This window comes from Arachis hypogaea, chromosome 5, assembly GCF_003086295.3.
Source record: "Arachis hypogaea cultivar Tifrunner chromosome 5, arahy.Tifrunner.gnm2.J5K5, whole genome shotgun sequence".
Taxonomy (NCBI): domain Eukaryota; kingdom Viridiplantae; phylum Streptophyta; class Magnoliopsida; order Fabales; family Fabaceae; genus Arachis; species Arachis hypogaea.
In genome coordinates this window covers 1317785-1388564 of record NC_092040.1, presented here as the reverse complement: position 1 = coordinate 1388564, position 70780 = coordinate 1317785, and the positions used below count along the sequence as shown (strand labels likewise).

At 33.3% G+C, this 70780-nt stretch overlaps 8 protein-coding genes across 22 annotated transcripts in view; 4 read left to right on the top strand and 4 right to left on the bottom strand.

The window, feature by feature from the left end:
• The window catches only part of LOC112800047 (uncharacterized), a 2297-nt gene extending 1666 nt beyond the window's left edge, over positions 1 to 631 (bottom strand). The window contains exon 1 of the mRNA XM_025842094.2: positions 280 to 631. Within this exon, the coding sequence (XP_025697879.1) occupies positions 280 to 410 (131 nt within the window). The 5' untranslated portion in view covers positions 411 to 631. The remainder of the gene's footprint in view (positions 1 to 279) is intronic.
• Positions 632 to 4231: 3600 nt separating this feature from the next.
• Positions 4232 to 5860, top strand: LOC112800045 (uncharacterized). Of its 2 annotated transcripts, none has more exons than XM_025842091.3 (3): positions 4232 to 4687; positions 4770 to 4820; positions 4910 to 5860. In XM_025842091.3, the coding sequence occupies exons 1-3, from the start codon at positions 4471 to 4473 to the stop codon at positions 5041 to 5043; spliced, it is 402 nt and encodes a 133-aa protein (XP_025697876.1). In that variant the 5' UTR covers positions 4232 to 4470; the 3' UTR covers positions 5044 to 5860. The 2 variants fall into 2 exon arrangements, with proteins under 2 accessions (XP_025697876.1, XP_025697877.1); XM_025842092.3 differs by having other exon boundaries at positions 4238 to 4687; positions 4916 to 5860.
• A 19519-nt stretch (positions 5861 to 25379) lies between these two features.
• On the bottom strand, positions 25380 to 28918 carry LOC112800044 (binding partner of ACD11 1-like). Its single transcript, XM_072196197.1, has 5 exons — positions 28590 to 28918; positions 27345 to 27448; positions 27187 to 27262; positions 26238 to 26318; positions 25380 to 26145 (listed from the first exon to the last, which is right to left on the bottom strand). The coding sequence occupies exons 1-5, from the start codon at positions 28596 to 28598 to the stop codon at positions 25570 to 25572; spliced, it is 846 nt and encodes a 281-aa protein (XP_072052298.1). The 5' UTR covers positions 28599 to 28918; the 3' UTR covers positions 25380 to 25569.
• A 4082-nt stretch (positions 28919 to 33000) lies between these two features.
• On the top strand, positions 33001 to 39331 carry LOC112800042 (syntaxin-22-like). Of its 4 annotated transcripts, none has more exons than XM_072196191.1 (10): positions 33001 to 33968; positions 34136 to 34229; positions 34519 to 34655; positions 34854 to 34928; positions 35653 to 35810; positions 35918 to 36018; positions 36398 to 36553; positions 36965 to 37101; positions 37573 to 37622; positions 38964 to 39331. In XM_072196191.1, exons 1-7 carry the CDS (start codon positions 33781 to 33783, stop codon positions 36461 to 36463), a joined length of 819 nt encoding a protein of 272 aa, XP_072052292.1. In that variant the 5' UTR covers positions 33001 to 33780; the 3' UTR covers positions 36464 to 36553; positions 36965 to 37101; positions 37573 to 37622; positions 38964 to 39331. The 4 variants fall into 4 exon arrangements, with proteins under 4 accessions (XP_072052292.1, XP_025697868.1, XP_025697867.1 ...); XM_025842083.2 differs by having other exon boundaries at positions 36965 to 37426; XM_025842082.2 differs by lacking the exon at positions 36965 to 37101.
• Positions 39332 to 39476: 145 nt separating this feature from the next.
• Positions 39477 to 43472, top strand: LOC112800043 (protein SAMBA-like). 7 transcript variants are annotated; one of them, XM_072196193.1, is made up of 5 exons: positions 40089 to 40677; positions 40777 to 40885; positions 41273 to 41553; positions 41991 to 42101; positions 42908 to 43472. In XM_072196193.1, exons 3-5 carry the CDS (start codon positions 41394 to 41396, stop codon positions 42967 to 42969), a joined length of 333 nt encoding a protein of 110 aa, XP_072052294.1. In that variant the 5' UTR covers positions 40089 to 40677; positions 40777 to 40885; positions 41273 to 41393; the 3' UTR covers positions 42970 to 43472. The 7 variants fall into 7 exon arrangements, with proteins under 7 accessions (XP_025697871.1, XP_025697870.1, XP_072052296.1 ...); XM_072196192.1 differs by having other exon boundaries at positions 40476 to 40677; positions 41224 to 41553; XM_072196196.1 differs by having other exon boundaries at positions 40511 to 40677; positions 42844 to 43472.
• A 585-nt stretch (positions 43473 to 44057) lies between these two features.
• Positions 44058 to 45656, bottom strand: LOC112804073 (mitogen-activated protein kinase kinase 10-like). Its single transcript, XM_025847505.3, has one exon. It carries the CDS (start codon positions 45280 to 45282, stop codon positions 44200 to 44202), a length of 1083 nt encoding a protein of 360 aa, XP_025703290.1. The 5' UTR covers positions 45283 to 45656; the 3' UTR covers positions 44058 to 44199.
• A 9324-nt stretch (positions 45657 to 54980) lies between these two features.
• On the top strand, positions 54981 to 58657 carry LOC112800041 (heat stress transcription factor A-1d-like). The gene is made up of 2 exons (XM_025842081.3): positions 54981 to 55649; positions 56984 to 58657. The coding sequence occupies exons 1-2, from the start codon at positions 55368 to 55370 to the stop codon at positions 58187 to 58189; spliced, it is 1488 nt and encodes a 495-aa protein (XP_025697866.1). The 5' UTR covers positions 54981 to 55367; the 3' UTR covers positions 58190 to 58657.
• Positions 58658 to 59374: 717 nt separating this feature from the next.
• On the bottom strand, positions 59375 to 63805 carry LOC112800040 (heat shock factor protein HSF8-like). 5 transcript variants are annotated; one of them, XM_072236595.1, is made up of 5 exons: positions 63537 to 63805; positions 63161 to 63448; positions 62687 to 62735; positions 60113 to 61396; positions 59595 to 59915 (listed from the first exon to the last, which is right to left on the bottom strand). In XM_072236595.1, the coding sequence occupies exons 3-4, from the start codon at positions 62726 to 62728 to the stop codon at positions 60161 to 60163; spliced, it is 1278 nt and encodes a 425-aa protein (XP_072092696.1). In that variant the 5' UTR covers positions 62729 to 62735; positions 63161 to 63448; positions 63537 to 63805; the 3' UTR covers positions 59595 to 59915; positions 60113 to 60160. The 5 variants fall into 5 exon arrangements, 4 of the variants coding, with proteins under 4 accessions (XP_072092696.1, XP_025697864.1, XP_072092694.1 ...); XR_011881740.1 differs by lacking the exon at positions 62687 to 62735 and adding an exon at positions 59375 to 59591 and having other exon boundaries at positions 59679 to 59915; positions 63161 to 63602; XM_025842079.3 differs by lacking the exon at positions 62687 to 62735 and having other exon boundaries at positions 63537 to 63748.
• Between the last annotated feature and the right edge of the window lie 6975 nt (positions 63806 to 70780).

Below are 70780 nucleotides of genomic sequence, written 5' to 3'. Positions count from 1 at the left end.
TTACATAATTACATTTTTGGCATCATTTAGTTATCTATTGGTTATATATCAGAATCATCGATTGAATCCTTAAAATTCCTCTCAACTAAATAAACAAACACCGAAATGCACATTGCTGTCAATCACGTAGCTACCTAAGAACACAAATGAAAAGAAAAAATAATAACACTTGAGAGTATGTATCCATCAACAAGAATAATCACACACGCATTTCTAGATTCACGATTTAATAAACGAGAGCGAAAGAAACAAAGAAAGAAAGAAGAGAGGTATAGGTACCTGTGAAGGAAATCGCGGACCTTAGGGTGGTTAGGGCTAATGAGCTTGCGCTGAATCCTGAGGGCAAGCCTGTAAGTTCGTTTCAGACCCAGAAAATACGCAGTTCCAAGTGTTATCTCCCACAGCACCATTCTGATCTCTTCTCATATGAAATTACAATGTTTCACCTATTATATTTAATTTTTAATAATCATAGAGTAAGCGATGATGAAATTGTTTCCTGCTGCACAAGCTTGCTTTATTTTTAATATATTCTTTTTGCTTGTTCTCCACTCTCCCAGAAATTTCGTAACTTCGTTCTACGCCCTTTTTCCTGTGCGCTCTCCCGGTGCCTTCTCTGCCGTTCGATTCTGGCTATAAAATTTATATCTGGCCCATTAGGCCTGGCCCAACGTGATGCCCGCCCAAAACGCAAGTCATTCTCTTCAATAATTATTCTATTTTTATTTGGACTAGAATTATATATTTTTATTTAGAAGAATATGACTAACATAAATCGAATTCTATATTTTTGTGTTATAAAAGTTCAGATATTATATTATAAACTATTTATTCATTTAAATTATTAGATTGTGTACCAAAAAAAAAATATTAGATTGAGACATACAGATTATGATACATGTAATAATTTTATTGCAAAAAAATAGAGTATGACTTTTACACAAGTAATTTGATTTTATGTCTGGGTCAGAATTTTTCTACACAAGTAATTTTTGCTGACAAAGTCGCTAACGTAAACTCGTACTCGATTTTGAAATGTAGAATTTTGGACGTCAGCTAAGAGCTAAGACCTCACCTCACTCTTTCATGAATCCTATTTAATTTTTTAGCTTAACAAGGCCAGTTACATATAATTAGTGACTATTTATTTTATTTTAGTGGTTATTTCTTTTATTTTCAGTAAAAAATAAAAATAATTACTAATATATTTACTGTCAATTAGATATTAGTTGTCTTATATTTTGTTGTTAAAAAAATTTTAGTAACAATTATATAATTAACATAAAGATTTTTTAATGGTTAAAAAATATATATAATTATTATTATAACATGTAGTAATAATAATAAATATATAATTATTATAAAAATATAAAATATATAATAATTATTATATTATTGTCATTAAAAATTTACTACTAAAAATGATTTTTATCTCTGTGCTTGGTTTGTGGACTCACACTAAATTGATCCTTCTATTTCATCATTAGAGTTATTTTTGGACAAAGCCTTTTTGAGTGTTTCTCTTTGGGTCAAAGAAGTTTTGGAGTTTCTATTGTATAGCCTATTCTCTTCTGGCCCATTAAGTGGAAAGGTAATAACGTAATATTTAAGGAAACATTTATTCGGTCTATATAAGCGTAGCCGAAAACTATGTTGGACAGCATAATATTGGGTTGCAAGCTTTAGTAGACCCCTCTCTTTTTTTGCTTTTAAACTATTTGATTCCGCGCAGCCGAGGCTTGGGCTAGTGGCAGGATCTGCTGCCTCGCAAGTAGCTGCACTCAGGTTCAAATTTTAGGAGAAGAATTATGAATCTTTAAATGAATTCATGTAGTGTGTGTGAGTGTGTTGTGTGGGTGTGTAATACATGAGTAATGCCTAAAATAAAAAATTATATTAATAGTATTTGGTATAATTTTTTAGATAAATTTTTAATTTTTAAAAAAATTATTTAAGAATTTTTGAAGAAGTTAAAAAATATGACTTCTCCCATGGACGGATGCAGAAAGTTTAGTATGGAGGGGCCGAATTTTAGATAATTTTTTTTTCATTCTATAAAAATAATTACATATAGTTATTATTAGAGTTAATTTTTTAAAAAATTTATCATATATATATATATAATTATAATTTTTTTTCACAATTTTATTTTTAATATGATAGTTACATAAAAAAAATATAACAATATCAATAGTATATTATAAAATTCTAAAGTACCAATAATTTATAGCGTGTTTAGTTAAAAATAATCACATATCTTATTAATTAAAATTAATTCTTTCAAAATTTTATAAAAATTTAAAAATAAATGATAAATTATTAATTATTTAAAAAACACAATACCTTTATAGAATATAAGATATAAAATATTTTTATAAAAGTTTTTCTTTCAACAACGTAAATTTAGAAGAAAAATAAGTATTTTTTATAAGAAAAGAATATCTAAAGTATATAATGTGATTACCAAAATATAACTACGTAAGTTATTATTAATATAATAATATAAATTTTAATATGTTAATATAAAATAAACAATTGATTTTTTTAAAATAAATATAGAGATTATTATATAAAAACTAATTTGAAAGTTACAAAGACTTGAGGATATGATATTAAATTAGTTAAGTGAAAAATATTAGTGAATTAAACAATCAAGACATAAATCTATCATATAATAAAAAATAATACATATAAAAATACTAAATTATATAATATTTTTTATTTTTTTAAATATATATCTCATATATAAATATAGTTTCTAAAAATTTTGGGGGGGTCGAGGCCACCACTCGCCCCCCTCTAAGTCCGTCCCTGACTTCTCCTATTTTCAAAAGCTATTTTATCACCTATATTTAATGCACAACTTTAAAATAAGGACTTTTATAATAACTTTCCAAACTTAAAATAACTTATTTAAAAGTTATTATTAATAAAAATTCTTATATTTTAAACTCCTTTTTTTCAAAAGAACTTATTTAAGAAATTTAGCTAAACTGACCCTAAGTGTGTGTTTGCATTTCAATTTTTAAACGGAAGTTTGCATAAAATTAATTTTGCAAACTTGATTTTGATGAAAAATTTGTTTGTCTTAAAAATGATTTATGTTTAGTAATCTTTATATTAAAATATATTATAATAAATTAAATATTGTTTGAGTTAATCTAGTAATTAGTTTACAATTCGTTAATCTAGTAATTAGTTTACATATTTAATTAAATAAATATAAAAAAGTTAAATTTTATCTTGTATATATAATAAGAGTTTATTTATCCTATATCTTCAAAATATATGTTAAATTTACAAATTAAATTTTTTTATTAAAAATATAAAAATTTAAATTTTTAACATATTTATTTTATATTTAACATTTAAATTTTTTTATTAATGATAAATTTATATCATGTGTCCTAGAATATATATTAGCTAAACCTATATAATAGTTCATTGATCATGGACAAATTCTTAAAATAAAGTGTCGATTTACAATAAACTAGTCTTTAACTTAATAAATAAACTTGGAAATACCGTAAAAAAAAATGTGGCAGCATTAGTTACCATTAAAATTGGAAAAGGTACTGAGACTAGAGAGAGTTGAAACAGAAATCAGGAAAAACTAAAAAGCGACAAGGGAAAAGGAATTGAGAGGAGTAAAAGGAACGAAATCGCCAAAAAATTTAGACAATCAATTAAGCACGGGATACTAACAACCAACCATCAATGATCCATCCGAGACAGCTTACCGGCATAAATAAATCTTACACACTTAAAATGAGAGTTAGTAACTCTTAGTGTATGATTGAATTGGATTGATGGTAGTATTCAATAGAGTGAAATTGAGCACCAAAAAATTTAATGAGTTTTCATTATCTTATGATTGGATTGGATTGATGCATGGTAGTATTAAATAGTGTGGAAAATTGAAAACTGAGCAAAAAAAAATAACGAGTTTTCATTATTTGAATTGAAAAAATTAAATCAGCTATTAAAATTAGTTTTTGAAATAAAATATATATTAAAAATAAATTTAATTATATATTTTTTTATATAAATATATAATAATTAATTTTAGTAGTTAATTTTAATATATATTATAGTATAATAAAATGAAAACATGAAATGATTTTAAGTGGTGCCGACAAAAAAGATTAATAGCTGGTTTAATCATTTTCAATTCAGCTATTTTTAGTTCAACAAAAAATTATTATTAACCAACAATAAAACCGTCCAATTTGTATTTAACTTAACACATTTAAATTTTTAAAAAATCATTCTCTCATTCACTAATAAGTAGTCTGATATGAGTTTTGATAACCTTTTCTTTCCTTCTGTATAAAAAGAAAGAAATAAAAAAAAAGCAATAAAATAAAAGTGAGTTCACAAGTTGACAACGCACACTTGACTCACGCACTGAGCTGTGTGTCTTCTCTTGTCTTCTCAACTCTCAACTCTCCCGTTTCCTCTCTCCTAACAATGCACAGACAGTCCCTGGGTTCGCCCTCCTCCAAGCTCCACCATGGAGTCGCCCTCGCCGACCACCACGCTCTCCCCGCCGACGACGCTCCCAAGCCTCACCGCATGTCCTCTCCGCCTCACCGCCCTCCTCACAAGCTCATCCACCTCATTCCTCTCCTCACTCTCCTCTGTTTCCTCATCCTCTACCTTTGCTCCCACACTCCCTCTCCCTCAGGTTTCTAGCTCCACCACTCTAAATTGTTAATTCAACCATCAATATTTATTATTAGTTAATTCAATTTTACAATCTTTTTCAGATTTAGATCATGTTCCTGGATTCAACCGCTCCTCCAAGCAACATGTATTAGGTACAACTACAATGCAATTTTCCACAGACTTATTTTATTTTCTCTTAATAATTTTGTTTAAGCTTTATTTTCTCTCTCTCTTATGTTAGATTCAGTTGCGGAGATCAACGACATTGAGCGTTACACGGACGCCAAGAGAGCTGATGTTTTCGCGATCCGAAGCCTCCGTAATTTACAGCAGATACAAAAAAATCGCCTCAACAGAAAACTCGCCGATTTTTAATCACTTTTTTTTTTTTTTTGGTTTTCTCCGCCACGGGTTTATGTTACGACTTACGACCCTTGACGCTCCTCACCACGGTCCCTACCACGTGCTTTGCTTGTACATCAAAAATCCATTGCTTCTTCCTTTTTTTTTAATTTATTTATTTTTCATTTTTCGTCACGAAAAATAAAAAAATCCATCGGCTTCCACCTGAATTTCACGTTGTGTTGTATGACAATTTCCATTTCAGGAGACGGAACACAGCGAATAAATTCTTTTTCTTTGTTTTTTTCGTATCTTGAGCTGTTAATTACTATCATTTGTTGCTAATTTAATTACGTAGTGTATAAAACGGGGGAGTGTAGGTTAAGATGGCGGGGGTGGGGAGTAGCCGGGGAACGGCGCAGGATAGCAGTTGGTGCGCCGGTTGTTGGAATACAGCTGGACTTTGGGACCGTTAGTTCCTCGGACTGCGGTTAATAGTTGCCAGCTGGAAAATAACAGTGCTCTGTTCTCTATTCTCTGTTTTGCTCTGAATTTCTCTGGTGAGCATAATTATTGCATCTCTTTATTAATGAAATTGATGCAGGTTTGGGAATCAGGTGCTCCCTCTAGTAGTAACACACCACGGTGCAACTTTTGCTTTTAGTATTACTGATGTGCTAATTTTACTACACTGAATTATTTGTGTATTTGTTCTGTGTTAGAATCGAGTTGATATTGATATAGTTACTTTTGTGTTTATTATTGATTGATTATTATTGATGTGTAGACTCTATTCTGTGTAAAGTTTACTATAAAAAGTATTGAAATATAGAAATATAAGTTTTTAGTATTTTTATAAGTATTTAATAAAAATTAATTTTAAAAACCTGATGCTCTGGTAAATTTCCCTTTATTTAATCATGGATGTGTATGTCAATTACAGATATCTAATTTTACAGGGGACACTGTGAGTTATGATCATTTATTTATTTATGATTGTATATTGTATGTAAAATTGTAAATTATGCTAGTTATTACGTGAATGAATACGGTGTTTTCAAACATAACTAACAATCTAACACAATGATAGAAGGGGGGTGGGGGAGGTGGCTTTGCAATTTCCACGTGTTGATTTTTAGGGAGGTTGGGCAGAAAAAGGGTGGGACACGAGTACATGACTGTCGGTGCCTCTCGATCGGTGACTTTGACGGCTTCTATTGAATTGAGGAACGTCGTAGCAAGTCAGGGTCATTCATTTATAAGAGAATTAAGATTAGGAAGTGAGAATGGTATGGGCCATGATCGAGTGTATTGCATTGCTGTGCAAGGTTGATAATGTTCTTGTCTAGTATGTGGGACACGCAGGGCGTTATGATTGGTTGTTACCTAATCATGATTTAATGGTGATTCAGCAAAGGACAAAGATAGGGGATATGTATCTCTCCAAAATTCAATTCAATTAGGATATTTATATCAAGACTAATTTCTTTCACCAGTTAAGAAAACAAAGTTAAGAACAATTAAGAGAATTTAATTATTAATTAATAAAAGTAATTGACACACGTAGTTGACATCAAGATTATTGTGAGACATATCAAGTCATTATTACTGATTAAGTTAAGATCCAGCGAATTTAGTATTGAAGTGAATATTTTAGTTCAAATCTTATGGATAATTCGGTCTAAATATTATAAAATGGGAAAGTACGAGGGGCAATGAAATTTTTGTACAATGTACACCATGAAAGTTTAGAGAGTATTAAATATATAATCATTAGTGTTATTCTTTTCTATCAGCTGAAGTTTTTGAAATGAGTGGTATCATAACATGATATTACAGTTTTAAATCCAAAAGGTTAAGAATTCGATTTTTTATGAATTCCAAAATCAGTTTAAACTAGATCATTCCAAACCGGGAAGGTCGTCCACACCATAACTCCCCAGATCAGGGAAATTGGTGCATGGTTGAATCCTCTCTAGCTTACACATATTATAAAAGCAAAAAAAAATTTAAATATTCTGGTAAAAAGTTCTTAAAAATTATGAATTAATCATGTTTATAAATAAGTGAATAACTATACATCACGCATGCATATATACGCCGAAAGATTCTGCGTCTAGTTCCGACTAAAAAAAGTCTTGTTCAAGTACATCACTTGGGAATGTTATTTTTTTTTTTCATTTTACTTGAATTAAAGTTATATATACTGATATGTTAAAAAGAAATCGCTGAAGTCAATATATATTACTGAAATATCAGATTGCAAATAAAACAATGACGCAAAGCATAGAAAGTTATTAGGAAAACGGAAAAGTTTGTAAACCAAAGTTTAAGAAACCAGAAACACTCAAAATATTCCTTTTTTTATATTAATGGACGTACTTAACTATATTTTTTTTCCTTTCACGTGCCTTTTGATTTTTTTAAACTGGAATTAATTTTAATAATTATATTTAATATTATTAAAATATTTAATTGCATTAAAAATAGATATTAATAGTGTATAATATATCATTCTATTTACAATCAATGCATATTTTATAAATAACATTATTTCACCAAATATAAAATAATTAATATTCCTCAAGATCATATTTAACTTTGTGATAGCAGATTTGTCTTGCAACAGCAAAATTTATGAAGGCCACACGCTATTTTTATAGAAAATTATTCATTTATCTCTATTTTGTAAGTGATTAATCTTTATTAACGATGTAATAATTTTTTTCTATATGTATTGTCCTTAATTTTTTTCATATTTATAATTGTTCAATCCTCATTAACTCTAATATGATGAGTTAAAATTTTTTATTTAAAAAATTGTTTAGTAATTTTTTTTATATATTTCATTTTTTATTTTTTATTTTATAACAGTCGACATATACAAATATGAGTTGCATAATAAAATTTATAAAAATATCTTTAACTTAACATTCATAATTTTATTCTCATAACATCTATATTTTTATACATGTAATATCATAAAACAAATTTTTACAATTAATGTTATCTAAATTTAAGATATGTCTTTTTCGAATTATCTTACATGTGTCAATAGATTGTGATTTCAATTTTAGTTAATATTCAGATGTATGTTTATCTATTAATCTTAGTCACATTTCATAATTTTATTTCATATTTTATTTTTTTATTTTATAATATATATTCTGTATCTACAAATATAAGTTACATAATAAAAATTATTAAAATATTTTTAATTTAACATTTATAATTATATATATATATAATATCCATAATTTCAAATATATAACATCTATAGTCTCAATTTCATAAACTAACTTCTTTTTATATTTTTAATTTTTAAAAAATTGAGACTAATCGAATTTGAAATTTAGAAATTTTTATAAAATATATTGTGGTGATTTAAAAAATATTTTTTAAGATTAATGATACAAAGATTTAAGACTTTTATTTAAAATAAAGATTGTATAATTATGAATATAATAAATTACCAATAATGAGGGAGATATTTTTAAGATTTAATTTTCATAAAATTTAAACTAATTTTTGGTATAATTAATAAAAAATATATTTATAAAAAACTATTTATGACAATTAATTTTAAAAAATAATTTATATTATCTTATAAATAAAAATATTATTAAATATATACTTATTCATATCCTGGTCCAACGATGAGGCCCAGATCCCAACAAAAGGCCCAATACAGGAGGATTGAGCCTCGCCTTGAACCGACCTCTTCCCTATGAAGTCGGTTCCTATCACGACCAATCCTAAAGAAGTCAGGAACGATGATTAACTGGCAGATAATTATCATTCAAATGAATAACTGCCCCTAAAATCTCTCTACCCACTTCCAGGAGCCATATCTCAACTTTCCTAAGATAAAGGAACGGTTATCTACCTTAAAAGGTGGAACTACTTCAGCGGTGGTTATTAGATCAACACTATAAATATCCTGACACTCCTTAGGTATCTCTAAGTCCCAATACTCTCTAGACCTACTCACACCCTTGCTGACTTAGGCATTGGAGTGTCTTTGCAGGTACCACCCCCCATTCCTTCATACGCACAAGTCGGACGGAGGTCCCCGAGTAGCAGATCCACTTGAAAGCCTCCTCCTTCATACGTTTGGGCCAACCAACGCCATCCAGCCCATTAATCTCCGGTTACCCATCGTAACATTGGCGCCGTTGCCGGGGACCCGAGAGATCAACCAGTGATGGCGGACAGATCCCCCGAAGAGGGTCATGTGGAATCAGATTCTGAACAAGAGAATCTTGACACCGGAAACAATGATGCAGACTTGACCCTTCACCAGGGAACCAACGATCAGCACATAGAAGGTACCTTCGGAGTAGGGGTGCACAGACCCGGCCCGGGCCCGAACACTTTAGGGGCTAATTTGGTGTGATTTCATCGGGTTTAGGGCCGGGTTAGGGTCTCAAAAATAGACCCGGTCATTATTTCGGGTCGGGTCCGGGCCATAGCTCGGGTCACCCGAAGTCGGCCCGGTGGCTCGGTCATCATACATAATTAATATTTTGTGTTATTAGTGATGGATCATGACTATTTTTATGTAGAATTTAAGTATTGTAAACCTTAATATTTTGTGTTATTAGTCATTATAAGACTATAAGTTAATATTTTATGTTTAGAATGCATAAGACTTTAGACTAATGCATAATATTGTGTTATTTGTATTGATTTAAATATTTGATATTATTAGACAATATTAGTATTGATTGTGATTTTGCTTTAGTATTGATTGTGGTTATGCTTTAATTTTAAAGAAGGATTGATTCTTGTTATATTTTTCTAAGTAAATTTTACCATGTTAAATAATGGTTGGAGTATTGAAAATTTGGATATTTTTACATGCTAGCTTACAAGAAGATATCAAAGTAATGTAATGTTAATGGCCCGGTTTTCACCCAGTTTTCACCCGGTATAATTGTGGCCCGAAAGTGTACTGGTTTCATCGGGTCTAGGGTCGGGTTCGAGTCTAATAAATAGACCCGATGTATATTTCGGGTTGGGTCTGGGTCCCATCAAACCCGGCTTCACCCGACCCATGTGCACCCCTACTCCGGAGTAAAAAATTCGAAGGTGAATTCTTCAGAGGGGCGCGAATCAGAAAAAGATGGACCATCCCATGCAACTGAACTCATGGGATTAGTCCACGTCCACCAAAGTCGCCTAGAACATTTAGAACAGGAACGGGAGCGACAGAGGGAGACTGAAAAGAACCTAAAAGAGGAGATGGAACGACGAAAAGAGTTAGAAAGAAAACTCTTGCAGTTAGAATCCTCCCTCAAAGGTCGAAACTCCCGTGACGAACGAGAAGAACCGCCCCTAGGAGGAGAGGATCCTTTTAGTGAGGACATAATGAGGGCAAAAGTTCCAAGGAACTTCAAAAGCCCCGATATGGACCTCTATGACGGAACCACGGATCCGAAGCATCACTTAAGCAATTTCAAAAGTCGGATGTACCTAGCTGATGCTTCTGACGCTACGCGATGCAAAGCTTTCCCGACCACCCTATTGAAAGCAGCGATGAAGTGGTTTGACAGCCTCCCTCCAAGGTCGGTCACCAGTTTTGAATACCTCTCGAGGAAGTTTTTGATGAGGTTCTCTATCCAGAAAGACAAAGTGAAACATGCGCCGAGCCTCCTGGGAATAAAGCAGGAGGTCGGAGAATCCCTACGAATCTATATGAAAAAGTTCAACAAAGCATGTTTAGAGATTCAAGACCTGCCCACCGAGGCAGTAATAATGGGGTTAGTCAATGGGCTTAGAGAAGGTCCATTCTCACAGTCCATATCCAAAAGACACCCTATCTCCTTAAGTGATGTGCAGGAAAGAGCTGAAAAGTACATCAACATGGAGGAAAATGCTAAGCTAAGAGACCTGAGTTGGCGACCTGGGCACCCTCCCTCAACAAAAGAGAGGGAGAGGGAAACTAAGAAGAAGGAAGAACTCGGTCTCGATAGACCAAGGAAGTATCACTCTTATACTCCTCTAAAAGTTTCTATAGTGGATGTATACAGAGAGATCTGCAATACTGAAAGACTGCCACCTCCCAGACCCATTAAAAACAAAAAAGGGGGGAGCCACAGCGACTACTGTGAGTACCATAAAATATATGGTCACTCCACAAACGACTGCTACGACCTTAAAAATGTGATAGAAAAGCTGGCTAGAGAAGGTCGGCTTGACAGATATCTCATAGAAAGGTCGGACAGTCATGGGAAGAGAAAGCGAGAGGATATGGACAGAAGAGACCCACCACCACAGACTCCGGAGAGACATATCCATATGATCTCAGGGGTGTTCGCAGGAGGGAGACTCACCAAATCCTCTCGCAAAAGGCATCTCAAGAGAGTCTACTATGATCCAGTAGTAATAACTATGATCCTAGCAAATGCCCATCTCCATAGAACCCTAGTAGACCAAGGAAGCTCAGCGGACATCCTTTTTAAGCCCGCTTTTGACAAACTAGGGTTAGATGAAAAAGAATTAAGAGCCTACCCCGACGCCTTGTACGGATTAGGTGACGCGCCAATAAAATCACTGGGATTTTTGCCCCTCCACACCACTTTTGGAAAAGGGAAAAAATCAAAGACTCTGAGTATAGACTTCATAGTCATCGATGTGGGGTCAGCATATAATGCTTTAATCGGCAGAGCCACCCTTAATCGACTCGGAGCAGTGGTATCTACTCCCCACCTTTGTATGAAATTCCCGACTTCAGCGGGGATAGCAACGATAAGGGGAGATCAGAAGTTGGCAAGGAAATGCTACAATGAAAGCCTAAACCTGAGAGGAAAAGGCAGAGAGGTTCACACAATAGAGCTCGGTGGTGCAAGGGCTAGAGAAGAACTGTGACCACAGCCGGGAGGAAAAATCGAAGAGATACAGGTCGGCGAAGAGGAAGGAAAAAATACTCACATAGGAGCCAACCTAGGGGGAACCCTAAAACAAGGATTGACTAAGCTCCTAAGAGACAACTCCGACCTCTTTGCCTGGAAGGCCTCCGACATGGCTGGGATAGACCCCGAGCTCATGTCCCATAAGCTCTCGATCTACCCGGGGTCCCGACCTGTAGAACAAAGAAGACGCAAGCTCGGCCCAGAACGAGCCCTAGTAGTAGAAGAACAAGTACAGGCGCTCCTAGAGGTTGGCTTCATCAGAGAAATCAAGTACCCAACATGGCTAGCCAATGTAGTGCTAGTCAAAAAACAAAATGGCAAATGGAGAATGTGTGTCGACTATACCGACTTGAATAAGGCATGTCTCAAGGACTCTTATCCACTGCCAAGTATTGATACTCTAGTAGACTCCAGCTCGGGATATCAATACTTGTCGTTCATGGACGCCTACTCGGGTATAATCAAATCCCGATGTATGAGCCAGATCAGGAAAAGACATCCTTCATCACGCCCAGAGCAAATTTTTGTTATGTGGTCATGCCATTTGGATTAAAAAATGCAGGGGCCACATACCAAAGGCTGATGAACAAAGTGTTTGCTCCTCACCTTGGGAGCCTAATGGAAGTATAAGTCGACGACATTCTAGTGAAAACCAAGAAAGAAGTCGACTTCTTATTAGACCTCTCGCGAGTCTTTGACACCATAAGGTTACACGAGATGAGACTAAATCCTGCAAAGTGTGCCTTCGCGGTAGAGGCAGGAACATTCCTAGGGTTTATGCTAACACAAGAGGGATTGAAGCTAATCCCGATAAGTGTAGAGCTATCCTAGAGATGAAAAGCCCGACTTGCTTGAGAGAGGTCCAGCAACTGAATGGCCGACTTGCAGCCCTTTCCAGATTTTTGGCAGGATCAGCACTAAAATCCCTTCTACTGTTCTCCTTATTGAGAAAGGGATGTCAGTTCGAATGGACTCCTGAATGCGAAGAGGCATTCCAGGAGTTCAAAAGATTCTTGAGCCAACCTCCTATTTTGACTCGACCTATAGCTGGAGAAGACCTCGTCCTATACTTATCTGTAGCAGACAAGGCCGTCTCATCAGCCCTGATAAGAGAAGACGAGGCCGGTCAGCACCCAGTATATTTCATTAGTAAAGTTCTACAAGGCCCCGAGCTAAGGTACCACAAACTAGAGAAGTTTGCCTACTCCTTAGTAGTAGCCTGACGAAGGCTACGGCCTTACTTTCAAGCTCACACAATAAGAGTCCGCACGAACCAACCCATGAAGCAAATCCTCCAAAACAGCAGAGCAGACGCCCTATCCAAGTTAGCAAGTACCAAGCCAGGAGGGAATAACAGAAGCCTGATCCAAGAAACTCTCCAGGAACCCTCCGTGGTAAAAGTAGAAGATAAACAAGAGGTCCTTGAGGTAGCCGGATTAAACCTCGGATGGATGAACCCTTTGGTCGATTACATAAAATTTGACATCCTTCCAAAAGAGGAAAAAGAGGCCAAGAAAATCCGGAGGGAAGCACAGCACTACACTTTGGTAAGGAATATTCTCTACAGAAGGGGGATATCAACACCATTTTTAAAGTGCGTACCGACCTCAAGAACCACCGAGGTATTAGAAGAAGTTCATAGTGGGATCTGCGGAAACCATCTCGGAGCAAGGTCACTAGCCAGGAAAGTGATCCGAGATGGATTCTACTGGCCGACCTTGCAGAAAGAGGCCACAGAATTTGTGAAAAAGTGCCAACCATGCCAGATGCATGCAAATTTCCATGTGGCTCCCCCGGAGGAGCTCATCAGTATCACTTCTCCATGGCCCTTTGCAAAATGGGGAATGGATTTGTTAGGTCCTTTTCCCCAGGCGCCAGGACAAGTCAAATACCTGATCGTGGGAATAGATTACTTCACAAAGTGGATAGAAGCAGAACCATTGGCCACCATCACTGCTCAAAGAAGTCGGAGGTTCCTCTACAAAAATATCATCACGAGATATGGGATACCTCATTCTATTACTACAAACAATGGAACCCAGTTCACCGACTCTACCTTTAGAAGCCTAGTAGCCAGTATGAAAATCAAACACCAGTTCACCTCGGTGGAGCACCCGCAAACCAATGGGCAAGCCGAGGCAGCCAACAAAGTCATACTGGCAGGGCTGAAGAAAAGATTACAAGATGCAAAAGGAGCATGGGCTGAAGAGCTCCCACAAGTGCTATGAGCTTACAGGACAACCCCCCAATCCGCCATTGAAAAAACGCCCTTCCGACTGGTCTATGGCGTAGAAGCCATGATACTAATAGAAATCAATGAACAAAGCCCAAGGGTGACTCTCCACGACGAGATCGGGAATATACAGGGGCACAAAGAAGAGCTCGACCTGCTCCCCGAAGTACGAGAACAAGCCCAGATAAGAGAAGCAGCGCTGAAACAAAGGATGACCAAAAGATATAACAAAAAAGTCATTCGAAGAACATTCATCCCAAGTGACTTGGTCTTGATCAGAAACGACATTGGAGTCAACAAATCAGGGGAAGGAAAGCTCGCTGCAAATTGGAAGGGACCATACAAAATCGATGAGGTCTTAGGAAAAGGCTATTATAAAGTGACTGACCTGAACGGCACCGAGTTACCGAGGTCGTGGCATGCTTGTAATATGAAAATGTACTACAGTTAAAAGCGAACTCTACTCCCTGATGTACTCTTTTCCCAACTTCATGATTTTTTCCCAAAATAAAAGGGTTTTTTCTGGAGATGGGTTTTTAACGAGGCATCATAGTAGGGGCTAAGGGAGATAGATTGTCAAAAACCTTTAGTAGCAATAAAGTACCTTCCCCAATTAATAAAGATCTTTTTCATCTTACAAATATCTCTTATAAATTCCTTTTTTGTTTTCTCTTTCTTTCTACAAAACGCGCCGAATTAAGCTTGACAAAACGTGAAAATCCCATGAACCGACCTAGATGGTCATCAGGATAAAACGACGAGGTATAAGTCGGCGTAAAGAGGTTATAAAAGTTGATCGTAAGAAACTCGGGAACATTCCGACCCATAAGTCGAAATAAAAAACCGAGTAGAAGAAAAAATGCATCACAAAAATAACCTAAAGTCATAAAAACTCAATAAAATCACAGAGTTGAGTATAGAGGAATAAGCGAAAAAGAGATCGAAAAACTATTGAAAAGACTGTCCAAGGTTCTTAAAGCGAAAAAAGCTCAGAAGAACAGACAAGTCGAATAAAATATTTTTAGGAAAAGGTCGAAAAGACTTCCTAAAAATATCAAAAGCAGAAAAGCATGCACGCATAAGGTAACTTAAACCCTTATCCAAAAAAGGGTATTTACTTTTTAACTTAAACCCTTATTAAAAAAGGGTATTTTTAGCGTTTTGTTTACGGCCTTAAAAGGCCAAAAGTAAATTGTTCAAACACCACCAAAAACAAATAAGGAGTTCAAAAAAAAAGGGAGGGGGACCCACAGGCCGGGCCCCCAAATAGCCAACAAATTATTTTTTCGGAAGAGGAGTAGACGGATCACCACCACCAGAGTCAGGAGGAGCACCACCAGGACCGGGAAGAGAGGCATCCATAGGAGATGAAGAGGAAGTCGGAGGAACCTGGGAAGAACCCGAAGCGTCCTTCGAGCGAGGATGGGACTCAATAATCCTCTGCCCCCGAGTCTTCAATTCTGACTCATAAACGATCACGGGAGCAGGGGGATCCACTATGGCACCGTCGATAACAACTTTGTCAGGATCCAAAGGAGAAAGATCCAAGTCAGGAGCGATGCCTCCGACTTGCTCCTTAAAAATCCTCCAAGCCTCCTCGGCCCCCTCAGCAATAGAGTCATCCAACTCGGCATATGCATTCCAAAAATTCAGCAGATCCTTCCTCACAGACACATGATCCTGAAATAAACTCTGGTAACTCTCCTGTGCTGCTTTCCTCAAACCCGCCTGCATGTTGCATTGGGCCTGCAACTTACTCTCCTTCTCCCGAAGGCTATCTCTCTCCTCCCTCAGCTTGGCGACCTCCTCCTTCAACTCCATCTCCTGCTCTTGATAAGTAAGAAGCCTTCCTTCCAGCTCCTCAACCTTCGAGGTTAACCCCAAAGAGCTGAGAGGAGTCTTCTCAAAAATATCTAAGAGTTTGCCACAAACACCCGCCGCCCTGAGACTCTCCTCAGCCAGAGTGGTAAGGTGGTTCCGAACAGAGACATCATCCATACTTATATGAGGGTAGATGTTCTTTCGGACGAATGCAAGAGCATCCGCCTTAACCCCACCGTCAAAAGAAGAGCCAGACTCTAAAATCTTGCGCTTCTTCTTCTCTGGCTCAAGAAGAAGTCGGGCGGAGGGGAGCGGCCGAGACAAAGCCGAAGAAGAAATCACAATGGGCTGGGAAGGAGTCCCCGTGTTTTGGGGAGGAGGAGGAGGAGGAGAGACGATCGCCTTGGTGCCACCAGTCCTGGCCCGAGACCTTGCCTTAGCCTCCTGGACTCTCTGGTAAGATTCCTGAGCATTCTTCCTCGCCATATCTGCAAAAGAAATAATTAGCAAAAACAACAAGTCGGCAAACCTCAAGTCAGCAGATACAAGTCGGAAATAAGAAATATATATACATATATATATAAAAGCTACCTAGTTGTGACCGAACAAAAGTCGGCGATCCCTGGAGAAATTTTCTAGTATCTAAGTATGGGGCCCTCCCCCACACTTCTCGGAAAAATCCCACAATGGCCGCCTCCACCTCGTCCAGGTCGTCCAGACCATACTTCTCATAGGGGGAGGCCTCCAACCAATACAGGGGAAAGCGAGGGGAAGAACTCTCATCCATGAAAAAGGGGTGGTGACCCTCTACAGCTTGAACTTTGAAAAAATAATTTTTGAAGTCATGGAAGGATTCGTCAAAAAGGGTGAAAATTCTCCGACTTTGTATGGCTCGGAAAGACACCCATTGCTGCTTGTTATTTAGCCCACTGAAGGGCTTAGTCATGTGGAAAAGATAGAAGAAAATTCTCAAAGAGGTCGGAAAGTCCAAAGCGTGACTAATAAATTGGTAAATTTTCAGAAAACCCCAAGAATTGGGGTGAAGTTGAGTAGGGGCAACTCGGCAGTGACGCGACACAGACATCTCAAAATCTGAAAATGGAAGAAAAACACCCAAACGGGTGACCATGCACTCATACATAAAGAAAAAATGAGGGGCCGCCTCATTGGCCCTCTCGAAGCAAACCGGTCTTCTGGACCCGGGACTACCAACTCATACTTCGGCTCATCCTCCTCAGAAGTACAAATTCTGTGGCGGGTACGAAGGTGGGTGATAAACTCAGTATCAACCGAAGGTTCCTCCCCTAGGACTGTGACATCGACCCACTGGGAAAGGATATCTACGGAAGCCATTTCTTTTCTTAAAAAAGGTGACAAAAACCTACAAGGAAAAAAGAAAAGAACAATAAAAAAACACGGTCTCTAAAGGGAGGGGAGACAGAACCAAACAAAAATCTACAAACCAACCTACTTATCTACAAAATAAGGGCATGCAAATATAAGGCATGTTACAGAAGAAGAAAAAGCTAACCCTTATCCGAAAAACAGGATGGGAGGAAGTAAAAGCCTTCGAACACAAGAATGCAGCACGAACAAAGGAAGAAGAAATTTAAAATTCGCAGAAACGAAACAACGAAAGAGAGTGAAAGTATTTATAAACATGCTAGGGGCACAATGGTAAAAGCGGGGCAGTCATTAATTAGAATGCACCGTTACCAAGACCATCAATCCCTATGCACATCCCTAACGGACACGACGCTTGATTAGACGTAACTGTCAGAACCAAAGGTTACAAAAAGTCACGTCGGTTTCAGACCATCACGTCGGTCCTCCTACAAGTCGGTTACAACCCCGAGTAGAATACTCGAACCCAAATCTTAAAAAGAAATTGGGCTCGAGTAGGGGCACTGTTCATACCCTGGCCCAACGATGAGGCCCAGGTCCCAACAAAAGGCCCAATCCAGGAGGATTGAGCCTCGCCTTGAACCGACCTCTTCCCTATGAAATCGGTTCCTATCACGACCAATCCTAAAGAAGTCGGGGACGATGATTAACTGGCAGATAATTATCATTCAAATAAATAACTGCCCCTAAAATCTCTCTACCCACTTCCAGGAGTCATATCTCAACTTCCCTAAGATAAAGGGACGGTTATCCACCTTAAAAGGTGGATCTACTTCAGCGGTGGTTATTGGATCACCACTATAAATACCCTGACACTCCTCAGGTATCTCTAAGTCCCAATACTCTCTAGACCTGCTCACACCCTTGCTGACTTAGGCATTGGAGTGTCTTTGCAGGTACCACCCCCCATTCTTTCATACGCACAAGTCGGACGGAGGCTCACGAGTAGCAGATCCGCTTGAAAGCCTTCTCCTTCAAAAGTTTGGGCCAATCAACGCCATCCAGCCCATTAATCTCCGGTTACCCATCGTAACAATACTTTTATTTATTATTTGTAATTTTTGGTTAGGTAGCATATTACTAGTTTGGAAATATAATTAGCTTGCCCACTTGATTTCATAGTTTTCTATGTATACCTTTTTTTTTTTTTTCCTTCTCAAATAGTGGGACAATTGTTATAAGTAAATCCTCGTGCATTGGTTGCCTTGTTCGCTTAGCGATTAAGCTTACCGTTTCTTTCAACTCAATAAGTTGAAAAATTGGAAATTCCGCGTATGATTCAAGCGTCTACCTTTTAATCATTCATACATTTTTTTTGTTTTCTTTTCGTTTATTAATGGTTTACTGCTAATACTCAATTGGTATTATCCAACACCTACTATACCCACCAGAACCTATGATATTGCATGAATTGGAAATTAAAAAATGATGGTGACATAAATGGATAATGCTACTAAAGAGCAAACGGTCCATATGCACCAAACAACATTTATTTAATTAGTTAAGAAAAGTGGGCCATAACTTCACGAGTAGAATTAGGCCGAAGAAGTTAACAAATAGGGACGTTAAATCAATTTATATTTAAACTCTTAAATAAAATTTATATTTGTAATAAATTAATTTTTGATCAAAAATAAATTTAAAGAAGAGCGAATAGTGATTTTGATTTTTAAAATTTTGAAAGACTATATTTATATATGAGATATATATTTAAAAAAAATAAAAATATTACATAATTTAATAATTTTATATATATTATTTTTTATTATATAATAAATTTATGTCTCAATTATTTAATTAATATTTTTTATTTAATTAATTTAATATTATATCTTTAAGTCTTTATATTTTTTAAATTAATTTTTATATATTATTATTTTATATCTATTTCTTTTAAAAAATATTTGTTTTTAATATTAACATATTTAATATTTATATTATTATATAAAATATTAATAATAACTTATGTAAATATTTTTTGGTAATTATATTGTATATTTTACATTTTTTATTAAAAAATATTTATTTTTTTCTAAATTTACGTTGTTAAAAAATTATTTTATAAAGATATTTTATAAAAATATTATATCTTTTACATAATTAATATTTTATAATTTATTTATGAATTTTTTAAAATTTAAAAAAAATAATTTTAACTAATAAAATATGTGATAATTTTTAACTAAATACACTATAAATTATTAATACTTTATAATTTTATAATATATTATCGATATTATTATATTTCTTTGATATAATTATCATATTAAAAATAAAATTATAAAAAATTATAAATTTTTAATATATATTGATAAATTTTTTAAAAAATTAACTCAATAATTATATGTTATGTCTAATTTATTTTTATAAAATAAAAAAATATAATAAAAATTAATTAAAAAATTCATCTACAATTCAGTCCTTCTATAAAATTTTTGGATTTATTTCTATTTTTAATTTGTCGGACTAAAATATGCGGTAAACAATGAAAAAAACGAATAGTCGAATACGGACGCTTGAATAGGTTGTCTATGGCGGTACGTTTGGACTTTAGAGAATCAAGAATGATTTTCAATGAAGAAAAAGTTTAAGGGGCAGTAATTTTTGTATTTTTTTGCCAGCACTTAATCATTAAAATAAAAGTGAATAATCTCTCACCATTAAATATAATCTCACACCATTAAAAATATTATTAATGATCAATTAATAATTATAAAACACTAAACTTACTTGCCCTAGCATTCTTCTTCAATGAATTGCCATGGCTATTACATAGAAACGGTCGTGACTAATGTCAAGGGTCATATCAGGTAGCTCTTTTATTTATTTAACAGAACATGGCCAATATTAAAATAGATTTTGTTAGATAGAGGATAATTTTTGTGAATAATATAAATAATAAATTTTAAAATTGATTCAATAAAGTAAAAATATATTATATTCTTAAAGTATTTTTTTAAATTTTAATATTAGATAATTATTTGCACACCTAATAAATTTAATATTCAATATATCTATTGTTCATATTATTTAGTATTTTTATTGTCTATTTATATTTTTTCTTATTTTTAATAGTTATATATTGTGTTTTTCAGTATGTTTAATAATTTTGCATATTGTAGAGTGAAATTTTGAGAGACATACAATAAAATTTCAGTTAAAAAAAATTCGATATTAGAGTTAGATCACATAAATATCTAAATACCAAAACCTTTTTTTTTTCATTCTGCTTATTGTTATATATAAAAGATTGCTTTTTTGTCTTTATCTAATTCAGTAATAGTTAGAGTTGGAAATAAGTCAAGTTAGCTTACGAGTCAGTTTGAGTTTAACTCGTTAATAATTCGATAAATCAAATTTGTGAGTTGGTGAGTTGAATTTGAGTCTTGAATTAAACTCATAAATTAAATAAGTCGAATTTGAGGTTGGATAAGCTCAATTTATTAACTCGTAAACTGACTCGATTATATATATAATATTAAAAATATAGATTAAATGTATTAATATTCTTAATTATTTAAAATTTTATAATAATTTTTTATATATAATTTCGATGTAGGATATAAATAAAAAAATTTATAATTGATAGATAGACAATATATAAAATTTATTTTTTAATATTTTTTAATATATATAAATTATAATTTATTGATATATAATTATAAATTATGTTCATATTATTTGAATCAGTTCGTGAACTCGAGTCAGCCCGTGAACTTTCGTTGAACCAAGATTGAATTTATGAAATAGGTTTGATTTTTAATGAGTCGAATCGTGAGCTAAACTTAATTTTCGTGAGTCGAGCCGAATTTAGTTCAGATCGGCTCACTTCCAACCCTAGTAATAGTTGAAGCATAAATACTATCAGAAAAAGTTTAGGGGGCAACACTTTTATTAAAATATGATTATCACTTAACCAGCAAAAGAATAATGAGTAATTTCACACCACTAAATAAAATCTTACACCATTAAAAACTCTATTAATAACTATTTAATGACTACGAATCACAAAATTTTCTAGTCCTCTATCCCTCCTCATACTAATAATATGATATACCATTCAATTATAAAGGTTATATCCCATTTATACACATAACAAAAGTCAACAAAGTTTCTTTTCCTATACCAAAATAGTTTAACTAGATAATTAATTATTTTTACGGTAAAAGAGGCACCACTTTATATTTTCCTTTACTTTTGGTTACAACTTACTAGTGCGCTTACCTTTACTGTCCAAAGTAAGAATGACGGTAGCTTTTATTCACCACCCCTCCACCAACTGCTAATATTATAGATACGATATAATTAAGATTTCGGTGGCAGCTTTGTTGAATCAGCAACGTTCTGGTTAAAAAATGAATTACATTACTCATACTAAACCCTTGAATTATGAATTCAACAAACCTCTAAGAAGACGACATAGTGATAGTGACCCGTTGCATAAACAACTGCGGAAGCTTCTAGTTCATTAGGAAGAAATGATTAAATATTGTAAGAACACTAACAATGATTTCGTAAAAGGTAAAATAAAGATATTAATTAAGTAATTATTTTCTAAATACAAGTTATTTTTTAATACAAGTTTATACAACGTTCTTCTTCGTATCATTACTGTATATTTTTTTTCTTCTTCATCTCCTTCTTCATTTTTTTTGTTATTTTTTTATTTTGTTATCGTCGTTACCAACACTATCACCTCCTCCTCCTCCTATTCTTCATTCTTTTTTATTGAAATTTCTTCTCCTTCTTTCTTTTTTTCCTTCTTCTCTATCATCAGTTATCTTATTGTTGAAAATAATGAATAATTCAAGTTCAGATTGTCAATTGAATCAGAACGAAATTGATTATTGTGTTGAATCCAATCAAGTGTCTGAGGTGTGGTTCGATTCTAGTTAATTTTTTTGTTAGTAGTTTATAATTCTATAGGTGAATAATGTTTCATCGGTGATGGTTTGAATTGAATGTAATGTAAAAATTTTGCATTAAAGAAAATATTTTTCTGAATCTGCAGTAAATTTACGTGTAAAACAAAAATATTTGGGTGTAATATGAAGATATTTGAGTGTATTGTTTAAGAAATTTCAGTGTATGTATGCTGATAAGTTCTACATAATTTAAAAATCTTTTTCTCCCTCCTCCTCATCTTCTGCTACTTCTTCTTTTTCTTCTTTTTCATCATCATCATCTTTTTTTTCTTATTTATCTTTTTTTTCTTATTTTATCTTTTCAAATTTCTTCTTATTTTACTCTTTTTATAAGAAAAAAAAAATCAAATAAAGAAGAAGAAGAAATACATAATACTACAAAATTAGTTAGAAGATGATGAACTTACATTCATTCAACTAAAAGAAAGAAAAAAATAAGAAAAAAAGAAGAAAAAAATGTAACATTAGAGGAAACATTTTTCTATATTTGCAGCAAATTTGGATATAACACGAAGATATTTGAGTGTATTATTTAAGAATTTTCGGTGCATGTGTGCTGATAAGTTCGGCATAATTTAAAACTCTTCATCTTCCTCCTCTTCATCTTTTAATGCTTTTTCTTATTTTCTTCATCATTATCACCGTCTTCTATTTCTTTTTTTTATTATTCATCTTTTTCTTTTTAATTTATCTTCTCAATTTTTTTTGTTTACTCTTATAACAAGAATAAACACAAAAAAATCACACAAAGAAACAGAAAAAATATATAATGCTGCAAAATTACTTGAAAGATGATTTTATATTCATTCAACTAAAAGAAAGAAAGGAATAAGGAAAAAAAGAAGAAGAAAAAAATACAGCATTAAAAAAAATATTTTTATGCATTGCAACAAATGTGTGTATAACACGAAAATATTTGGGTGTAACATGAAGATATTCGAGCGTATTGTTTAAGAGTTTTCGATGTATGTGTGCTGATAAGTTATGTATAATTCAGAACTCTCCATCTTCCTCCTCCTCATCTTCTACTGCTTCTTCTTCTTCATCTTCTTATTTCATATTCTCATATTTCTTTTTAGGAGGAAAAAATCAAACAAAAAAAAATACATAATGTTACAAAATCAATAGAAAGAAGAGAAGGAAAAACAATGCAGCAACAACAATAATAATAAAAAGAACAACGACCGAAATGAAACACACCAAAAAAAAAAAGGAGAAACACAAAGAAGAAAGAAAAGAAGGAAGAGGAGAAAGAACGCGAAATACAAAGAGGATAACGTGATTTCTTGCATATGTCAAAAAAAACTTGTATATATAGCAATACTCTTAATTAAGCGGAACAAAATGAAATTTTAATTATATTCAAATGATATATATTTCAATGATAAAAATTATAAATTTAATAGGTAATTAAATTTTCATTTCCTTATTTTATTCATTGTTTTTGTAACTACTCACAAAAATATTTTTGGTTGGAGTATTTTATCTTTCCAACCTTGATGATAAATAAGAACTTGCTAACTTCTTTAGCCGTACGCCCGCAATATTACATTAGGAAACTTAGATTAACTTATGTATTTTGTAGTTATAGAGATCAAACTTACCTTCTTCAGTTCGTTTGTCGTGTTTATAGTAGTTTTTCTTCTTTTACGAAACAAATGTTTTCTTTTCATTATTTACGAGATAAAGTGTAATCTTATTTTATTGGTGAGATCAAGAGAAAACATAAAAAAAAAATATTCAAAAATAAAAAATTATACTTTATCCTCTCAAATAAAATCCAAAATTTAATGAATCCAAATTCTGTATTTGTTACCCTTCTTTAAAGTAATGTTTTCGAAACTATTTTCAAATGCTCATTACGATGACTAAAGAATCTCGAGAATCTAAAATTCGTATATGTTTGTTTCATTGTCTCTTTATCTAATAATCTCGAGCTTAGTCCAGAGCAGTCTTCATATAAAAATATGATAAATAAGATATCGACATATATTATGTTAAACAATTTACTTAAATATGTTTAACGATCTAATGATTCTTAAGTATTATTTTTATATGTTTCATGTGAGTAGTCAGTTTCTTGTAACTAAACTTCTAACCGAGATTATATAGTTATGAACAAAACGGCGGTGATGACAATTTGTCAGACCATGGATGGCAATTTGTCAGAATGGGAGACCGTTTTGCCAGAACGGAAATGGCAAATTGTGTTTATGTGATCAAAGGGAACTGAAACTCCCACTTTGCTCTCTTTTTCACACATCGGAGAAGATAAGATACAATCTTCACAGCCGACAGTGTTTTGGGACAAATGTACACAACACTGAACTAGAGCACCATAAGGAGCTATTTTTGGAACCTAAAGGCGGTGTCTTCATGGACAGAAGCAGAGAGCAAAAGCAGGACAGGAAACACAGAAAGAACAAATCAAATCAATTGCCTCTTTCTGTGTTCTAAACACACCCTGAGAGAAGGAGGACAGATGCCATTTTAGATACAATTTAGCAACAAAGATCAATCAAATTAACAACTATTTTTTTTGGACCACAAATTAACAACTGTTAAAGACTCCAAAAAAAACTATCAGACGGCTCAAGAGTAAATGTTCGGCCCACATGATAATAGCCCAATTCATCCTCATGGGCGATGAAAAAGTGGTTTTAATAAGAGTGACAATTGAGACCCAAAATGTAAAAACAATTGGGACGAGAAACATCAACCAAGAGAAAAAAAAGAACCAACAGAACACCCAAATTAAAAAAAAAAAACCTGGAGAGTCATTTCCCTAAAAAACAGAACTCGAGAGTTAGGTGAGGCACTTTCAGAGAGGCGAACCAAATTGCTGTCGGCCTTGCAAACCTTATTCTTGACTCTAGATTGGACGCCGAGATCTTTGACACTCCTCCTAGTGCCATATCCCTGAAAATGCTTGCTGATAGTAGTGGGGTGATAAAAGAGAAGCTAGTAATATGTACACTATTGAATAGCAGCGAAGCGCGGATTAGTGTACGCTATTATGCTTGATATATGTAAATAGTGCTCAGTTTTCCCAGTTTAGCAGAAACAAGCTACTTCACACCTACGAAATTCAGTTCATCTTTTAGAAGAAAAAATTAAACAATTGCAAATTTGTCCAAGAAAAACAATTCTCCATGCAGTTCCAATGGAAGAAAACGGTGGTGGTAAATCATATGGAAACAGTTTGCAGGGAAGTTTTCAACGTAGTATCCTAGTAGGTATATATACATACACATGAAGCAAATCAAAGGATCAAACCCTGAGCAGGGGCAGGCTTGGAAGAGTGATGTTCACTTGCTGCCGAACCTGCTTTTGGGGACTCAGAAAGGACTTGCGCATACTGATCTTCCACTTGTCGCTTCTGTTGCTCTTCTGCGCTAACTACTTTCTCTTTCGTCTTCTGTCCTACATCCTCAGCCGCCTTAGAAACCCTGTTGAAAGCACCTGTTACCCAGGAGGCACCAGTAAGTATATAGCGATTCTTCATCAAGGCAGAACCAGCAGTACTGACTTTTTGCTCTGCAGCTGCAAATGCCGATTTGGTCTTCTCTGAAACCTGGAACTTTTGGTCAACCTCTCGAACTCTACCACTTACAGCTGAAGCACCAGCAGTTATTTTCTCACTGAACCCAATTTTCTGATCAATAGATGCAACTTTTGCTGAGGCAGATGAGGTTAATTGGTGCTTCTCATCAAAAGTCTTTGCTTTGTTGACAGCATCCTTCCCTAAGATAAAGCCCTTGGCCAGCATGCTTGAAACCACATCCTCTGCCTTCCTTAAAGCAGAATCAGCACCACCGGGAGCTTGACTTTCTTTTGGCTGCAAAATGACACAAAAGGTTGATACGGCAAGATTCCAGCAGCCTAATTACTGATATAATAAGAAAAAGACAGTACCACATCAAGACTTACAGCTGATGCAAAGGCAGCAGGTGGAAGTTTGTAATCTGGATCTGGAGTTATTGTAACCGACAAATCAACTATAGTTGCTCCCTGACATGTGAAATTATGTTAAATTTAGTTATAAATTATTCTTCAACTTAATAAAATTCTTTTATTAGAAATAAAAGTTTTAAATTGCATAGAAGGTTATGAACAATGTTATGATCTCAATATCCAAACAAAATGATACAAACACAATCATGAACATGTTTCATATCCCAACTAACAGGCTGCTACAAACTATAACTGTAGAGGTCAATTTTTGAGATTCGAGACAGAAGACTGATAATAGATGACAAAAGCATGCAGCTGAAGATAAGATTGCCCTTGGTAAATTTTGTCAAACCTGCCTGCAGTTTTTACGTTTGGTTTTGAAAGATGATTGAAATTACTAAATAACGCAAGTAGTAAAATTATATTTCTATCTAAACGAGGGATAAGTCACTGTGCTCGACGGTGGTTGGTGAATACCTCAGTTGTGATAAACAATAAAAAAAATCTATCTAGAAGAGGGAGGAAAAAGTTAAGTATCCAAAATTAAGCAACATAATAATCAATCCAATATGCATATCCCATAAGTGTCAGCAAGAAAATACTAAAGAATGCAACCTTAGTGAAAATTTATCATGTGGAACTCCATGATTCCCAAGTAGATTCCCCCCCTCCCCCAACCCCTAAAAGGTTAACTCACTGACTGCATTATGTTTCTAAAATGCTGAATAATTCAGCTCAATTTGTCTTCTTTGGGACAACAACAAATAAACTCTTGGACACAAATTAGAAATTACCAATAACAATTAATGAATAAAATATCTTTATTGTTCAATCAGGACAAATTGATTGGATGTTCAATATGCTTTATAATTAAAACAAATCAATTATTGTGCAAATATATATTAAATTACGATAAGCAGATTACCGATAGCAGTACTGCAGTCTCAGCTCCCTGTGCATCCTTGAAGGTAACATAAGCAATTTGGGACCGTTCATCATGACTGCATCAATATATAAATTTATAATTGGTACCAAACATTTTAGAAATGAAAGCAAACAAAAAAGCTAAACACAGCAACTGACCTCCGAAGCTCAACATATTCAATGTCACCAGAAAAAGAAAAGAACTCCTTAATATCTCGATCAGTAGCTCCCAAGGAAACGTTACTGACCTTAACAGTCTTTATCTGAAAGAGATTAAAAAAGTAATAACATATAAATATTAATGTTATGTTTTATCAACTAAATAAATAATAACGGTATAAAACCTTGGGCAAGTGCAACGATTTTCCAAAATATCACACTAGTTACTTCTTACTAAAGGTATTTCCCCTTATAAACTTGATTTGTATTTTAATGATCCCATGTCAGCGGAAAGACAATAGGCGAAGTGATTATGAATTTCAAAAAAAAAAATACTCAATAGTTTGAGAAATTAACAAATATAATTGAAAGAAATCACTGAATGACAGTAGAGGTTGAATATTCATATGTACATATGTTTTGCTAGCAATGTTAAAATAAAGGTCAGCATCTACAGAATATTTTTATACTTATTATATATTATTCATTACAAGTTAGGAAGAAAAATACGGATTCCACTTCTAATTCAGATGATCTTCCATTCAATTTTCTTGGACAAATCAACCAATTTTTATGAGAGGAAACACCAGTATTGCCAAGCGCTACTCAAGCACAATTCAATACGGATCTCTATTCAGAAATCACTCAACCTGTGTTGCTTTCAGATGGTCACAAGCATCTCATATAGTTGTCAAAATTTAGATGTGGAGAACCAACCAGGGACTCTCCCATCATGCATTCACATAACTCAAGTGGCAATCCAAACAAAATGCAAAATATAAAACTCAAATTTCACAAGTTTACACTGAAAATGGAAAGAAACATCCATAGCGGTTTAAGACAGTTCTTAGGTCCATTGACTAAAAAGCTGTAAGAAAAGATACACTCGGAATGTTTTTTTGGTACAGAACTTTCGAGTATCAATAACGAAACGAGATTCAGAGCTTTAAAGACACGCTCTAGAACTACACCAAATCGTGTATCATAACAGTTACGAGTCCCTAACTCAGTAATTCCGTATACCTACATACCTAAAACCACACATGCTAAGCAAACAAATCCTAATTAAGCAAAATACATTGACTAAACAATCAAATATTGCAAGGCATATGAAATATTCGCAGTATCCATATCCGATTAACTAAGATCTTCAGATATCTCGCAACAAGAATAAAATTAGTAGAAAAACGAATGAGAACGAAATAGTAGACGTTGGGAGAATGCAACGAGAAGTCGAGAACTCACCGACGACATCGGAAATGATCCGGCAGAGATCTCCGGTGACGGAAAAAAGGAAAATGAGTTTGTTGTCGGCGGAGCAAAGTGCGTGTTGCTGGTGAAGTGCGAGGGGGTCAATGGAGGAGATAGAAGTTGCAGTTGGAGAGAGAGAGAGAGATTTTAAGAGGGATTTAGAGAGCGCACGTGCGGAGGAAATGGGAGGCACGTGCGAGCGACGTGGGTCTGAAGTTTTTTGCACGAAACTGATGAAAGCCACTAATCCGCGTGAATGAACGACCAGTCCCGACACGGGGTTGGACCGTCGAGGACGGGTCAGAACCAAATACACGTTACTCATTATATAAATCATTTCTTAACCCCAAAGAATATGGACTTTGAAAAATAAGGAGTATTTTGCTTTTTTATTAATTAAATCAATTTTAATTTTTTATTTTATTTTATATAGTTAGTTAAGTTTAAATTTTTAACAAGATTGACAATATTTTTTAAAATATTCAAATAGATTACATATCTTAAAAAAAAACTCATAACATACTAATATGTTATTTTTTGAAGAAGTGTTCTACCTTTTATTTTATCTAAACTACATTAGCATAAAGAATATGGCTAAAAGAAAAGTATTTCTTGTATATACGCACTCAAGTAATTTTTCCTCCTCACTATAATATAATTTATTTAAATTTTAAATCACATTATCTAAACTTTATGCATTTTATAATATAATTTTTATAAAGTGTAAAAAATTCTGACGCGTGCGCCACTTTAATAAGTTAATAACTGAATCATTTAGTTTTAAATGTGTTATTTATGTTATAAAAATATGTGAATGCGTGTTATGGATTAATTGATAGTATGCAACTCTTTAATGTTCTTAATGTATTAAATTAATCTCTTAGGTAGCGTTTGGTGGAGAGACAGAGACGGGAAGACTGAGATTGAGAGATAGAGATTGAAATAAATCTCAGTATTTTATTTGGTGCAAAATGAGAGACAAAAATTAAAACAAGAATAAAATTCTAATTTAATTTGCACAAACAATAAACTTAGAATTAATTAATTGAAATGAGGGTATTTTAGGTATAAAATGTTATTAAAGTTTCAGTTTTTATCTCTAAAAATTTTAATCTCCTGTGTCCCTACTTTTTAGAGGTACTGAAATACTGAAATTTTAGGAACAGAGACACAAATTTTAGTACCAATCTCTAAACCAACAAACATGATACTGAATCTCAGTCTCTCAATCTCTGTCTCAGTACCTCAAAACAAACACTTTAGATACTCGTGATTTATTGATTTAGACTTTAGATCGTAATTTACTTATGAGTAAAATCTCACTTCGATTTTTAATTATTTCACAAAATTTTATTTCGTCTCTTGTCAATTAAAAAATAATAATACGGTACTTAATCATTATTTTTATTAAATTTTTTATTCTTTCTATTAATATTTTTGTCTATAGTTAATAGATATTACTTAATATATTGTTAATTTAACACGTGCCAAGTAATAATTTAATGAAACAAAATTTTTTTTGATAATTCAGTAAAATATTACATTTTGAAAAAATTAAGAATGTTTTATTTATTTTTCTTCTTCCTTTCATTGTTCAACTTTATTGTTTTATTTTTGCTTCTCGCAGCAAAAAACAGACATCTCAAGATCTTGATCAAATTTATGTTATCTAATAAAAAATTATCCAAATCATTTGAGCCAAAGACCACAAAGGAGTTTATAAGCAATAGATTCTTGTTCCGCGCTTCCAATTCTTTATAATATTGCACACTATAATTATAAAAATCGAATTGGTAATTAAAGTGATTAGATTACTAGTTCATTAATTTATTGGTTCAATAGATAGATTAATGGTTGAATCGATAAAATCGGTCATATATAAATAAAAAATAAAAAATAATAAACAATTTTAAAAATGTTAAAATATACATTTTCACCAATATTTTAAAAACAACTAAGTCTTAAATTTTAAAGATAGTTAATAAATATAGACATAAAATTAGTTAGTACTATTATAATAGTATTTTAATTTAACACAATAAAAATACCAATTCATAATATTAGTAAATTTTAATACTAGTATCAAAAAATATAACTTTAATCACAATACTAACATTAAAATAAATAAAGATTAATACATTTTTAGTAAACTTTATATTTCTATTAATAATGGTATATAATTAAAAATATTATTAATTCAAAAAATAGAGAATACAAAATTAAAATTAAATTAGATATTTATATAATTATTTAATTCAAAATTTACTATATAATTAATGTTTGTCGCATATAATAATAAGCATATTGACAACGTGGCATTGAAGGAGGACTAACAAACCCTACCTCTAACAATTTGGAATTTTCCAAACTAACAAATGCTAACAGGTGGACAGGTGGCACGCTCGAGGACCGTAGGATGCACTAGATCACAAGTGGAGATGCGGTGCTGTGGAGCATCATAGCGTCCACCGTTATTGAGTCGGTTTTTGCCGAATTTAACCGGTTCTCACCGGTTCATGCCAATTTCCATCCTTAAACAGTCCAAGAAATGAATCAAATGGTCTGGTTCAATTTTTACAAAAATTGGTTTTTCATTGGTTTTTACCAAATTTAACCGATTTTCTTCAATTCATGTCGGTTTTTATCCTTAAACGGTCTAAGAAACGAACTGAACTGATTCACCGGTTTTCTAGCCAAATCAGTCGATCCGATTCGATTTTTACCAAGGTTGTGAGAACCAGACCGGTCAATGAACCGGTGAGATCACTGGTTCAATAGTTTACTGGTTCGATCGGAATTCAATCGGTTAATTAAATATTAAATAAAATTATTAAAAAATTTAAAAAAATTTAAATATATAAATTCAATAATTTCTAACTTAATAAAATATAAAATTTCACATAATAAATTATCCATAACTTAATATTAGAGGTTCACAAACAACTTCAAACATCAAAGTTTATAACTAAACAAAAGGAACGCACATAATGACAAATCCATAATGTTCTACATTCAAAAAAAACAATTACTAGCAAGTTTTCAACTAATCAAATGTGCAACTCATCAAAAATCATAATCATCATTAAGTGTTCCAATATCTCCATCATAAACAGGTAATCCAAAAAACAAAAAACAAAAACAAAAACAACTTTAGAAAACTATGAACAAATAAATAACCTCATAAAATTATGAATTCAGCAACCAGAATCATGAAGCAACAAACAAATAAATCATGAACAAATAACCTCAAAAAATCAAAAATCAAAATCATGAATCCAGCAAATAAATAAATCATGAAATCATTATCGTATTTTCAGCTCAGAAATCATTTAGACCAAAAACATTGGTTCCAGTGACTACTGCGACCAAAACTATGTCTCCTCCACCTACCGTCCTCCCGTTGCGGTTCCGCTAAGTGCTCCCTTGCTAGCTTCACCTCTTGTGGTTCATGCACCTGCAACGCCCCTCTCCCCAGGATGCAACAATAACACATGTGGCTTCATACCAGACAACACCATCACCCGATCTCCCATCAGTGGCGAGCTTGCCGAAAACGTCGTGTTCTTACAATCCACTAACAACTTCAACCCAAGCCAAAACGTCACTGTTTTGCGTTTTCTCTTCTCATGTGCTCTCACTTTCCTCCTCAAATTGGATTGTCCTTCAAGCAAAAATTATATTAGTTGAAGAGACGGTGATGGCAGCGGAGAAGAAGAGGAAAAAGAAAACTATTAGGGACTGTTTTGTCCTCCTTATCATGGATTGTTTTGTCATTCAATAGTGAGTTACGCTGAAAAATAGTTTGGAGATTATTATGTCCGATAGAAAAAAAATTGAAAAATAATTTATGTATTATTTTTTTTACGACTAAAATGTCCACTTTTAAATCTTTCAAAAACTTATTTGAATAAATACTCTAAATTTTGTGATATATTTAAATTTCAGTACATTTTATTATTTTTAATAAATTTTAGAATTTTTTTATGATATTCTTAAAACGGATCTTTAAAACATATTAATAAAATCTTAATTTAAGAAATATTTTTATAATGTTCTGAATAAAAGTAATACTTTTTTTTCTTAAAAAAATATTTCATTATAATTATTGACTAAAAATACAGTGTTAAATTAATTAATAGACTAAAAATATTAAACTATTAACTAACTTAATTAGTCAAATCATTAGTTTATTCATTGGTTTAAGTAATTTTATTTTATACATGTAATAATTTATTAGCTAAAATTTTTTAAATAAAACTTACTGTTACTCTTTAGTTTGTCGAATTAAAAGATACTATAAATAATAAAAAAATTAAACTACTCATTCAAAATGATAAACTAAAATCATAAATCTTTAGTTTTTTTTCTCCATTATAGTACTTTGATATACCAATACTTACGGTGTATCCAAGAGGTGCTAGGATTTTAAAATTCTTCCGTCCGGAGTGTTGATTCAATCATTTTCTCTCTTAAATTTCTCATTTTTACAATCTTTCTCCCCTCATATTCTACCATCATCATGTTTTTAAAACACATAGGATTGAGGTTGAAATAAAGACTTCTTTTTCATTTCCCAACACCTTATTGGGATTGATTTTCAAATTTCCATATATAGTATATACCACGCACAAACGGCAACCGAATGGAGAAACATGCATGTGATCGGCCTTGGAATTCAGCTGCCCCTCAATTAATCCACATCCATATGATCCAGTGGTGGATGTGTTAAGAGTCATTCCCTCGTCTCTATGGCCATTATTTAACTTCAATCCATATTTTGTTAATGAATTTAATTTTAACTTTATTTTATGTCTGTCGTATCTTGAGGAGCCACGTGTACTTGGGTCCACGTGTCGGCAAGGCATCATAACGAAGTTTCGCTCCATAACAGGCACGCTTCCAATTTCTCTCTCAAAAAGGAAAGCAATCATCACATCACAAAATCTCTCTATCTCTCTTCTCTCTCTAAATCGGGTTCGGTGCTGCACTTTTAGATTCATAAGTCATAACATCCCTAATTCACCGAATTCCGATCGGTTTTCCGAGACCGGCAACAACTTTCCTCTTTCAATTTTCCAATTCTAGGGAAACTGTGTCTTCAATTTTCTCGAGAAGCTTATTTAGGGTTACGCAGGCACGCGCGCGCAATCCTCGAGAGACAGAGAGAGAGATTCAATAATATAGAATGAGCTTTCAAGACATCGAGGCCGGCCGGCAGTTCGCTTCCCGCCGAGGCAACATCAACGGCAAGCAAGACCCCACTCAGGCGGTGGCTGCCGGAATTTTCCAGATCAACACTGCGGTCTCCACCTTCCAGAGGCTCGTTAACACCCTAGGAACCCCCAAAGACACCCCCGAGCTCCGCGAGAAGCTGTGAGATCACGTTCCCCTCTTTCTCCCTCTTATGTGCCTTGACTGTTTTGGTGTGAATTTTTTGTGGTTGTGGTTTGTTTTTTGATTGGATTTGCTTTTTCCATGATATTTCTGAGATAACAATTGGATCGAGGTTTCCGTTTCTTACGGCGTTATTGACGTTGCAGGCACAAGACAAGGCTGCACATTGGACAATTGGTGAAGGACACTTCAGCGAAGCTTAAACAAGCTAGTGAAATTGATCACCAATCTAATATCAATGTAAGTTTTTACCTCAATTGCATGTGAAGATAAGGTTAATTCTTGTTATGATACCATGGAATTGTTATCACGAGTCTCTCCGGAAATTGTGCTTTTTATTTCCCAGATTGTTTTGGGGGATGGTTTCGCTGGGATTAGTTTTTGAGTGAATGTTTTTGCTGGAAATGTTTGGGATAGTTTTAGTTATAATTATATGTTAATGTATTGGTTGCTATGACCTTGAGTTCTTTTACGTTGACCAAAATAAAATAAAAGAGGCATTTAATGTCTTTATTGTGTGTGTTTGCAGGCAAGCAAGAAGATAGCAGATGCTAAACTCGCGAAAGATTTTCAGGCAGTGTTGAAAGAATTTCAGAAGGCACAGCGTCTTGCGGCAGAGAGGGAAACAGCTTACACCCCATTTGTTCCACAAGCAGCTCCATCCAGGTGACTAATCAACCATTAGTGGAATCTAACAGTGGAAGACTGTGTTTATGTGTGTGGCGTAATGCTTATGTTGATACAATTTTATATATTGAACTCATTCTTAAAGAAGAATATGTTACTGTTGGTTATTAATTTTGCTTCTCTACTGGCTGTCATCTATGCACATAACACTTAATATTTGGGCTTCTCTTTTTGCAGCTATACAGCTAATGAAGCAGATGCTAATTCTGGTAAGATGCCAGAACAGCGTGCCCTTCTTGTGGAATCCAGAAGGTAATTTTTGTATATTACATGAAACTAAAATACAATTGATAGTGAAAAGCACATTCGTTTTTTCTTTTTTTCTTCTGGTGCTGTGGAGGAATTTACATTATAAATGACAAGACTGTGAATTTGATGAAAATCTGAAAACTTCAACATGAATTAATGTATATCAGATTACTTCTTAAATGTAACCTATTTGTCATAGGAAATTATGCTCTATAATAACGTTGATGCTAAAGTGCTTCTTTTTTCTTTATTATTTTCCTCTTTCTACACCCCGACCCCTCTCTCTGTGCGAAGAGTTGATGAATCACTGTCAGGGTTCTGCTACAAGTTGTAAACTTTGTTGAAAAACTTTTTTGGTGATTTAGTGTTAATAGAAGGCTACCCCTTTCAAAATGAGTTAATATAAATATTAGTTAAAGAAAATCTGCTAATGCTTTCATCCCCTAAGTAAAGATATGTTGTAAGAATTTAATTATTTCGAAATTCTAATCTGTAATTAATTGAAACACACTGCATTTCAGTGTTCACATAATGAATGCCCAAGCTACCAAATGGAAGTAGTAACTTGTTATAACATTTTTTATGTTAGGGTTGAAGGTATTGGCAAATTCTTTTAGGGACTAATATTGAATTCCAATTTTGTCATGGACCAAAATGTATTTTGACATTTTTAGATTTGACCTGATTGTATATTTAGTATCTCAGCTATAGCATTATCTTGCTGCAGGCAGGAGGTGGTGTTTTTAGATAATGAGATTGCCTTCAATGAGGCTATCATTGAAGAAAGAGATCAAGGCATTCAAGAAATTCAGCAGCAAATTGGTGAAGTAAATGAAATTTTTAAAGACCTTGCTGTGCTTGTGCATGAACAAGGAGCTATGATTGGTAACTTTCACTTCTATTCTAATTGAATACATCTCTGTCTTATCCCAAGGTTTTATTTGTCCAGAACTTCTCATGTGATCTGATGCTAAGAATTCATATTTTTTTAGATGATATTGGGTCCAACATTGAGCATTCCCATGCAGCAACTGCACAAGCAAGATCTCAACTTGCTAAAGCTTCAAAGACTCAAAGATCAAATTCTTCTTTGGTAATATATACTGCGTAATATTTGCTTTAAGATTTCACCTCTCATATGCGTAGTTTTAGATGTTGGATTTCCTCAATAAATGTAGATGTTATGAGCTTAGTCATTGAAAATCTTTACTTGAACTTTTATATGGTCGTGGAGTTCATAGTATATAATTTTAGTGATGACAGATCTTGGCTTTTACAGTTATGTCATTATACATGGGCTTTGGTTGCATGGTTGGTTTAGTTTGCATAATGTACTAATTTCTGCCGTCCATAATACTTACCTCCCCCCCCCCCTCCTCTTCTCTCCCCCCTCCCCTCCCTCTTTTTTCCCCCCTACAAACCTTCATGCATATTAGTTAATCTTATGCTTTGTTTTGATCTTTCTTTTACAGACATGCTTGCTTTTGGTGATATTTGGAATTGTGCTTCTAATTGTCATCGTTGTTCTGGCTGCTTAGTCAAAGATTATCAGTTCTGTTAACGATCAATGATATGAACTGAGCCATTGAAGTGCAGCTAGGATCTTCCATGCTGATGATCTCTCTCAGGTGATTTTCCCCTGATCTTGTCAATGACTGGGATTTCTCTCCTCTGGTTTCAGTTCATAATTTGACATAAGTGCATTGTCATTTTGTCCTTGGGGTTTGTGTTGTTGCTTGTGTTGATTTTAATGGTTTTATGGATGCATCACAACGTACTTCTTGTCTATTTTCTCTTTTTGTTTCCTTAATAAAAGAAATATTAATTCTTTTGGGTTTCCCTTTACCGCACTTATTGCTAACATTTTAGCAATACCTTAATTCAGTGTAACCTTATATATTGACGCTCTTTTCACGAGTTTGGAGCTTAGATTTCCTGTGCTTGGTTTGACTGCTGTATATAAGGAAAATGGATGTATTCCAGAGAGTTTAATTGATAATTGGTGTTTATTTCTCATTAATCTTGATACTTTTGTGCAGTGTTAACTGTTAAGGCAAGAAAGAAGTCATGGGGAATTGCCATTTGTACTTTTAGGCTGCGTTTAGAAGAGAGACAGAGACTGGGAGATAGAGACCGAGAGACAGAGACTTAATTAAGTCTTTGTATTGTGTTTGGTGTAAGATGTACATGATTATGTCTTAGTATCATGTTTAGTTCAAAATAAAAACAGAGATTAAAATAAATGGAATGACTAAATTACCCTATTATTTAAAATGAAAAAACACAAAGAAAACCCTAACTCAACATTTCAGAGATCCGTTTCTCATTTGTCAATTCCAGATCTTCTCCATCGGAGAACCCATTTCGCCGGCGCCACTCCCCTTCTCGGAGTCAAGTTCGCCTCCGACGAGGAAGCCTTGCCACCGTATCTCCATTTTTGCAAATATGATTTTCTCCTTGTCTCTCTCGTTCTCTGTCACTGTGTATCACTGTCGCCCTCTGTCCGTCTCTCTCCATCTCTCTCTCTCTTGCTGTCTATCCTACTATTATTATCTTTGATGTCTTCTCCATCCCTCCTCTTTTTCGTTATTATTTTTCCTGTTTTCGTATGGTGCTTTTTTCAATTTGTTTCTTCTGTTGGTTGTAGGTGATAGAAGGGAATCTGTTGATGCTTTTGAATATTGAGATTGAGTAAAGGTAGAATTTTGTGAAAAGATCTGTCCTCTTTATTTTCCAGTGTTCTTTTGTTTCAGAGATCAGTTATGTATTGTGGCATACTGAGAATTTGTCCTGCTTCTTTGAAGAACAAGTGATTTGCGTGTGTGGTATTTGACTTTTTCTCATGTTTTAGATTTTCAATAGATCAAAGATATAAATTTGTCTGGATAAAGTTAATCAAAGTGTTTTCTGTTTCCATTTATTTTTCATAGTGAGAATAATTGCAAAGGCAGTAGAAATTGGTAACTCATACAATTTTTTCAACTTCATATGTTTGGTTTGAATGAAGATTTGAATGGATTGCTAGTATTTAGAACAGGTTTGTGTTGAATGCTAATATACATAACAGATTTGAATAATGAAGTGTGTGTTAGGAAGGACTAGTTGAATGGAATGCTAGTATACAGAACATATTTGGATTAGAAAGAAGTTGACTTTTATATCACAATTTTGGTATAACTGGGAATGAGTTATTCTTCTTTTTCTTTAGTTGTTTATTTGCAATTTAAGCTGTAATATAAAAGGTTATGTTTCATTCTTCGATGGGTAAATAGCAATGAGATCTAGTATTTATAATTTTTCAACATTATATGATATATGCCTATGTTGTATAGGTCATACTTTGCATGGGTACAGTTTTCTGATTCCCCGTATATGTAATACTTGAGTTTTTTATGTGGGTGCATTGTGGGGGGTAACTGTAATAACTGGTACAACAGAAAATAGGATAAAGAACGAAAACCGAGCTTGATGGGCTGAAACAGAGAGGGAATCAGTGTGATATCAACCCCTTCCTAGTTATGCAATTATACTGAAACGCACGAAATTTGAACAGACATGGTGTGATAGTATTAGAGAGACTACCCATTCCTAATATTTCCTATCCTCTCTTCTATGTCTAATTCTAGCCAATCTCATTCTCACCATTCACTATATAATAGACTTTAAACTGAATTGAATTGGGAAATGAGTGTGTTTTTGTTACTGAAAATTCTTATCAATATCTTTGGTTCTATTCTTCATTGATTTTATTCTGAAATGCTGTGTATTATGACCAGATGAACTTTTTGGTCATAGGGACCATAGTTTACAATATTATAGGAATTGACATTTAATTCATTGCTAAAATTGGTTTCCAACATTGATGGAGTTATATCCAATATTCAGAATAGATTTGAATTAGAGTTTGTTGTGCACTACCACATATTGGCTGTTACTTTTAGCAAAACATGTTCTTTGGGTTAGCACATCATAAATCATGAGTTCAAATAAATCTTTTTTTTTTCTTTTTTCTGAATTGTGTTTTGTCAACTCTATCAGGTACAACAGTTTATTTAACAATGACAGCTAGAACTAGAAGATTTACAAATGTTTCCTATGGCAGCGGCAATTCTACTGTAACGGGCGAACGTTTTTGGGATTGTGGTTTGAGAGCTCTGTTACAAGTCTCAAATAGTGTTGCCAACCCAGGTAGAGAGTATTGTGCAGGTCCTGTGAGACAATCTGGATGGTTTAGATGGGCAGGCCCTTCGGACCAAGGTCAAAGTATCCAACATTTTGCAAGATGTTGAAAGAGTTGCTGAAGATTGCTCTAGTGATGTTAGTTCTAAGTTGAAGCTCAATGAACGGGTTGAAAAACTAGAGTGAAATTCTATTATTAAATAAAGTATATTTTTTGTCTCCTAAAACTTTTGAAAAATTTCAAAAATATTTTTAATGTTCAAATAGAGGTAAGGTTCAATTTGATTTTTAGATTTCTCCATGTGAATCGAATTGGTTTTTAACTTTAGTAAATGACTAAATTGATCTTCTTGAAATTAAATTTCGTAACTTTTTGTTCCTTTTTATTTCAAGTATCGTTAATATATATTTTTAAGTGTTAACTTGACATATGTGACATGAACACCACAAAATTTATGTTTAAAATGGTGTTCCAATTTGATGATTTAGGCTCATTTCAATAAAGAAGAAGAAGAAAGCTTGTTATTGTGAAATTCTACTTGTATTCTACTTATACATAAGCATGCATGTGAAATTCTACTTGTATTCTACTTATATTAACTTATTATGTTTACTTTGAGGCGTCAATATAATAGCTTAGTAATTAGCACAATGAGCATAGCTTAGGTACGAACGGAAAAATGTAGCGTTGAAGCTGTGAAGAAATTGGTGTTCGATGGAAACAATAAAGGAATTAATTAAGAAGATGCTCACAGGAATAAAATTTTGAAAACACTGGTTGGTCTTTTCGTTCAATAAGTCATCGTGTAAGAATTCCATGCCAATAATCAAATTACTAATAATAAAATCCATGCCAATAATTCAATCGAGATAAGTAAATGTCTATGATAAGAAGCACTCCTATTATATACAACTACTTCCTTTAATTTGAAAAAAAAAAGAAACAATATACAATAAAGAAAATGAAAAGAGGAAGAAAGAAACAAGTAGAGCTGGTAAAAAAAAATGAATGGTGTTGGGTGTGGCATTGTATTTGTAGTGTAGAGACAGAACAAGTTTTAGCAGAGACAGAACCATGTCTTAAGCTTGTTGGTACCTTAAAATATTTGATGTTGGAAGTTGAAATAAAAATAAAATACAAGAGCTGTTAGTTAAATGCGAAATTTGTTTACTAAAAAAAATATTTTTTGATTATTCATTTATTTGTATTGTATTCTTAAATCTTTAATCATTTGCATATATCAAAATTATTTTATCGAAAAGCCTTTTGGGATTTTACCCACAAAAAGAATTGTTTAACAAAGAGTAAAATTAGATGAAATAAATAAATATTTTTATTAAATTTATAAAAAAAATATGCATTACTCATGATTTATGAATCATTAACAAATTAAACTTTCCTAACCAGTCGAAAAACCGGTCACCCTAACCCTCACGGCCTCACCTCTGTTTTGTCTTCTGCCTCTTCTCGTGCTTCCTTATTCCGTTCGCCATCGCCGTCCTCTGGTTTGCCCTGAGCCACCGTCGCCGTGCTCGGCTTGGCCGTCTGCCTCTGCGTATTCTGGTCAATCTGGTGAGCAGTTTTTATTTCTTTCGCTTATTTTATTTTATTTTTTAAATTTGTTGAAGTGTTTACAATTAGTTGATAAGTAGTTGATTGGTGTTGGTAAAGATGTAGAAGAAGAATCAGAAAGCTTGGGAGGGAAGAATATATTTTTGGTATAAGAATGAAGGAACCATGACTGCAGAACAAAGGAAGTGAAAAAAGATTTCTTTTTGCTGTGAGTCATTTTAAAAACTTTGTTGTGGGGCTCTTTTTGGTCAGAAGAGAGGGTTTTCTCTGTGGGTGAAAGGTTATAGGTCTATGGCAGAATAGTGGTACATGAAAAATGATTGAAAATTGAAAAATGAGAGGAGAGTAAGAAAAATAGAAGAATAAAACTACAAATTTGATGATGTGAATTTGTGTGTTAGGTATTGTGATGTGATAGCCTTTTCTTTGTTCTGCTTGCCACTTTTCTCTTGAAATGAAAAATGGAAGATGTAATTAATTTAGTTCATAATTAGTTGGTAATTAGTGAAAATATATAATTTTTTATATTTGTTTAATTGTGAATAGGTGATCCGGTGACTAGTGGTCTGACTGATAACTATGTTCCTAACTGTAGAAGGAGAGGCTCGCGTGAAGTTCGAGTCTTTTCGCTTCTGAGCAAGCACGAAAGAAATCACTAATCACGTTTGAAAAGAAGCCAACATTTTGCCTCTTGCAGTGTGGTTCTTGAAACAAGGATGTCATCACCGGCTCATTCATCTGTGTCAACCACCGCGGTTGTTGGTGGAGGCGGCGGCGGAGGTGGCAGTAGCAGCAATGCCGCACTTTCCATTGACGATTTCCATTTCCCCTTTGACCCCATTTCAACGCATGAACAGAAGGATGATGCCATGCTAGGTTTTTTCTCTTTTCCTCTCTAATTTTTGTCTTAATGTCTTATCAGGTTACTTTTATTTACTGTGTTTGCAGTTAATCTGTTACGATCTTCATGAAAAACTTGAAACTTTGCCATTCATCTGATGTAATCACTAAGTCTCTGTCTGGTCATTAGATTCTATCATTATTTGATTTGCACGCGTGTCAGTTAAGAGTGATTATAGCCCCGAAGAGAATCTCAGTTAACTAAGTTTAAGTTTAGTACTGCAGTTACTTTCTATGAAGAAAGATGAATTAATTGTTTGGATTTTGTGCTGCCACTTTGTGGGGTTTTTAAGGTTTGAACTCAAATGACATGTAGCCTTATAAATTGTGGTAACCCATGTTGCATTCACTCGATATCATAGCCTAGTAATAGATCATAATGCAGTTAGGCTTCTTGTTTTTCCATGTTGCAGTGTTGAAGAAGGATCTCATGGCTGCTCTTGACAAGGAGGTTAAAGCCTTGGATGAAGACAACTGGAAGTTTGAAGGACCACGTTCCCGGATCCACCTCGTATCACATCGAGGTAGGTATTTCAAATCAATCTATCCTTGCTAAAATGCCTAGTCTAGCTATAATGTTTTAGGAAATCATTGTGAATTTTGTTTAGTACATTGATTAGAATTCGGATACCTGAATCTTAATTGACACTACCTGTATTAGTTGATGCTCATACCATAATTCTCATGTTCATAAACTAACTTGATGAAATCCAAACGTGGTTGAAAAAATTGATGAAGATATCAGTATTTATGATAATTAATTAATATAAATGTGTTGTCTGACTACCCTAAATCAAATTTGTAATTCATTAACTCTGAGGATAGTGTTTTTTTTTTTGAATAACGCTCCTAATTTTAGCTTTATGGTTCTATGCATAGGCATAGTCATTCATTATTCTATGAATGTATGAACCATCATAACTTAACTCGGTACCTTTGGCTCTTGGAAAGAGTAACTTTGTGGTTGCAAGGCTTAGGCAATACCTCTGGTTTGGTTAAACCAAGATATCTTAGCATTGGTGTTTTACTTTTCCCATTAAAGAAACTAAGTTTTTTTAAGGATGACTTTCTACCTGTTATGTAGTTAACATTCAGTTTTTCAAAATTCCATAACTTTAGTTCTCATGGCTGCGATAACATTTTCACCTGTCTTTCCGCTGTGAATTTCTTAAATTATGTTGATCTCAAGTTGAGCATACCACGCACTTTGTTAGCCTCACATCATGATTTGTCTTGTTTAACATGGATTTTCTTCTCCTGTCTTAGATAGTACAATGACCATTTCCCTTATCTACATTGGCCCGAGTCACTGACACTGTTCCTGCTGTAGGCAACTATCTACGTCAACCCACAGAAGCTTCAAAGAATTGGAGTTTGACTCAACCAAAATAGTTGGATATCAGCACTGCACCTCTGTTTTTGAGATCAAGTGATTATGTTGGTGATCTGCAGATATTATGCAAGTGACTTTTTTTTGCCTCTTGGTTTTTTCTTGGATAGAACACAGCTGCTATGCCACAACTTTTTGTAGTATATAGTCTTGAGGAGCTCATCACAAACAAGCTTCTTTTCATGCAAGATTTTGTTACAAAGTCCCTCTATTGCACCCTTGCTCTATTTGGACGTCTATGTTTGTCAGTCCACATGATTTTATATTTAATGCCTTGTATTTATTGTTACAAACAATTAGAGAGAAGAAAAAGCTGCAAGGTGTATAATACTGTAAGTGGCTTAAATGTTGTGCCTTATGCTGGCCTTGTAATTGCTAATGTTAATGTTAGTGTTATATGAATCCAGTATTGATTGCTCCCATGTGGTAGTTTTTCTAGTAGTTAGAGAATGTTGTATCATACTTTCAAGTTTGGTAATGTTACTCCCTAGTTTTGGAGGATCAATGGTTATTGACGGTTTGGCTGTTCCAACACTTGTATTTTAGTGTTTGAAAAAAAAAAGGGGCTAAGCTGACATGTCAGAATGGAAAAGAAGATTATTAATCGTGGCACTCTCCTCTATTAACACAAACGCTTGCATACTCACCATTGCCGATTTACTGTCGCTGTAGGTTCAACACTTTTGTTGGCTATTCCTGACTTATCAGTTTATTTTAAATAATAGTCTCACTATTTCAACATTAACTAAGTGTCCTAGTAGTAGTAATGTCTTGAATTAATATTCCTGTTTTGAATAAGGCTTGTTCAAACAGTTTTATTATTAGAACTTCAACTACATTTTATATTTGTTTAACCTGAACAAAGAAATAAAAATTTGCTGATACCTCTTATCTTATCTATGTATAATAAGATGATGATTATTATATTCTTGCTAAAGATGTAACACCTAGCTTTCAATCAATTTATTTTAAAAATTGTGTCACCTGAATTAAACTTTAAACTCACAAATTTCATTTTACAGTGATGTTAATGTTCAGACTTGAAGAAATAAAACTGAATTCCCTATGAATATGGAACAGATATTTTTCCAGTATGCCATGTTCACCAACCAGTGTATTTCCAAAACCATAAACACAAAAGCCGAGTACTATGTTCACATCTCACCTATCTCATAATTAAGAAGAAAAAAAAAAGATCAGATGACTCTAAAACCAAAACTCTGCTAAATCATTCACCCCTGAAGAACAACATAATCACCAAGCCTTTTTCTACTGAAATTGCAACACCCTCCTCTATTAACAAAAGGGTGTTGGAGAAGCTCCTTCACTGTTGCCCTCTTCCTCCAATCCTTCTCAAGACACCTCAGTACAAAGCTCTTGAACTCCGGCGACGCCGTCTCCGGCATCTCCACCTTTTCCCCAAAGCAAATGGCACACATCAGTGTTGCCCAGTCCGGTCTCTGCTCCGCCCTGATCAACGGAAAATGCCCCAGAAAGCACTCCAAAACCACCACCCCCATCGACCAAACATCGCCGGCAAAACCATCCCCACCACCACCTCCTCTCCAACTCTCAGGATCAATCCTTTCAGGACTCATGTATGCACACGTGCCTGCATTGCCATAGTGATGAAGATCATAATCACCACCACCGCCATTACTCTCTTTCTCTTCCACCACCACGTGGCTCACCCCAAAATCCGCTATCTTCACCTCACCCTTCTCATTCACGAGCAAGTTCGAGGGCTTAATGTCTCTGTGCACAACGTGCATGGCATGCAAATAGTTAAGCCCTTCCAACACGCGCTTCGCAACATCAGAGATCACATCCTCCGACAGTGTACGATGATGTTTCAAGATATCATACAACGACCCTCCACCCATGTACTCCATAACAAAGCTTACACCATTATCACTGCAAGAACCGTTGTCGAAAACCGCATGACACTTCACTACGTACGGCGAATCCATCTTCTTCAGAATCTCTGCCTCCACGTGGTTAGGGCTTCCATCAATGCCGATTATAGGGTTGGAGCGTATCACTTTCAATGCGTAGAAGCAATTACTCTTCTTGTGTCGAACCTTGTACACTATGCCATCGTTTCCATGGCCAAGAACCGCGAGCTTCTCGAGGTCTGAGAGGTTAACTAGGACCGAGGAGGAAGATGAAGAAGATCCTGATAATGATACTGATGCATGTGGAAGTGGTGACGACGACGATGACGACGACGACGACGATAACGAAGGAGGGTTTCTTTGCGGCAAAGAGAGCCTTAGAGCTTGTTGGTGCCTCCTTTCTCTGATAACCAATGTCATTTACTTTTGCACTTGATGACAAATTAAAGCCTAAAAGGGTAAAAGTAATTATAATTAATTAATTAAAAGCTTAAACACATGCTAATCTGTCATCATCATCATCATAAGTGTGATTTGCAAAAACTAAACGTGGAAGAATTTTGGTGAGAGAAGAGACACGTGAATGAGTGTAAGTGTGATGAGGGCGAAAACAATGGAGAAGTGAGGGTTTTCTGGTGATCTTCAGGGCTTATCAGTGGCTGTGATAATCTCTCTGCTTTCTTTAATTTTCAAGATTTATATGTGCTTTACTTTTGTTTTGTTTTTTTTTTAATTATATAATTTTGTTCTGGAATTTATTATTAAGATTAAGATAATGATACTTTCCAATTTTAGGTGAAGCTTCAGAGTTCATGGTTCTCGTTAAACATGTGCATCTATCTTTATAAGTTGTTATAATTTGGATTCAATCCCTTTGATTTGAATTTTAAATTAAATTAATTCAATGTGATGGAAAATTTTTGTTGTGATTTAGATTGATTTGTTTGGTGGAATAAAGTCAAAATTTAAATTTTAAAGATTAAAAGATTAAACTAACTTATAATAATGTAAAATAATGAATAGATAAAAATAAAAGAAGATAACTAAATTAGTATTTATTAAATATTATCTAATTTATAATTTATTTTTTTATTTTTATATCTTTTTATGAAAAATTAAATTTTAAACATTATCATTAGTTTATTTCGTTTTGGTAGGGACCAGAGTCAAAAGTTTTAAAATTTTCAAAAACATCAAGAAAGAAAAATATATATATATAAAAATTCAAACTAAAATCAACATTCACTATGTTACATTATTGTTAGTTAACTAGATATTTCATTTGAGTTTGAAGTTATACAATACTTTCGTATTTTATAAAACATCAAAACTAATTTTTAATATATATTTTATATTAAAATATATTTTATAGAAATGACTATTTTAATTGATTTTTTTATGTACGTATAATATAATTGATAAAATATTAACCTGATTTTGGAATAAGTTAATCATATTATATGCATATAAAAAATTAAATATTAAATTAGTTATTTGTATAATATTAAAATATATATTAAAAATAAATTAAACAATATATATATTTATATATAAATACATACTAATTGATTTTTTATAAAAAATATTTATTTTATTAAACTTTCTCAATCCAATATACTAATAACTAATTTTTTTGTATACATAACCTTCTTTATTTATCATTAGGTTTATAAAACAAAACTATCTTTTTTTTTATGGAATCTACCCGAATAAATTATTTGGATAGATTTTATTTCCGTAATCTAATCAACTGATTCAAGTAATCTAACAAAACATCATTAATGAATTAAATTTGCATATCATATTTCATTTTTTAAAATCGAATCCAAAACGAACCATCTAAAACCCGTTACAACAGTATTATTTTACCTTTGTTGATTTTTTGTGCAAAGATTCTTAAACAAAAAAAGGATTCAATGAATATGTACATACATAAACAACGCTTCAAATTTAATTAAGGAAAAAATATATTTGTACAGAAACAACGCTTCAAATTTAATTAAGAAAAAAAATCTTTTGCGAAAAAAATCTCGCTAAGAAGCCAGTGGAATATTTGTATAATGTGTACAATGGGTTATTTATTTAGCCTAATATAAATTAATAAATGAATATCCAAAATAAAATATTATTAATTTTTCAAACACAATACACTTATACTATCCAGAATAACCATCCGGGTACTAGAAATAATAAACATATGATATTCTATTAAATTGAACATTTCTAAATCCCCATTGTACACATTATACAGATACTCCGTTGGCTCCCTATATTTCCTCTTGCAAAAAACATGTTAAATATATAATTATCAATTTATTTTAATAGTTTAAATTTTTATAAGTATTAATTCATAATATTTATTCACACCCCCTAATTTTTGTTTATGTTACATTATTTTGGTTCTAAAGGTTTAAACTCTACAGAAAAATTAAAAAATAATAATTAAACCATGCTTTGTATCATAAAACTGGAATTTTTTTTAGTATTATTGTTCTTATTGTAAAATTATTGATAGTAGAACTATGCGATTAATTTTTTTGGATATGAAAAAAATTTTGATGTAACACTTAATTATTGTATTTTACGGTATTTTTTAAAATGATAAAAGTGAAATCATACATCCCTCACAATAACTCCTTGTTAATAAGCGACGGCTTATTATCTCGCCTCCATAATTTTAAAAAATACCATAAAATATAATAATTTAATATTATATTTAAAATTATAAGAGTAGGACAATACCTCCTTTTATTAATATACAAAAACGTATTATTTCACTCTCATAATTTAAAAAAAATTATAAAATATAATAACTGAATATTAGACCAAAATTTTACCCGTAACTAACAAAAATAAACGGAGCTATGCATCATGTTTGTATTGTTAAATTTTTAGAAATGTGTTTGCGTGTTATAGAATAAAGAATTCATTGAAAATATATCACCTTAATATGCAGTGAGCTCAATAAGACAAATCCTTGTTCTCTCAGCGCAGCAACTACGAAGACGTGCAATTTATCTAATTGATTTTGGAATGGACTATGGATGAGCAACCTGGAAATAATAACATAAAAATATGAGCAAAATAGAACAACAGTGAGGAATATAAATTTTCTGGGAATATAGCAGATTAGTAGGAGTGAGGAATTCACCAAAATAAAATCTTTGAAAAAATTGATTGTTATGTACTCAGATGAATGAGAAGATGCACATATATATATAATAATAAATGTGCAAATCTGAAATAAAATATAAAGTTATGCCAATTAATTTTTACCCTTCTTTTTTCTTGATTGCCTTATTTGATTAGGATTTCTTTAATGAAAGACTAAGTTGGTATTTGATTCTTAAGCCGACTTTGTTACCTTTTATTGAAAAAATGTTGTAGCATATTTGGTTCGAAAATACAATAAAAAAATATTTGGTTCAGAAATAGTCCATTAGTTATGATTTTACTAAATAGAAATAGGAAATTATCAAACAAGAAAATCATCATGTCCATGATACTTGGAAATTTTCAAACAAAAAAATAAATCAAATTCATAATCTTTATTTTCTAGTTTCCCACTTAAATGAAAGAAAAAAAAAGTCTTTATTACTTTTTTTAATAAACTTTTAAAAAATACCTCCAATAGATTTAAATAAAAAAATAAAATATACAAAGGATTAAAATACTTCAAAAAGATAGTATGAACAACTTTGAGTCATTCTAAAAATAGAATGAACAATTTGGGTCTCTAAAAATATTTTTTAATTGAATGACTCTTATCATTCTTATAATTCACTTAAAAAATTATAAAAATATGTTATAATAATATAAAAATATGATGTAATTGAAATTATAATTTCTCTCTTAATCTTAATATTAGAAATCTCTATTATATTATTTCTAATCTCTATCTAATTCTATCTTTTAATAAAATATCATATAAAAAATATACACACAAATTAAAATTTTTCATTTTTAAATTTTGATAATTTTATATCAAGTATACCTTTTTGTTATTTTATTTCTAGTGAATGATTAAAATAAAAAATGTAAAAAGGTCTACATAACTCATTTTTGTTAATTTTTTTCAAATACTTTCTAAATAATTTTTAATGTATAAATAATATTTTTGTAAAAGAATAATTTTTTTCTCTTAATAAATTTATACCATTTAAAAAGCATTTTTATTATAAAAAACGCTAAAAGACTCTCGTTTTGAGGACTATCGCCCCACAGCTGATAGAATAAATAATATTTCGTAAAAAAATTCCTTTTCCGACCCTTTTCTTCCATTTTATCTTCTTCAATTTCTTGCTTTTTTTATTTTTTATTGTAGACCGTTATTGAACTTGAGTACGATGTAGATAAAAAATAAAAAAAATTTATATTTTTTTTCTAATTTTTTCCCTAAAGTTAGCAAGAAAAATTATGCCATTTAAATTATAATTTGCTGGTAATTTTTTTCTGATTTTACTTGTTAAGATTTTTAGTAATGGAATGTTATATTTTTTTTATCAGATAATAATTTAATGTATATAATATTTATCTGTTTGTTATCGATGTAAAACTAATATTTGTATGATACTTGTAATCGACATTTGACTTTATCTGTTAAAGAAAAATATTTTTTTCGTTAGTATTAGTTTGTCTAATATCCAATAATATTGTTTTGACAAAAAATAGTATTTCATCCATGAAAAAAATTATTCGACACCTATAGATAATAAAAGAAAATTAGATGTAACTCTAAAAAACATATTAGATATGTTCTATATTGAATTGAAAATTGAAAAATTTAAAATTCAATTACAAAAATCTTAGCTATAAAAACATATTTTTTTATAAATCTATGCACAAAATATCCTTTTTTCTTTAAATAAAATTAAATAATTTTTTAATACGAAAATATTTTCACAAACTAAAAATTATCTCTAAAGTATCTCTCTCATATTTCAGAAATCTAAACTTGAACCAACAAACAGTACTACTCATAACATGAAAAAAAAAACCAAAATTATTCAAATATTAAAAAAAAAATAATCAAATGCACAATATTTGCCAACCATAAATATAATTACAGTATGTATACGAAAAAAAATCAGCTTATTCAGACAAAATATATATTAAAATATAAAATATATATTCAAAATAATTTAAACAATACATTTATTTATACATAAATATGTAATAATAAATTTTTAATATATAATAATATTTTTGTAAAAGAATAATTTTTTTTCTCTTAATAAATTTATACCATTTTAAAACATTTTTTATTATAGAAAATCCTAAAAGCTCTCGCTTTGAGGACTATCGCCCCACGGCTGATAGAATAAATAATATTTTGTAAAAACATTCTTTTTCCGGCCTTTTTCTTCCATTTTATCTTCTTCAACTTCTTATTTTTCTGGTTTTTCTTATTGTAGACCTTTATGAAACTTGAGTACGATGTAGATAAACAAATAAAAGAAACTCATATTTCTCTCTGGTTTTTTTTGTAAAGTTAGGAATAAATCCAAAATTTTTAAGTAAATAAAGAAATTATATCATTTGAGTTATAGTTCGTTAAAATTTTTCTCTAGTTTTATTTGTTAAAATTTTTTGTAATTGAATATTATATTTTTTATCAAATTATAATTTAATATATAAAATATTTATCTTCTTATTATCATGGATGTAAAACTAATATTTGTATGATACTTATAATTGACATTTGACTTCTCTACGAAAGAAAAGTATTTTTTTGGTTAGTATTCGTTAGTTCTTGGTGACTGTTAGTATTCGTTTGTTTAATATCCGATAATATTGTTTTTGAAAAAAAACAGTATTTCATCCATAAAAAAATTATTCGACACTTATAGATAATAAAAGAAAATTAGATGTAACTCTAAAAAATATGTTAGATACGTTCTATATTGAATTGAAAATTGAAAAATTTAAAATTCAATTACAAAAATCTTAGCTATAAAAACATATTTTTTTGTTTATAAATCCACACATAAAATAATTTTTTTCTTTAAATAAAATTAAATTATTTTTTAATACGAAAATATTTTCACAAACTAAAGACTATCTCTAAAGTATGTCAGTCATATTTCAGAAATCTAAACCTGAACCAACAAACAGTACTACTCATAACATGAAATAAACAAAATTATTCAAATATTTTTAAAAAAGTTTAATCAAATGCACAGTATTTGTCAACCATAAATATAATTACAGTATGTATACGAAAAAAAATCAGCTTACTCAGATAAAATATATATTAAAATATAAAATATATATTTAAACTAATTTAAACAATACATTTATTTATACATAAATACATAATAATTAATTTTTAATATATAATAATATTTTTGTAAAAGAATAATTTTTTTTCTTAACAAACTTATACCCTTTTAAAGCATTTTTATTATAAAAAATCCTAAAAACTCTCGCTTCGAGGGCTATCGCCCCACGGCTGATAGAATAAATAATATTTTGCAAAAACATTCTTTTTCCGGCCTTTTTCTTCCATTTTATCTTCTTCAACTTCTTACTTTTCTGGTTTTTTTATTGTAGACCGTTGTGGAACTTGAGTACGATGTAGATAAACAAATAAAAGAAACTCATATTTTTCTCTAGTTTTTTTTTTAAGTTAGGAATGAATCCAAAATTTATAAGTAAAGAAAGAAATTAAGTCATTTGAGTTATAGTTCGTTAAAATTTTTCTCTAGTTTTATTTGTTAAAATTTTCAATGATTGAATATTATATTTTTTATCAGATTATAATTTAATATATAAAATATTTATCTTCTTATTATCATGGATGTAAAACTAATATTTGTATGATACTTATAATTGACATTTGACTCCTCTATGAAAAAAAAGTATTTTTTTCGTTAGTTTTCGTTTGTTTTCGGTGACTGTTAGTATTCGTTTGTTTAATATCCAATAATATTGTTTCGACAAAAAAACAGTATTTCATTTATGAAAAAAATTATTCGACACTTACAAATAATAAAAGAAAATTAGATGTAACTCTAAAAAATAAATTAGATATGTTCTATATTGAACTGAAAATTGAAAAATTTAAAATTCAATTACAAAAATCTTAACTTATAAAAACATATCTTTTATTCATAGACGTATGAAATATTACAGTAAAATATCCTTTTTTTAAATAAAATTAAATTTTTTTTAATACAAAAATATTTTCACAAACTAAAGACTATCTCTAAAGTATATCTCTCATATTTTAGAAATCTAAACCTGAACCAACAAACTAGTACCACCCATAAGATGAGAAAAATAATATAATATAATATAATATAATATAATTAGGTCTCTTAACTAGATCAAGCTATTTTTTATTTAAAAAAATACTAAATCCAATTTAAACTAACACAATTACATTTTAGTTAGTTCGAGTACATTTTTTTTTAAATTCAAACGAACTTAATTTGATGACACTCCTAAGTTTGCGATAATAAATAAAATATTATTTGTTGGTAATAAAAGAGATATAATTAATATTGAGAATAAATGTGATTATTATCTCTAATTTCATTTATTTGACAATCGACGGCTTCTGATAAATTTGGAGTTGAAGCACATTGACCAACAAAATGTGATGAGAGCTTATAGAATCTCTGAGGACATGAGATGTGAATTTTGTAACGTAGGTTAAAGATAATACACTATAAAAAACAATAGATTTAACTACGAAAAAAATGTGGTTAAAGTCAGAACAAACCGTAGCAATGACACTTTAGCTACGAATGAAGATCCGTAACTAATAAGAACGACGCATTTTTATTTAACTACAGTTTTTGGTTTGTTAACTACAGATTTGTAAATTGTGGAGACATTTAAATAATCATGGTTTTAATATTATTGTCCACACTCTAAATCGTAGTTAAATAAAAATAATCTAAATAAAAAACATAATTCTATCATATTTTTTGCCGTAGTTAAGATTGACCCACTGAATTTTTCTACCACACTTTTTTAGCTATAAAATTTGTTTTGGTAGCAAATTTGAGATATGGTAATTTGACTTACCGTACTAACATGGATTCGTGACAAAAGTTTCGTTGCAAAACGCTTATTTTTGTAGTAGTAGTGACAGGTATTGTTGAGTAGCATTATCAATCTTGTAGAGTAAAATGTTGCCACCATATACGTGGATAGTTAGATACATCTAACCTAATCCATATTTATTACAATGAAGGATAAAGAGATTTATTAAAAAAAATAATTAGTTCATGTCTCAAAATACTGAGATAATTAGATCTTTTATTATATCATTAGTAAAAGTTTAATCTAACCTTTATACGTGAAATGTTAACTTGGTGAAGTATGGAATTAGCAAAAGATCTATTTATTTTTATTTATATAGACAAAACGATATCGTACGTGATTATAAACAATATAATACATTTGTATTTGGTATTGAAAAGTTAAACATGCTAATTTAGAAGGTAATAATACAATCTTTATCCAATAATTTTTTAGATCAACATTCCACGTATATAATTTAAGATAAATATAAAATTTACATATAATTTACAAATAATTTGTATTTGATATTATGAACAGTCACTTTGTTTTTTTAAATAAGATAGGAATTGAATTTAGTGTTTATTTTTATTGACAAAGTATTTGAATTTTGAAAACATTGACCTAAAATACAAAATTTAAGGTTTTGATTGAGTTGTTATTTTAATACAAGAAATTAAAATAAAATCATATTAAAATAAAAACCAAGCATGCGATAGAATTATATGTTTTTAAATATATATATAAATTTAATTTTGATATTAAGTATAAAATAATTTTATATGTATATTTAATTATATAAAATTATATTAATAATAAAACAAAAATTGTTAAGTGTTCAATTATTTTCATTAACCAAGTTATTAAAAATTAAATTTCAGTCACAGTCTTCTTTCGGCTTTTGCCTCCTTCAACATCATGATGATCGCTGCGGCTACCACTACTATAATCGTCGCTGTTATTGTTATTGCTGCTACAATTATCTTCTTCTTACGTTCTTCTTTTCTTTTTTTTTTTCTTCCTTCTTTTAAGCTTGTTTTTTTTTATCTTTTTTTTTTTTTATTATTGTTTGATTTCTTTTTCTTTGTGAATTTTTTTTATATTCAATATCTGTATAGTATATGTGTAAATTTGTATGTTATGTTAAATAAAAATATGTACTATACTTAAATATTTGTGTGCTTTAATAAACCGTAATTTATTTAATAATTTCTGACAAATTAGTGTAACTTGTATACTATTAATTTTAATCATTTGTGTTTGTTTTTTCTATACTCCATATTTATGTATTATTGTATATATTTTTATTTTTGTTATTATGCTCATTTATGATGATATTAGTTTTCTTTAATTGAATTGTTTGAAAAATTAGTATTATTCTATAATTTTATTTTTTACGCTATATATATAAATTTGTGTGCTATGTTAAACAACAATATGTGTTACACTTAAATATTTATGTGCTATGATAAATCATAATTTTTTTAATGATATCTGTCAAATTAGTACGAGTTACCAAACTGTAGCTTCTATTACTTGTGTGTTGTAAAAATAAAAAAATGTGTATTGTTTTACTTGGTTTGATTTACATAAATTTTGATGTAGCAAAAAATTGTTATAATTTAAAAATATGTATTATGTATAAAAATTTATGTGCTATATCAATAAATTTGTGTTACGTTTTAATTTTGTATACTATATTTTAAAAATTTATGTACTATACTTTGAAATTTGTGTGTTTTCCAACAAAAATTTGTATATTACATAAAGTATAAAAAGACTTATTCATGTAGTACAAGTTCTTTGAATTGTGCGTCTAACAAGCATTAGAGTACGTGTCACGTGTTTTCATTCTGAAAATGGTTTTAATTGTAATTAGATCAAATTAGTTAAATTTAATTGTAAAAAAAAATTTGTATATGTAGCATCACTTTTAATAAAAATAATTATTTTATATATTGATTAAATAAATAATTATTCAAAAAAGTTAATTTAATTACACAATTATATAAAATACTTCACACTGTCGATAATCAATATTAAAATTTTAAAAATATATAAAAACTAACAAATTTTCTAAAATAGGTAAAATCCATCCAACTTGAAAGTAAGCAAGTTAGAGGAGAAATTAATTGAAGTCACCTATAGTTTCGTGACTAAAGTGACGGGCAAACGTTATCCATAGATTTCAGACATTTTAGTATTTTACTTTCCTCTTCTCTTCCGTCCTCTCCAAACAATTTATCTGTTACTTAATAATTTAAAATTTAAAATCTTAAACCTTGTTTGGAGCTCTGTTTTCCCTCATCTGGAACCATAAACTAGGGTTTACGTTTTTTTTCAAGAATTATCCCCCCAAACCCTTCCTTTCCCTCACAACCATACACTTATCCTAATTATTTCTTTCCATTTTCTTCTTTTTAATTTTCTTGGGGAAATTAAAAAAAAAAGAATTTTAAAAATAAATATTCCACATGAGTGGAGTGAGTACCAGCGGTGGAGACGATGGCGGTGGCATGCTCGTGCCGGCGCCGGCACCGATGCCGATGCCGATGCCGAGCACGAACACGCCGCCGCCGTTCCTGAGCAAGACGTACGACATGGTAGAGGACCCTTCAACGGACCCGATCGTGTCGTGGAGCGCAACGAACAATAGCTTCGTGGTTTGGAACCCACCGGAATTCGCAAGGGACCTTTTGCCGAAATACTTCAAGCACAACAACTTCTCCAGCTTCGTTAGGCAGTTGAACACTTACGTATGTTCCTTCTTCTTCTTCTTCTTCTTCTTGTTTTTATCGTTGTTGGAGTAGTTTTGATTGATTGGTGATATTTTTTAATTTTATTCTTTTTATTTTGCGTCCTGGACGATTGAATTTGAAGGGAACACTGTTGGTGGTGTTCCTTCCGTGAACAATAATAGTTCCTTTTGGACTAATTAGTAACTAATAGTACATTTAGAATGTTAGTAACTTCTCCAGTTGATGAGTGTTTGGTATGTTTGGATATGTTGCAAAATGCAGAGAAAATGTGATTCTGAAATTATCTATTCATATTAGTGTTTGTCTATGGAATTGACTTACCGTCGCAGTAAAAGTGAAAAGACTATATGGTGGTGTCATGATTGGCGATTTTCCCCTTCCTGGGGTTTGAGTTTTGGTATGTGTTTGGGTTTAGTTATGTTGTTGATTTTCATAGACTGGATGTAAAGTAGGAATTTTGCTTCATCCATCTCTTTTAATTAATAGTGATTGCTATGATGTCTAACTTGACAGAAAACGTTAAGAATCAATATTTAATTTGAGAAGTATAAAACTAAATAATTTTTAAATATTTAACGTTTGCTATAAAAGATAGGTTAGGCAAAAATTAGGCACCAACTCATAGGCATAGAATTGGCCTTAATTATATTAGACTGGTTGGAGTTGGTTGTTTATGTATCAAAGGAAGAATACTAGAATAGCCCCAAAAATTTAAATTTGATATCTTATCCTCCTGCATTATCCCGGCAACTAGATGGATCACAAGAGGGAAATTTGACAAAGAAAGCCATGTTCAGGTTAATCAACTGCACATATGGTATAAGCCTAGTTGAAGTAAGGTGACTTGTATTATATCGAAGATGATTTAGGAGTCTACAGGTTCTTCTATGAACTGTATTGTTTAACACTTTAACTTAAATGTAACTAGAATATTGGGGTTGAGTTGGGTGGGTGAAGATGGGGAGTCCTATATCCTCCTATGATAATACAAAAACATGAGCCTGCTGATATCAATTATTAAAAGTATACTAGTAGTAGTTTTTACTAGTCTTTAAGAGACGTATAATGTGGTAAATCTCATTGCAACATCTATTCCAGTTCTCGTGGAGCAGGTGTAGATTGCCATGATTTAAGTTAGATGAAATATTACCATTGCACCATAAATATAATCATATGTGGTCCTATCTGTGTATTTTTAGCTTGGCTGTACTTGTTTATTTTAGTGTTTAATGTGATAAGAAAAAGTTACTTCTGCTTTGGAGGTGGATTGACAACGTTTTTGTCTCTTGCTTTCTTACAACATTAACTCATCATCATTATTCATTGAGCAGGGTTTCAGGAAGGTTGATCCAGATCGCTGGGAATTTGCAAATGAAGGATTTTTGAGGGGTCAAAAGCACTTACTTAGAACTATAACTCGGCGGAAACCTGCCCATGGTCATAGTCATCAACAGGCTCCACAATCACATGGACAGAGTTCAACAGTAGGGGCATGTGTAGAAGTTGGGAAGTTTGGGATTGAGGAAGAGGTTGAGAGACTTAAAAGAGATAAGAACGTCCTCATGCAAGAGCTTGTGAGGTTGCGACAGCAGCAACAGGCCACCGATAGCAAGATGCAGACAATGGCTCAGCGCCTTCATGGAATGGAGCAACGACAACAACAAATGATGTCATTTCTGGCAAAAGCTGTTCAAAGCCCAGGATTCTTTGCTCAGTTTGTGCAACACCAAAGTGAGAACAATAGACGCATAACTGAAGTCAATAAAAAGCGTCGGCTCAGGCCGGAAGGCATTTCCGAAACTGAGCCTGCTACTGTTCCTGCTGGACAAATTGTGAAATATCAGCCTATGATGAATGACCTAGCAAAATCAATGCTAAAGCAAATTATCAAATGGGATGCTTCTCATGTCGATGCTCTAAGTAAAAACTCAGATAATTACTTGATTGCCGATGACACCATGACTTCAACCTGGCCTTCTGGTTCTGGGGTAACACTTCAAGAGGTTCCTCCGGCTTCATTGCAGTCCTCCCACACTCCTGCTGCTACAGGGACTCAAGGACACATCCCATCAGCAGCCATACCTGATATTCTGTCTTTACCACAAGTTGCAGCTCCTGAAAAAGTTACAAAGGATGGATCATCTGGGGCACCTTCTATCCATGCTTCTCAAGCAGATGTTATCATGCCTGGTCTTCCTTCGATAAATGAGACAGAGACAAGAAGTAATATTCAAATGCCAGAGAAAGGGGACGAGGGATATATGGATCCTAATTCACTAGGAGTTGGTGCGTCATTTCCTATTGATATAGAAGGTTTTTCCCCTGAAATAGACATCGATGATTTCTTATCGAATCCTTCTATCTGGGATGATCTCTTGCAAACTCCAGTGCCCGTGGATATTGAGGAAGATGTTGCCAAAGAGTCCAAGGGTAATGGGGTGGAAACAACAGAAAATGGATGGGACAAAACTCAACGCATGGATCACCTTACTGAGCAGATGGGTCTTCTTTCTTCGGATGTACAAAAGAGAGTTTGATGTCTATTGAATCTATGTTAACCTTCTATATTATTGTCTAAGGTAACCCCTGACCTAGAAGATGCACTGGTGCTTTGTCATCGATACTTAATCAGTTCCTTCCAATGTTAATAGACAATATATAAAGTTGACGATCTGATAAATATGTGGAAAAGATATTAGGGTAATGGTTGCTCAAGGAGAACAGAAGATCTTGTATGATGAAAAATTACAGGCAACGTCAATTAAGAGAAAATTGTGAAGATTCATTCACTGTTAATTAATTTATCCGCATCAATACTTTATATAAGACTTATTTCATGAAAATTAACATTTCTTATGTAATTGATTTAAGAAGTGATGTACAGATAGTTTAGTGCTTTTATCTTCTTTTTCTAATTATTCTTTGTTTTTATTTTTAATATCATGTACATTCAAATTTGCCACGAGAATTCAAGTTTATGCAACTTATGCTTGATTAAAAGGTCACATAGACTCCACGTCTCACGCAATGTTCTTATTTCTTAACAAATTTGTTTCGTTGCTCTTTTCATGCTCAAGGACTTTTCTTGAAAGGCTTTAAATTGCGGTGTTTTGGAAGTAAACTATCATTCTTATCACCTCCACCGTCGCCATGGAAATGAGGCTCATTGACAGTGATGTTGCGGCTGTCAAGGTTGGAGCCGTTAGCAAGGACAGTGCCTCCAGTGGCGAGCTCTGTCGATGGTGACGGCAGACGTGGCGCTGGTGGAACGGCTCCTCTATCGCATCCCTCCTCTTTCTTTGGCTAACCCGAGCTCTCCATCTCTTCGTTCTCTGCACCACCAGCTATGACAGCGATGACAACGACGTTTTTGGCTGCTACTCCTTCCTTCACCGTACACGGTGATGGTAGGGCTTCTAATCCAGTGGTCATTCCTTTCTTCTCTCACTCCTCCATCTCTCCTATTCCTCTTCACCGCCTTCCAATCTTGCCCTCCCTCTCCAGAAACAACAATTATTATTTTGTTTGAGTCTGGTTTGAATATATGATCGTGATGTTCACTAAGGCATGAAAAACAAATGATTGTTGATCCTACGACTAGAAAGAAGTTATACTTATTTTGAATTCTTTTTTTAATCAAATTATAGTTGTGATTTGCAATGGGAATAGAGAGGGGCATAAGGGACGAAGGAAATTAAGGGTAAAAGAAAGGTAATTTGGAATTTTTTGGTAAAGTTTTTGGGATTTAAATAATTTTACTCTTTCATGAGTACAACATCAATTTTGTTGTTTTATGGATAGATTTGTCAGTGTTTAGAATTTTCATGGGTAGAAATAGTAGTTTCCTCGTGTTTTGGCTTGAGCTCAAATAAAGTTTCTTTTTGTCCAACGCAAAATACAGTTAGAGTCAAATTTCCAACTTCATGTTAAAGAGTGCACCTGTTAAGAAAAGAAAAAGAAAAGATAGCAATGTCATTGGAGTATGGTGTATCTAAATTACATTAATGATTTTCAATCTCCCCTCACCTCTTTCATTTCCACTTTTTACACAAGCACACCTCGAGAAATGATAACAAGACTGGGAATTAAACAGGCCCTAGGTTGACATGGTAACCGTCAAGAATCAATTCGGACTTTTCAGATACCTTCAACAATCAGTAACAATGTCTTCTCTGTTTTTCTCATTCCCCCCCTCAAATTGAAACTTAAAGATGGGAGAAGAACTTTTATGCGATTCACTGGTATTCAAGCATCACACATTTCCTATAACATTATAAGAAACGAATCAGGTTATAAACACTCCACAAGGATGATAGTATGAAGAAGGAATTCCCGTGAAAAGGTATGGAAGAAAAAAATTAGGTGGTGATGCAATAGAAGGAATCCACTTTTTCTAGTGAACACGTTTAAGCACAATTATATTATAAAAGTCACTTGTGATTGTTTGGGTCAAGGATTACCTTAGGCAACATGAAAGTTCAATCAAATTTTACAGGTAATCAAGCGCTCTATTTTGCTTCAGAAGAAAGATGACCCATCTGCTTTGTAAGTTGATCCAAATGTTGAGTTTTATCCCAACCATTTTCGGCTGGTTGCACCTCATTAACTTTGGAAGCTTCAATATCAGTCTCAGTATCCTCTTGCACTGGGGTTTGCAAAAGGTCATCCCAAATAGATGGATTTCCTAAGAAGTCATCAAGGTCCGCATCAGGTGAAATTCCTTCAAAATCAATGGGAAATGATCCACTAACCCCCAATGAATCAGGATCCATAAATCCCTCATCACCAGCTTCAGGAGCCATATAATTATCTTCCGGAATACCAAGCATACTTCCAGACTCTATTTCATCTATTGGTGCAAGATCAGGCATGATGACATCTGCTTGAGGAACATGGATAGAAGGTATGTCAGATGCTCCAACCCTTGTAACCTTTTCAGGAACTCCAGCCTGTGGTAAAGATTGAATTTCAGGTTTGGCAGCTGAGGGAACATGCCCTGGAGCCCCCGGAGTAATTGGAACATGAGAAGACTGCACTGAAGTTGGCGGGACCTCCTGAAGTGTTACTCCAGAGGTCCAGCTTGAGGAGCTGCCACTGTCCATCGCACCAGATGAGGATGACGAACCATCACCAATCAGGTAATTATCAGGGTCTTTACTAAAAGATTCTGCTCGAGAAGTATCCCATTTCATGATCTGTCTTAGCATTGCTTTTGCTGAATCGTTAATCAGAGGTTGATACTTAACAATTTGCCCATCAGGAGCAGCAGCAGAGTCAGTTTCAGCAATACCTTCTTGCTTGAGCCGGCGCTTTTTGTTGACTTCACTTATACGCCTATTATTCTCATTTTGCTGTTGTACGAACTGCGCAAAGAAGCCAGGGCTCTGTACGGCTTTAGCAAGGAATGACATCATTTGTTGTTGTCTTTGCTCCATGCCCTGAAGGCGTTGAACCATTGTTTGCAGTTGGTCATCAGTGGTCTGTTGTTGCTGCTTCAGCCTGACAAGTTCCTGCATGAGCACATTTTTGTCTCTTTTAAGCCTCTCAACCTCTTCCTCGAGCCCAAACTTACCAACTTCTACGCATGCCCCTACTGATGAATTTTGTACATGTGATTGCTGAGATTGTTGATGATGACCATGGGCAGGTTTTCTTCGTGTTATATTCCTAAGCAAGTGCTTTTGGCCCCTCAAAAAGCCCTCATTTGCAAATTCCCATCGATCTGGATCAACCTTCCTAAAACCCTGCTTATTGCATTACAAGGATGAGTTTATGATGTTCAAAAAGGAAAAACGTGATTATGAGGATGTCAACAGCACGCTAGAGATATTTCAGCTCTATAACTTGTTGTATAGAGGAGTTCTGTAAAACTTGCATAGCTAAGTTAAAAAATGGACAGCTAGAATAAAAACAACACATGTTTCAAAACAAAACAGTTCATCTCACTCCAATGAAGGCAATGAGGAGATCATTCTTGCAATACAAGTTGTAAGCTTATAAAAGCCTAAAAGACTAGTAACAGATATCACTATTTGCATATTAGATAATTGTCATCAATTCAACAACAACAAAGCCTTTATCCCACTACGTGGAACTGTGATCAATTCAATGACAAAATATAATCTGATGGTCAAACAAGAAAAGAGGTAAGATCATTAATGTCAACACATGAACCGACAATACGGGTACTAGATAAGACACCAAGGTCCCAAGTCCATTCCAATTTAGAAAACCAACATGAACTGACAATACAGGTACTAGATAAGATGCCAAGTCCCCAAGTCCATTCCAATTTAGAAAAGCAATATATCCACAAATTGAGCCTTGGGACAAGTTCAAGTACAACTTACTCTTTTATGTTTGTTATCAAATTGAATGTTCAATTAATATCAATAATACAAAGTATTTGATCTCAATGCCGATAAGCTAAGCCTTTTAAAGTATTCTGTCACAGGTTGAATATATGACTTCAAAGGAATGAAAAAGATAAAATATTTACATTACAGTGATTTTAAAGTAAACCGACAAATAGAATTTTCTTCCACTCATATGAGGATTCAGCATGTCTGTATTTGAAACACAATCATGTACGAGTGTCAAAGGAGAAAAGAAGAATAATGGCCCACAACAGCAATAAAACCACACACTAAATAAAACACGTAGTCCTAACTCCTAAGCACGCAAGAGCAACTTATCAAGTCCACAAAATGGTTACGAAGCTTATTTCCATCAATCAATATGCAGTCAAAACAGAGCTACCTATGTCATTTGTTACAAAGCATATTTCCATCAGCCAATATGCAGTCAAAACAGAGCTACCTATGTCATTTCATTGCTCAGAAACCCTAGACCATGTGTTGTCTTTTTTGTTTGCAGAAACAGAAACCAGATAGTAAATACACATCTCCTCATCCTAAATCCTCCTCAAGACAACATATATATGACTTACTATAATTAGGCTTATACAATACTTGCAATTGACACATTTGATAAATATAATGCATCAATAAACTATAATCAAGCAACTGATTAACCTGAGAACTGCTTTCTTTGTCAATTTTCCTCTTCTGCTCCATCTAGTTGCTGATACAATGCAGGAGGATAAGATATCAAATTTAAAATTACTCAGTTTTCCGATATATAGTAACGAAAAAGGCAATCCCAACCCTGGATCTTTTAGTTAAATTAAACAGCAAAGCAAAGTAGTAAATTTCCTACTTGAGGCCACTATACACTGTCTTTGAAATGAACCAAAGTGCTATATTTGATAAAGAGCAGTTAAGCCCAAATCTTTTTTGGTTTTTTGCAAGGTCATATTTTTCTGCCAACCCATTTGCAGATAGTGAATCAAATCCAGAGTCATGCACCAGCATCATATATTTCATGAATTCATAAATAATCCACAAAAGTGCAAAGCATGCAAATCCAAAGCTATCATCTACAGTCTACAGTTACTAAAATCAATCAACAATCAGCAAATCAACCAATTCAATGAAGAAAGAACATACATAAGTGTTGAGCTGTCTAACGAAGCTGGAAAAGTTGTTGTGCTTGAAGTATTTCGGCAAAAGGTCTCTCGCGAATTCCGGTGGGTTCCAAACCACAAAGCTGTTGTTCGTAGCGCTCCACGACACGATTGCGTCCGTTGAAGGGTCGTCCACCATGTCGTACGTCTTGCTCAGGAACGGCGGCGGCGCGTTCGCGTTCGGAATCGGTACCGGCGCCGGCGCCGGCGTGGCCCCGTTAGTGCTTCCTCCGCCACCGCCATCTCCACCGCTGGTACTCGCATCCATTCCCTTGGAAATATGAATAAGTAAATCTAGGGATTGATAATAATTAAAGAATAAGAGAATGATCTAAAATGTTACGGAAGGTTGGGAATACAGGGGCATTGTTGAAAAAATGTAAACCCTGGATGATGGAGGATTGAGGAAAGAAAGAGAGTGTGTGTGCGCGTGTATTGAAACTTGAGAGAGAGTAAGATTTATGAAGAGTGGATAGATTGGAGAGAGAGAGGAAATGGAAGTATGGTTTGAATTTTATGGGAATGAGGAAAGAAAGGGTTTTCTTCCCTCTGTAGGGGGACAGCGTCACAGCAGGCGATTATGGGAGAGAGAAAAAGCAGGGTTTCAAATCTAAAACAGTCCACCAGTAGAGATCATAAAAAAATTAACACCAAATATATTTTTTTCTTTTTTTGTGTACTAACACAAAATAAATATAATCTAACACAGTCTAATTTATAAAATAAATATTCATAATTTATTCATTAAAAAACATAAAATAAAAAATATAATATAACATAAAAGTTTTTTTTTGTGTTTTATTTTTGTTAATGATAAAAAAATTAGAGATTGATTTTTATCTGATTTTATTTATAAAGACACATTGAGGCAATTTAAATTTGAATGCATAAAGTCGGACACCTCATTATTTGTCAAACTTATATCCAAATTTATTATTTATGGCTTATGTTGATGACATTGTAACCAATAGTAGGGTTGGAAGTGAATCGAACTGAGTTGAATTAAACCAATTTTAAATTTGGCTAATAAAAATTAAGCTTGACTTATGGTTCGACTCATTAACAATCGAACTTATTTCGTAAGCTCAAACTCGATTCAATGAAAACTCACGAGTTGGCTCGAACTCACGAGCTGGCTCAAATAATAGGAACATAACCTATAATTCTATATCAATAAATTATAATTTATATATATTAAAAAATATTAAAAAATTTAATTTAATATATTATCTAACTATCAATTATAAATTCTTTATTTATATCCTACATCAAAATTATATATAAAAAATGACTATAAAATTTTCAATAATTAAGAACATTAATATATATGTAAAATTATATATTAAATTATTAATACGCATTTCCTATATGCATTTAATCTATATTTTTAATATTATAATATAATCGAACCAACTCACAAGCTAATGAGATAAGCTTATCCAAACTCAAGCTCGACTCATTTAATTTATAAGTTCAGATTTAAGTTCAAGCTCGACTCACCAGCTTACGAGTTCAGCTTATCGAACTATTAATTAGTCAAGCTCAAACTGGCTCATGAGCTTACTTGACTCACTTCTAGTCCTAACCAATAGTGATAATATTGAAGTTGAAACTCTCATTAATAAACTGAACTATATTTTTCTATTGAAGGATATTTGGAAATTGAATTTCTTCTTAGGTTTGAAAGTATCATATTTATCTAATAAAAGTATTTTTTTGTCACAACAAAAATATGCTGAGAAAATATTGTAGCGAACAAAAATGTAAAATGTTAATTCGATGGCTACACCGATGGTTGTCTCCCTAAAATTGTTTAGTGAAGATTCTGAATCTTATGAGGATCTAAAGCAGTATCGACTGATTGTTGGAGCATTGCTCAGTGCTTTACAACTACGAGACCAGATCTTACATACTCAATAAATAGAATTTTACAATTCATGCATAATCTAACATTACAACAATCGAAAGTTGTCAAACGAGTGCTAAGGTTTTTAGGAGGTACAATTGATTGTAGAATTATTTTCAACGTACTTACGATTATTATTTGTTGACTTTTGCTGATACAAATTGAGGAAGTGACATAGATAATCGCAAATCAATCACAAAGTATTGCATATACATGGCTAATATGGTGTTATGTGTTAGAATTTGGTTGAATTAGTCCTACATTGCTTAGGATAGCAAATGGAGTGGGTGGCCTAGGCTATAAATATGAGGTTAAGTTCTCCATATTTTTTGCACCAGTCGAAAATACTTAAAGCTTGTATCTGACTTTTCTTTTCCTCTATACCTTTTGATTAGAGAGTGTTGTGAGGTGTAGTTAAATATTTGCTTTGAGAGTGTGGGTGTACTGGAGTGCCGGTGTTAGAGAGAAAGAAGTCTATGTGTTGTAACAATTTTCATATAGTGATATTCTCTAGTTGTCATTTGGCAACGGCCGTGATTTTTTCTCCAATAATTGGAGTTTCCACGTTAAATTCTTGTGTTGTGATTGTGTCTATTTTATTTCTCTGTGAAAGGTATTTTCTCAATGGAGAATGGTGTATTATTCCCAACAAGTGGTATCAGAGCTTCGGTTCGGTAGGATTTATTCTTAGTATGCTCTGTGGTTGCAGTCTAGTCTGACCTTCCACATCAGAAAAAAATTTTTGTCCTGTAGCTTGAGGTTGATCTTTGGTTGCTGTTGTTGTTGCTGGAAGGCAATGTGACACTGGGAGAGTGCAGTTTGGAAAGGTTCTGGCTAAGGAAAGACCTGGTATTTAAGTGTGTCCATTGTGGCCCACCTCTCTTTCCTGGGGACCATTCCTAGTGCACGATCTACAGTTGAGTTATACTATTCCAATATACGGTTGTAACAATATCAGGATATTCAAGTGCTATGAAGATTGAAATAGAGAAATTTGATGGAAGAATCAATTTTGGCTTGTGGCAAATACAAGTCAAGGATGTGTTGATACAATCAGGTTTGCACAAGGCGTTGAAGGAGAAGATCTCTGGTATGAATGATGAATAATGGGAAGAACTAGATTTGAGAGCTGCAAGTGCTATTCGCCTGTGTTTGGCTAAGAATGTTCTTGCAAATGTGCAAGGAATGAAAACAGTCAAGGAACTTTGGGATAAACTCGAAGGGTTGTATCAGGCAAAGGGCATCTCAAATCGGTTGTTATTGAAGGAGCAGTTTCATAATCTACGCATGGATCACAATGTGAAAATCTCTGACCATCTTAGTGCTATCAATAGTATTGTCTCTGAATTAGAGGCAATTGGAGTGAAAATTGATGATGAAGATAAGGCACTGAGACTCATATTGTCTCTCCCTTCTTCCTATGAGTATATCAAACCTATTTTAATGTATGGGAAGAAAACTCTGAATTTTGAAGAAGTTGCCAGTAAGCTCATTGCTGAAGAAAGAAGAATGAAAAATGAAGGTAGCACTTCATCAGATTTTGCACTTGTAGCTAGAGGTGACAATTATGAAAAAGAAAATCGTGGAAGGAGTGTAACATGCTGGAAATGTGGAAAGCCTGGGCATGTAAAGAGAAATTGTCCAGGTAATGCAGTTTCAGAAAAAGGCTCTCAATCTGATACTTGCAATATTGCTCTCTCTATGAGAGAAGATGATGTTCTCTAGAAGGCAAGAAGTATCCTCATGGTATTACCGCACTGCCATGGATAAGGATAAGTTGTGGCAATCGGGTCCACAATTACACACAGACATTGGTTGGCATTGAGATTCAAGGTGTGTGACGGAGTTATGTCGATGGCTGAAGAACTTCCAGGAAAATCCAATTTGAAAGTTGCACCATGAATTTTCAGCAAGGTTTCGATCTGTACCAAGGCGAAATGCTTGGAGTGGTCTAATTCCAAGTGAGTATACTTTCATGGTAGAGTATGATAGTTCTCTGAACTATGATTGTCGGTATAGACAATGGCAGCAAAGAATTGTCGGTGTTGACTATGGAAGCTGAAGATGTGTGACTATTTCAATCAAGGTGGAGATTGTTAGAATTTAGTTGAATTAGTCCCACATTGCTTAGGATAACAAATGGAGTGGGTGGCCTAGGCTATAAATATGAGGCTAAGTTCTCCATATTTTTTGCACAAGTCGGAAACACTTAAATCTTGTATCTGACTTTTCTTTTCCTCTATACCTTTTGATTAGAGAGTGTTGTGAGGTGTAGTTAAATATTTGCTTTGAGAGTGTCGGTGTACTGGGGTGTCGGTGTTAGAGAGAAAGAAGTCTATGTGTTGTAACAATTTTCACATAGTGATATTCTTTGGTTGTCATTTAGCAACGGCTGTGATTTTTTCTCCAATAATTGGAATTTCCACGTTAAATTCTTGTGTTGTGATTGTGTCTATTTTATTTCTCTGTGAAAGATATTTTCTCAAAAGAAAATGGTGTATTATTCCCAACATTATGGAGGTGTCACAAACAAAGCAAAGTTACTAATGAAATTTCTGTCCATAAAGTTGTTTGAGAAGTTTAAAGTCAAACTTACTATAAGAAATAATCCCCTCATAATATAAGTTTGAGGAAAAGAGGTGTTAAGGAAATAAGTAAAAAAAAGGGTAAAAGTTAAAATTTGTTACAATTTGTTATAGGATGCTGATTTTCACACTAATATTTAGTTTTCTCTTTTTAAGTGTGTATAAATTCACTACAGTGTATTATTTTTTTTTTTACATAATAATCAAAGCACATATTTCATAGTTTTGTTTTTTCTTTTACTCAATGATTTATTTTCATCTTTCTCATACCATAAATGCTCTCAAATACATTTAGGAGGATACTATAGCGATAGTGGTGGGCAAGCAGGGCGGTTCCCAACCTCCATGTGTAAACTTCACTGAAGAAGCCAAGCTTTGTTTGGCAGAGCCTTATCGAGAAGCTTTGGTGATAAAGGTTCTTGATAAAAATTATAGTTACACAGCTCTTTCACACAAGCTTCAGATGGTTTGGCGCATCAAAGGTGGCTTTGATCTGCTTGATGTGGGGTTTGGGTACTTCATGGTAAAATTCGATGCAGGTGAAGATCGTGAGAAGGTCATGCTTGGTGGCCCGTGGTTGATTGAAGGACACTATGTTGCTGTAAAACCGTGGGATATAGATTTTCGGCCATGTGAGGAATCCTTCGGGTCTACACTTGTATGGGTTCGGATTTCGGGGCTCCCAATCTGGTGCTATCAGGAACAAGCCATGATGCGTATTGCTTTTGCAATAGGAGTTCCCATCAAAGTGGACTTAGCCACTAAGTTGGCTGAGAGAGGACGATATGCCCGAGTATGTGTTCAAATAAATTTAGGACTGCCAGTGATCAAGCATATCATTGTGGAAGGCGTAACTCATGTAGTGGAGTATGAAAGTTTAAATTTAATTTGTAACTCTTGTGCACGTTATGGTCACGATATAGCACAGTGCTTGGGTAGAGACTCTAGGGAAGGAAAGAGTGCTGATTCCGATGCCACCAAGTCACGAGACGGTACACAGGTAGTGCCACATCCTGAGACCAAAATTCATAATTCAAATGAAGTAGAACCTGATGTGGTAGGTGGCGTTACTGGCGAGAATCCTGCACCGAGTTTACAAAAGGATCTAGAGGCTAATAATTTGGAAGGAAATAATGTTGAGGAGGCTTGCATGCATGATGAACCAGGCTGGGAGCAAGTTGTGAGGAAAGGTAAAACCAAGCTGGGCCAGAAGCAATCTAACAAGGTCCAAAGAGGCACTCAATCCAGAACTGATTCGGATAGAGTGATCAGGCCCACCATCCACTTCTCTCACACGAGTGGATCCAGCTCTTATCGCGCCAGGGTCGGGTCACGAGTCAAGGTCGGACACAGCGCTTTCCGTGTTGGTGAGACGTCGATCTCCTCAACCCGACACACCCCAGTACCTTGCGGGTCCTCTCTCCGGAAACGACCAAGGCCGGGGTCCCTACAGAGCTCGCCAGTTGAGAAGATTGGAGGCACGGTGGTGGAAGCATCGTCATGTCTTCCTGCAACCGTGAAGGAGGATGTTACCGTGGCGGTTCCATTGGTGAAAAAAGGCGCGTTGCCGGCTGTTATTGCGTCGATATGCAAGAATAAGGAGACATTCCATGGAGATCCGGAAAATCTGAAGGTCACGGGAGTCACTTCTGCTGGGCAAGCCTCGGTCTGAGGTTGGTGAAGCACTTTGATTTCCTTGTTTTATAATTTTATATTTTATATTATGGATAGCTTAAATATAATAGTTTGGAATATTAGGGGTGCTTCTAATAAGTTAGCCCGGGTGAATTGTAAAGAGCTGGTTAGGAAATTTAAACCTGTAATTTTTATTGTGGTTGAAACTCATTGTCCTTTTCAACACTTGAAACTGTTCTGGGAAAGACTTGGTTATCACCCTATTGGTATAGTGGAGGCGTCAGGACATAAGGGGGGGTATCTGGTTCCTTTCTGCAATGCAGGGTGTTCACTGCAAATGGGTTGATGCTTTCGATCAGTGTGTTACAGTTGAGGTTCAGGTAAATAATGTGATTTGGAGGTGCAGTGGTATCTATGGTAGTCCTCAATTTAATACCAGAGTTCTGCTATGGGATTATCTTGTTACTCAGTCTTCGTCTTTCTGTGGGCCATGGATTGTTCTTGGTGATTTTAATGAAGTACTATTCTCTCATGAATCTAAGGGTTGCCTCTTCTCGAGTCGTCATGCAGATCGGCTTGCTACATCTCTAGGGGATAGTAATCTGTTTGACTTGAAGACTATTGGAAGACGGTTTTCTTGGTACAGAAGGGTTAAAAATGGTGTTGAGGTGGTGAAAAAACTTGACCGGGTCTGTATCAATAGTGGCTGGCTATCTCTCTTTCCAGAGGCTTATGCAGAAATTTTAAATAGGCTTCAGTCTGATCATTGTCCTATCCTAGTGCGCTGTGTAGGTCGTCCCCAACCGAAAAAGAATAGACCTTTTCGGTTTATTGCGGCTTGGGTAACTCATCCGGAGTACAGAAATATTGTGAACCAGTCATGGCAGGCTGGCTACAAAGAGATGCATGGCAAGCTTTCAGAAGTGCAGAAGAACTCTTTGGAGTTTAATTCTAAAGTGTTCGGCAACATTTTCGTTAGGAAATGCAAATTGGAGAGACAGATTAATTTCCTTCAGAAGCGACTTGAAGTAATGAAGGATTTGTCTATGCAGCAAAAAGAAAAACAACTAATTGAAGAATTTAATAACACGCTTGTGCAGGAGGAACTTCTATGGTTTCAAAAATCCAGAGAGCAGTGGGTAAAATTTGGGGATAGAAATACCAAATTCTTTTATGTCCAGACTCTTGTACGGAGAAAACATAATAATATTCATGGTCTTTTTCTTCAAGATGGGGTATGGGAAACGGACCCGGATGTCCTTAGAAGGGAAGCTGAATCCTTTTATAAACACCTATTCTGCCAGTCGGAGGATGTAGACTTAGGTTGTCTTGGTGATGTGCCGCTACCTTCCCTGAATGATGAAGCCTGTTGTAGCCTCACAACGCCAGTTACTCTGGAAGAAGTTAAGTCGGCCGTTTTCAGTATGCATTCTTTTAAGGCGCCGGGCTGACGATTAGATTTTTGACGGTTTAGAAT

Coding starts and splice junctions, on each gene's coding strand:
- LOC112800045 (XM_025842091.3), top strand. CDS start 4,471: ATGCACAGACAGTCCCTGGGTTCGCCCTCCTCCAAGCTCCACCATGGA. Junction 4,688..4,769: donor CCACACTCCCTCTCCCTCAG/GTTTCTAGCTCC, acceptor AATCTTTTTCAG/ATTTAGATCATGTTCCTGGA. Junction 4,821..4,909: donor CTCCAAGCAACATGTATTAG/GTACAACTACAA, acceptor CTCTTATGTTAG/ATTCAGTTGCGGAGATCAAC.
- LOC112800044 (XM_072196197.1), bottom strand. Junction 27,263..27,344: donor GAATATGTTGAGCTTCGGAG/GTCAGTTGCTGT, acceptor ATATTGATGCAG/TCATGATGAACGGTCCCAAA. Junction 26,319..27,186: donor AGACTGCAGTACTGCTATCG/GTAATCTGCTTA, acceptor TTCACATGTCAG/GGAGCAACTATAGTTGATTT.
- LOC112800042 (XM_025842084.3), top strand. CDS start 33,781: ATGAGCTTTCAAGACATCGAGGCCGGCCGGCAGTTCGCTTCCCGCCGA. Junction 34,656..34,853: donor CCACAAGCAGCTCCATCCAG/GTGACTAATCAA, acceptor CTCTTTTTGCAG/CTATACAGCTAATGAAGCAG. Junction 35,811..35,917: donor TGAACAAGGAGCTATGATTG/GTAACTTTCACT, acceptor ATATTTTTTTAG/ATGATATTGGGTCCAACATT.
- LOC112800043 (XM_025842086.3), top strand. CDS start 41,394: ATGTCATCACCGGCTCATTCATCTGTGTCAACCACCGCGGTTGTTGGT. Junction 41,554..41,990: donor GAAGGATGATGCCATGCTAG/GTTTTTTCTCTT, acceptor TCCATGTTGCAG/TGTTGAAGAAGGATCTCATG. Junction 42,102..42,907: donor CCACCTCGTATCACATCGAG/GTAGGTATTTCA, acceptor TTCCTGCTGTAG/GCAACTATCTACGTCAACCC.
- LOC112804073 (XM_025847505.3), bottom strand. CDS start 45,282: ATGACATTGGTTATCAGAGAAAGGAGGCACCAACAAGCTCTAAGGCTC.
- LOC112800041 (XM_025842081.3), top strand. CDS start 55,368: ATGAGTGGAGTGAGTACCAGCGGTGGAGACGATGGCGGTGGCATGCTC. Junction 55,650..56,983: donor TTAGGCAGTTGAACACTTAC/GTATGTTCCTTC, acceptor TTCATTGAGCAG/GGTTTCAGGAAGGTTGATCC.
- LOC112800040 (XM_072236594.1), bottom strand. CDS start 63,445: ATGGATGCGAGTACCAGCGGTGGAGATGGCGGTGGCGGAGGAAGCACT. Junction 61,397..63,160: donor TTAGACAGCTCAACACTTAT/GTATGTTCTTTC, acceptor TGCAATAAGCAG/GGTTTTAGGAAGGTTGATCC.